The 72,089-nt window shown below is 45.6% G+C and overlaps 1 protein-coding gene and 1 long non-coding RNA gene across 2 annotated transcripts; both read right to left on the bottom strand.

Moving 5' to 3' along the window:
- Positions 1 to 17,947: 17,947 nt before the first annotated feature.
- On the bottom strand, positions 17,948 to 27,536 carry LOC116968075. The gene is made up of 3 exons (XR_004410404.1): positions 27,525 to 27,536; positions 26,841 to 26,849; positions 17,948 to 18,034 (listed from the first exon to the last, which is right to left on the bottom strand). It is a non-coding gene; the product is annotated as an uncharacterized LOC116968075 (long non-coding RNA).
- A 14,971-nt stretch (positions 27,537 to 42,507) lies between these two features.
- On the bottom strand, positions 42,508 to 51,710 carry LOC116968006 (probable G-protein coupled receptor 139). Its single transcript, XM_033014640.1, has 3 exons — positions 50,967 to 51,710; positions 43,547 to 43,740; positions 42,508 to 42,604 (listed from the first exon to the last, which is right to left on the bottom strand). The coding sequence occupies exons 1-3, from the start codon at positions 51,708 to 51,710 to the stop codon at positions 42,508 to 42,510; spliced, it is 1,035 nt and encodes a 344-aa protein (XP_032870531.1).
- Positions 51,711 to 72,089: the final 20,379 nt, after the last annotated feature.

Here is a 72,089-nt window from a genome sequence, read left to right as displayed (position 1 = left end):
GTTCGACATCGGGGTCGACGACAATCTTGTAGCAGCTGGGCAGCTTGCCCAGCTTGTCGTCGAAACGGTCGGGGTATTCCCGCAGGGGGTCCATGAGGGTCCGCACCAGGTGGATGTCACGGTGGAAGGAGACCAGGCCGAGGTCTTGACACGCCTGGGCACCCAGCAAGGTAACGCTGTCAGAGTCTAGCAGATAGAAAGTAAGGGGCCGAGAGGCCTGCAGGATCTTGCAGTGCATGGTTGCCTTTCCCACGGGAACGAGAACCCCTCCCCCGTAGGCATGTAGGCGGGAGTTGTCAACAGTAACTTTCTCATCGGTTCTAATCTTTTTGAAAAGGCTTGTTGACATTACATTTGTAACTGCCCCCGTGTCTAGTTTCGCAGTGAAGGTCGAACCATTAACAGTAACTCTGACCGAAGGGTCTGCTATCAGGGCATGTGCATCTAAGAGCGAAAAAATGCCTGCCTCCCCCTGGGAGGAACTGGTATCAGACGAAGGGAGTTCGTCAGGCTGGTGCTGGGAATCAAACTCGCTATCAGCCTGTGCAATGTTGTTTAACATTCTCCGTGGAGCGGGTACTGGCTTGTCCTTGGAGCGGCAAGCTGCAGAGAAATGGTTTAATTTCCTGCAAAAGTTACATGTCTTTCCCAAAGCTGGGCACACATTAAACTGATGGGAGGAAAAGTTGCAGTTGGGGCAACGCCGTGGGCTGCCGACGCCGGGTGCAGGGGAGACATGTTGCCGTGGCGGGCCAGTGTACCGCCGGCGGGCAGCAGCACTGGCAAAGTTAATGACCGGCAGGCGACGAAGCCGAGGCAACAGCCTCAGACATGCGGGCGGCGTGTAGAGCCTCGTCTAGGGACAGGTCGGGCTTCCGCAGAAGTTCAGCCCTAAGCTTATAGTCTAAAAGGCCATACACAAGAATATACCTGGTCACTTGGTCTGGTGTGAGAGCGTCCAGGCGACAACGTCTGGCCATGTGTCGCAACGCGGCGATGTAGTTATCAACGGGCTCGTCAATGATCTGACGCCGATTGAACATCTTGAACCGCTCTAGAATACAGTTAGTGGGGATGTCGCACATCGCGGTGAATTTAGCCATAAGACATACCGGGTCTCGCGCATCTTCACCTGCAGCATAGACAAACGACTCGGATCGTTCCAGGGCAGCGGGGCCGGCTATGTTGAGGAGGGGAGACGCCCGCATCTCGGCGGTGGCTGCGGGATGGGCAATCGTCACGTAGTGCTGAAAATCGCGTCTAAAGACATCCCAACGGTGGGCAATGTCCGAGTCGAAGACAAGAGGATCTGTTTGCGGCACGAGGTAGCCATGGCACGAGAGATAGAGAAGGGTAGGTTACTGGGTCAAATTAAAAAAACAGGATAACAGGAGAACAGGAGGCGCAGAGTCACGATTGTGACACCATGTAAAGAGTTCCAATAACGCACTGTTGTCTTTACTGCTTTTATTGATAACTCACAAACAATACTGCACTAGCTGTACGTGATCCGTCACACGAGCTAGAGAGAGATCAAGGGGTGGGGAGGTTACATTTATACTTGTGATATAGGGAGTGGTTAGTAGTGGTGAGGTCACTATGTTAAAGGAACATCTACAGCATCTGGGGAGGGAAAAGACAGACGACGTTTCGGGTTGGGGCCCTTCTTCTGACTGATACGAGTGGGGGTTGGGTGGTATAGGGAAACTGGGTCCGGATAATTCCTAGCAAGTGATAGGTTGATGCAGGTGGTCTGTTTGGCAGGTTTAATGAGTGAGTGAATAGCTGAGGGTTGAAAATGAGATAACAGGTGTCAAACCGGTAGAGGCGAGGTGGAGTAGGATGTTCAGCCGGTCAGTAGGGTGGAGATGCAAGGTGATTGGCGGGTGAAGAAAGAGGGGGATGAAAATAAATAGGGACCAGAAGTCATCTTGAGATTGCTCCTGGTGGCATGTGCTTGTAAGAATAGGACCCGAAAGACAGGATAGGTATTTTCGTGAACTGGTGATGAACCAATATCCCGGCGGGCAGTTCTGCCATTGCTAATCGGGTGGGTATAAATTAGATTGTAATGGGGGCGAGATCCAATGCAGGAGCAGGGCAGGTGTGAAGCTGGAAGATGTTATGGAAGGAGATGAAAGCAAGTTCAGACGAGACGATCAAATCTAATCTAATCTAATCTAATCTAATCTAATCTAATCTAATCTAATCTAATCTAATCTAATCTAATCTAATCTAATCTAATCTAATCTAATCTAATCTAATCTAATCTAATCTAATCTAATCTAATCTAATCTATTCTAATCTAATCTAATCTAATCTAATCTAATGTAATCTAATCTAATCTAATGTAATCTAATCTGATCTAATCTAACCTAACCTAACCTAATCTATTCTAATTATAAAGATGTGCAGACGGTCGTTAAGGAACGAGGCAGGATTAAGTTGATTTTATTTTAATGCAAGAAGCCTGGCGGGAGAGGCGGATCAACTCAGAGCGTGGGTAGGTTCGTTGGGTGTTACGTTGTGGCCGTAATGCTCTGAGCGCGGTCGAGGGGGGGGGGGGAGATCAGGAGTTTTGGGTCCGATGGCGGTGCATCGCGGTCAGTGACTGTGGGACGCTCCCGCGAGTGGATACGGAGGAGAGAGAGCAGGAAAGAGAAGGGACAGGGGAAGGGGGTGAGGGGGGGGGGGGGCACTGGAAGAGAGAGAACAGTGGGGAGAGAGGAGGAGACAGAGAAGAGGGGAGAGGGAAGAGTGGGGGGGGGGAGAAGGAAGAGAGAGAAGGGACAGAGAGAAGGGAGAGGGAGATGGGGAGAGAGTTGGGAAGAGGGAGAGAAGAAGGGAGGGGGCAGAGAAGGGGAGAGAGAAAGGGAGGGAGAGAGAAGGGAAAGAGAGTTGGGCAGGGAGGAGGGGAAGAGAGAGGAGAAGAGAGAGAAGAGTGGAGAAAGAAGAGGAGAGAGAGAAGAGTTAAGAGAGAAGAGGGGAGAGAAGGGAGAGAGAGAGCGGGAGAGAGAAGAGAGAGAGGACGAGAGAGAGAAGAGGGGAGAGAAAAGAGGGGAGAGAAGGAGGAGAAAGATGGGAGAGAGAGGGGGAGACGTGAGCATGGGGTTCATTTCCCCACATAAACTATAGGTGACTGCACAATCTGAACCCAAGCACCAAGTTGAAAGCGGCCGAAGGTGTGCGTCGCTCGGGACATCCCTCACTTCCCCACGGCCACCCTCCGCGGGCTGCAGGTCGGGTGGAGCGGTGGTTTGGGACAATGTTCATGCCTTCACAGTGTTGTGATGGAAACGGGGTCTGAACCAATCGCTGACGGTCCCGCACCCGGCAACGTCAAGTCGGTTATTGGACTTTTCGGTTGAGCGTCAGTCGGTCCTTTGGCCTGTAGACGACGCCGCCTTTCGGGTAGGTGGCGTTTCGAGACACTGTAAGTTTGCTATTAGGCGACGCAGCTTTTTGGTTCCTTGGGATCTAGCCGTCCCGCCGTTTCGGTTAGCTTGCATTTAGGCGTCCCATCCTTTCGGTTGGTAGGCGCTTCGTCTTCGGACTCTTTCGGTTTGTTGTCGTTTCGGCCTCGTTTCTATTCCGTTCTTTGGCTTCGACTTCTTTGCTTCGGCCTCTCGTCCGTCGGCGCCACGTCCGCACATGGGGTGGTTATTTCCGGTTTGCTTTCAGTTCCTCGTGCTCGCGAAAGCAGGAATAGGGAAATACGGGACCTGAATGTGTGGCGGGGGAACTGGTGCAGGGGGCAGGGATTTGTATTCTTAGACCACTGCGATCTGTTTTGGTGTATGGGGGAATTGAACAAAAGGGATGGATTGCACCTCAACAGGCGGGGGACTAGCATTCTTGCAGACAGATTTGCAACTGCTACACGGGTGGTTTTAAACTGGATAAGGGAGGTGGGGTGTAAAATGGGATAATCAAGGACGGAGTTCAAGGGGAAGAGAGTAAAGGGATAGATAATTACCCAAGAATTAACGGGAAAGAAAGCCCACAAAGGCATAGGAGAGTATGGCCAAGCGCAACACGGATCGATGTAAAAGGTTAGATGCGTAAGGAATTAAAAGTATTGTATATGAATGCGCGAAGTATACGAAGTAAGGTGGATGAGCTTGAGGCTCTGTTAGAGGTTGGCAGATATGACATTGTGGGGATTACCGAGACGTGGCTGCAGGATGATCGGGCCTGGGAACATAATATTCAGGGTTATACATCCTATTGAAAGGCCAGGCAGGTGGGAAGAGGAGGAGAGCTCTGCTGGTGATGGATGGAATTCCGTCCCTTGCGAGGGAAGTCATAGGGACTGACGAGGTAGAGTCACTGCGGATTGATTTGAGGAATTGGAAAGGCAAGAAGACACTTATTGGTGTTATCTACTGACCTCCAAATAATAGCCCGGGTGTAGGGTGTATGTTGCAGTAGCAGTTAAAACTGGCATGCAACAAAAGTAATGCCAATGTGGTGATGGGGGATTTCAATATACTGGGAAAATCAGTATAGTTCAGGACCCCAAGAAAGAGAGTTTGTAGAGTGCCTCCCAGATGGATTCCGAGAGCAGCTTGTAATGGAGCCGACCAGAGAAAAGGCAATTGTGGATTTAGTTTTGTCCAATGAATCAGATATGATAAGAGAACTCGAGGAAAAGGAACCACTTGGAGGTAGTGATCATAATATTGTTAGTTTTATCTGCAATATGAGAAGGAGAAGGATACATCGGAAATGTTAGTGATGCAGTTGAACAAAGCGGTGTAGGAAGGCATGAGAGAGGAGCTGGCCAATGTAGACTGTAAAGGGATCCTAGCAGGAATTACGGTGGAACAGTAATCGCAGTGATTTCACGGCATAAACCGGAAGACGCAGGATCATTTCATTCCAAAAGGGAAGAAAGGTTCGAAGGGGAGTAGGAGGCAATAGATGTATCACTCAGCAAAGAGTAGCTGGAAGCCAGAGGATTGGGAAACTTTAATGGGACAACAGAAGGAAACAAAACGGGCAATAGGGCTGAAAAGATGAAGTACGAAGGGAAGCAGGCCGAGAATATAAAGAAGGACAGTAAATGCTTGTTTAGATATGTTAACGGGGGAAAAAAGAGTAGCACAATCAATTGTGGGTCCCTTGAAGGCAGACACGGTTGAAATTATTATGGGTAACAAGGAAATGGCAGAAGAGTTGACCAGGTACTTCTGATCTATCTTCACTAAGGAAGACATTGAAACATAGAAACATAGAACATAGGTGCAGGTGTAGGCCATTCGGCCCTTCGTGCCTGCACATTCCATTCAATGTGATCATGGCTGATCATCCAACTCAGTATCCCGTACCTGCCTTCTCTCCATACCCCCTGATCCCCATAGCCACAAGGGCCACATCTAACTCCCTCTTAAATATAGCCAATGAACTGGTCTCAACTACCTTCTGTGGCAGAGAGTTCCAGAGATTCACCACTCTCTGTGTGAAAAATCTTTTTCTCATCTTGGTCCTAAAGGATGTCCCCTCTATCCTTAAGCTGTGAGCCCTTGTCCTGGACTTACCCAACATCGGGACAAATCTTCCTGCATCTAGCCTGTCCAACCCGTTAAGAATTTTGTAAGTTTCCATAAGATCCCCACTCAATCTCCTAAATGCTAGCGAGTACAAGCCGAGTCTATCCATTCTTTCCTCATATGAAAGTCCTGACACCCCAGGTATCAGTCTGGTGAACCTTCTCTTCACCCTCTCTATGGCAATAATATCCTTCCTCAGATTTGGAAACCAAAACTGTTGGCAATACTCCAGGTGTGGTCTCGCCAAGACCTTGTACAACTGCAGTAGAACCTCCCTGCTCCTATACTCAAATCATTTTGCTATGAATGCTAACATACCATTCACTTTCTTCACTACCTGCTGCACCTGCATGCCTACTTTCAATGACTGGTGTACCATGACACCCAGGTCTCGTTGCATCTCCCCTTTTCCTAATCGGCCACCATTTAGATAATAATCTACTTTCCTGTTTTTGCCACCAAAGTGGATAACCTCACATTTATCCACATTATACTGCATCTGCCATGCATTATTACACTCACCCAGCCTATCCAAGTCACCTTGCAGCCTCCTGGCATCCTCCTCACAGCTAGCACTGCCCCCCAGCTTAGTGTCACCCGAAAACCTGAAGATGTTGCATTCAATTCCCTCGTCCAAATCATTAATATATATTGTAAATAGCTAGGGTCCCAGCATTGAGTCTTGCGGTACCCCACTAGTCACTGCCTGCCATTCTGAAAAGGATCCGTTTACTCTTACACTTTGCATTCTGTTTGCCAGCCAGTTCTCTATCCACATGAATACTGAACCCCAATACAGTGTGATTTAAATGTGTATACTAATCTCTTATTTGTGTCCTTGTTGAAAGCCTTCTGAAAGTTCAGATATAACACATCCACTGGTTCTCCCTTATCCACTCTACTAGTTACATCATCGAAAAATGTTATAAGATTCGTCAGACATGATTTACCTTACGTAAATCCATGATGACTTTGTCCAATTATTTCACCAATTTCCAAATGTGCTGTTATCCCATCTTTAATAACTGACTCTGGGATTTCCCCACTACCGATGTTAGACTAACTGGCCTGTAATTCCCCGTTTTCTCTCTCCCTCCCTCCCTTTTTAAAAAGTGGGGTTACATTAGTCAAGTGAAGCCAAGTCACATTTATTTATATGACACATTTAAAAAACAACTCTCGTTGGCCAAAGTGCTTTACATTTGTTATACGAATAGCACAACAAAACAAACTACATACATATATACCTGTAGCCCTCACTCAGAGGACTCAGGAGAGGCTTGGGAATATAGATACGTGTTTAGTCTTGACTTAAAAGAGTCGATGGAAGGGGCAGTTCTGATGGGAAAGGGGATGCTGTTCCACAGTCTAAGGGCTGCAACCGCAAAGGTGCGGTCGCCCCTGAGCATATTCGTAGACCGTGAGATATTCAGCAACCCCAAATCGGCCGATCTGAGGGGCCTGGAGGTGGAGTGGTGGGTGAGAAGACTTTTTATGTAGGTGGGGGCAAGCCCATTGAGGGCTTTGTAGACATGGAGGATAATCTTTAAGTTTATTCGGAACCGGACAGGGAGCCAGTGGAGAGAGGCTAGGATCGGGGTGATGTGGTCCTTTTTTCGGGTGCCGGTCAGGAGTCTCGCTGCGGCGTTTTTGACCAGTTGCAGGCGGGACAGGGAAGATTGGCTGATGCCAGTGTAAAAGGAGTTGCAGCAATCTAGGCGGGAGGAGATTGATGTGTAGTTAATCTTTTCCAGGTCATCAAACTGGAGGAATTGTTTTTATTTTAGCTATCGTCCGAAGCTCAAAGAAGCTAGCTTTTACCACGGCATAGACTTGTTTGTCAAATGTCAGTGCTGAGTCAAATATCACGCCAAGGTTATTGACGCGAGGTTTGAATAGTGGGGTAAGGCTTCCAAGGCTGCCTGCTATAATTTTGATTGAGTCGGAGGGGCCGAGAAGGATGACCTCAGACTTACTCTCGTTTATTTGGAGGAGGTTCTGGGCCATCCAACACTTTATATCTTCGAGGCAGTGGGTGAGGTTAAACAGATTTGATTGTTTTTTGGGCTTCGGGGGGAGATAGAGTTGGGAATCGTATGCGTAACAGTGGACCATTAGCTACCCTCCAATCCTCAGGAACGACTCTAGCATCTATAGAGTTTTGAAAAATTATCACTAATGCATCCACTATTTCTGGGGCTACTTCCTTAAGTACTCTGGGATGCAGCCTATCTGGACCTGGGGATTTATCGGCCTTTAATCCATTCAATTTACGTAACACCACTTCCCCGCTAACCTGGATTTCACTCAGTTCCTCCATCTCATTTGACCTGCGGTCACCTACTATTTCCGGCAGATTATTTATGTCTTCCTTAGTGAAGACTGAACCGAAATAGTTATTCCATTGGTCCACCAAGTCCTCGTTCCCCATGATCAATTCACCTGTTCTGACTGCAAGGGGCCTACATTTGTTTTAATTAATCTCTTTCCCTTCACATATCTATGAAAACCGTACCAGTCAGTTTTTGTGTTCCCTGCCAGTTTTCTTTCATAATCTATTTTCCCATTCCTAATTAAGCCCCTTGTCCTCCTCTGCTGGTCTCTGAATTCCTCCCAGTCCTCTGGTAGGCTGCTTTTTCTGGCTAATTTGTACGCTTCATATTTTGCTTTGATATTATCCCTGATTTCCCTTGTTATCCACGGATGCACTACCTTCCCTGATTTATTATTTGCCAAACTGGGAAGAACAATTGTTGTAGTTCATCCATGCAGTCTGTAAATGCCTTCCATTGCATATCCACTGTCAACCCTTTAAGAATTAATTGCCAGTCAATCTTGGCCAATCCCCGTCTCATACCCACAAAGTTACCTTTCTTTAAGTTCAGAACTATTGTTCCTGAACTAGCCATGTCACTCTCCATCCTAACGAAGAACTCAACCATATTATGGTCATTCTTGCCCAAGGGGCCACGCACAACAACACTGCTAACTAACCCTTCCTCATTACTCAATACCCAGTCGAGAATGACCTGCTCTCTCGTTGGTTCCTCTACATGTTGGTTTAGAAAACTATCCCGCGACTTCCTCTGGCGCTAATGACGGAGTAAAGGGTTGCGCGCGCTGACTCCACGAAAATTCAGTGAAAAAAACGGGAGAAAACTGACCTGCAGAAATCGCACCGGCAGCTTGCGTGACGTCATCAGACCTGCGACGTCTGATACAATGTTGGTAAAACACTCCCCCACTAAGGGAGCGTCTAAAAAAACCGGAAAGGCCAAACCTCCGGTGGAAGAAGCAGGCCCAATCTTCAGTTTTAACGTCCTCCCAGGACGATGTTTCAAAGGCCCAGAAGTCAAAGACAAAGAAAAGTGAAATGGAGGAACTTCGAATCCGTATCACCAATGAAACTGCAAGTATAAGAGATGATTTGAAAATCTTTAACGAAGATATACAATACAATAATACAATACAATGTTATTGTCATTTGAGCCTCAGTGAGGCTCAAACGAAATTCTGTTTCCACAGCCATACAAACAAAGACAATTCCTAGACATACACACAATTTAGAGGTGCTACACATTGGCAGGAAAAATCAAAATAGCACGTACATGGTAAATGGTAGGGAATTGAAGAATACAGTTGAACAGAGGGATCTGGGAATAACCGTGCATAGTTCCTTGAAGGTGGAATCTCATATAGATAGGGTGGTAAAGAAAGCTTTTGGTATGCTGGCCTTTATACATCAGAGCATTGAGTATGTAATGTTAAAATTGTACAAGGCATTAGTGAGACCAAATCTAGAGTATGGTGTACAATTTTGGTCGCCCAATTATAGGAAGGATGTCAAAAGAATAGAGAGAGTACAGAGGAGATTTACTAGAATGTTGCTTGGGTTTCAACAACTAAGTTACAGAGTAAGCTTGAATAAGTTAGGTCTTTATTCTCTGGAGCATAGAAGGTTAAGGGGGGACTTGATAGAGGTCTTTAAAATGATGAGAAGGATAGACAGAGTTGATGTGGATCAGCTTTTCCCTTTGAGAATAGGGAAGATTCAAACAAGAGGACATGACTTCAGAATTAAGGGACAGACGTTTAGGGGTAACATGAGGGGGAACTTCTTTACTCGGAGAGTGGAAGCGGTGTGGAATGAGCTTCCAGTGGAAGTGGTGGAGGCAGGTTCGTTGGTATCATTTAAATATAAATTGGAGAGGCATATGGATGAGAAGGGAATGGAGGGTTATGGTATGAGTGCAGGCAGGTGGGACTAAGGGAAAAAGGTTGTTCGGCACGGACTTGTAGGGCCGAGATGGCCTGTTTCCGTGCTCTAATTGTTATATGTTATATGGTTATATGATATCATGAAAACGTTGCTGGCACCAGACATCTTCAGTTCGAGGGAGGAAAAAAATCAGCATTTTTCGAGATTACCCACCCGAGGTACTGAAAAGGAGAGCGTTAGTTACCGAGACAAGAAGGATTCTTAAGAAGACAACTTAAGATATCCACAGTTAAAAAGACAACTTAAGAAGACAACTTAAGAAGTCCACTGTTGTCTGTCATGTACATCAATGATCTGGATGATGGTGTGGTAAATTGGATTAGTGAGTATGCAGATGATACTAAGATAGGTGGGGTTTTGGATAATGAAATACATTTTCAAAGTCTACAGAGAGATTTATGCCAGTTGGAAGAGTGGTCTGAAAGAAGGCAGATGGAGTTTAATGCTGATAAGAGTGAGGTGCTACATTTTGGCAGGACAAATCAGAATAGGATGTACATGGTAAATGGTAGGGAATTAAATAATGCAGGTGAATAGAGTGATCTGGGAATAACTGTGCACAGTTCCCTGAAAGTAGAATTTCATGGGGTGTTAAAGAAAGCTTTTGGTGTGCTGGCCTTTATAAATCAGAGCAATGAGCATAGAAGTTGGGGTGTAATGTTAAAATTGTACAAGGCATTGGTGAGGCCAATTCTGGAGTATGGTGTACAATTTTGGTCGCCTAATTATAGGAAGGATGTCAACAAAATAGAGAGAGTACAGAGGAGATTTACTAGAATACTGCCTGGGTTTCAGCAACTAAGTTACAGAGAAAGGTTGAACAAGTTAGGGCTTTATTCTTTGGAGCGCAGAAGGTTAAGGGGGGACTTGATAGCGTTCTTTAAAATGATGAGAGGGATATACAGAGTTGACGTGGATAAGCTTTTCCCACTGAGAGTAGGGAAGATACAAACAAGGGTGTATGATTTGAGAATTAAGGGACTGAAGTTCAGGGGTAACCTGAGGGGGAACTTCTTTACTCAGAGAATGTTGGCTGTGTGGAATGAGCTTCAGGTGAAGGTGGTGGAGGCAGGTTCATTGTTATCATTTAAAAATAAATTGGATGGTTATAAGGACGGGAAAGGAATGGAGGGTTATGGTCTGACCGCAGGTATATGGGACTAGGGGAGAATACGTGTTAGGCACGGACTGGAAGGGTCGAGATGGCCTGTTCCCGTGCTGTAATTGTTATATGGTTATATGGACATTCAGATTCAGATTCAGATTCAATTTTAATTGTCATTGTAAGTGTACAGTACAGAGACAACGAAATGCATTTGGACTACTGTACCCTGCAAGGCTGAGAGTCACCTATAAGCAGAAGGATCAGATTGTTTTATGATCACAAGGACGCATTCTCTTACGCCCAGAGGATCGCCCAGGAGACCGCGGGCCCGTGTGATGATTGAATCACATTAATATTATAATTTCATTTTACGGAGAATACATGGAATCTCTAAACATTTTATTCAACGACTAATGAAAGCTGACAACGACAGCTGAACAAACCTTCTTGCTATGGACATATTATTTTAATACTCTAGTACTAATTTGTAGTAACAAATACTAACTATTGAGATTAATTATTGGTAATATTAGAATAATTAGTTAAAAATACGAACTGTAAACAAGGTATAATCTAGGTATTTTATTAATAAAAATTTGCTATGTTTATTCTTTCTTATATACAGACTAACATTTGATTACTACTTAGCCAAGAGAGTAATAGTCTCTCAATACATGATTACTAATCTTTTGGACCAAAATAGTTGTAATATTAATCCCGTAAATTACTTTTATTGAATTGTTTTATTATAGCGTGGAGCTAGTAGTAATACTTTTTTTAAGGCTGCGGAAGTCCTTAGGTGGCCAGCCACGCTAGTGTGGCTAACACCAACGACACTATTTCTGGATGTAGTTTCTTTTTTTTTCTTGCACCTTAATAACTCGTTATATCTTTACTTTTTTAAATCTTATTTAATTACCATCTTAAATTTGATATTAATTATACGTATTATTTGGGGAGAGAGGTCCAAGAGGAAGATTTATTAAATTTGGAATTAATCTGCCTTGTGTCCGAGTGGAATGTCTGGCTTGCTGTGCTGAGCTATCTGCTCTTTTATAGACCACCATAAAATGGAAGTCGTTAATAGAAAATCTGGGGGTCATGGAATTACGTTCTGTCGCTGGAATGTTATGGGTAGTAATGAACCAATCAAGAGAGATAAAGGAATAGCACATTTCAAATCGCTCAAAGCAGATATAAAATTTCTTCAAGAAACTCATCTTAAAAATGAAGCACAACATACATTGAAAGCAAAATGGATTGCTGAAACATATCACTCTTCATTCTCCCATAAGTGCAGAGGGGTCGCAATTGTAATCCGTAAAAATATACCTTTTAAACACATATCAACTATTGGGGACAATAATGGCAGATGGATTATGCTAGTGGGGGAATTACATCTAATAAAAGTGATTATTCTCAATGTCTATGGACCAAATGTTGATAACCCTTTATTCTTAAGAACATACTTAATGCTATCCCAGAACTCACACAACATAATTTGATAATTGGTGGAGATTTAAATTGTACACTAGACACTTACCTAGATAGATCATCAATACAAAGAAAGGCAAAATCCAAGACAAGCGATTATTGAACATACATCAATACTACTAATATTAAAGATGTTTGGAGAATTGAAAACCCATCTGGAAGGGAATATTCATTCTACGCTCCGGTACATAAAACTTATTCAAGGATAGATTACTATTTAGTAGACTCTAAGCTTATCCCATTTACTTATAATTCGAAATATCATAACATTATAATTTCGAACAATTATCCTTTAACATTTATGGTCAAACTACGTGAATGACTGGGAAGCAGACACAATGGAGACTTAACCCTCACATTTTAAATGATAAAGCATGTTATAAATACCTTACTACACAGATAAGTATGTTTTTCGAGAATAATGACTGCCCTGAAACAGCTGCCTCTATTCTATGGGAAACATTTAAAACATTTATACGAGGTACGTTAATCTTTGCGCAAGCTTTTCGTAACCATGCCAAACAACAGACATTGGAAAGCGAGATAAGGCAATTAGAGATGTAAAATGCAATTACGCTCTCAACGACAATTACGCTCTCCACTACATGTTAAATGGTAGGGAATTGAACAATGCAGGTGAACAGAGGGGTCTGGGAATAACTGTGCAAAGTTCACTGAAAGTGTAATCTCATGTAGATAGGGTGGTAAAGAAAGCTTTTGGTGTGCTGGCCTTTATAAATCAGAGCATTGAGTATAGAAGTTGGAATGCAATGTTTAAATTGTACAAGGCATTGGTGAGGCCAATTCTGGAGTATGGTGTACAATTTTGGTCGCCCAATTATAGGAAGGATGTCAACTAAATAGAGAGAGTACAGAGGAGATTTACTAGAATGTTGCCTAGGTTTCAGCAACTAAGTTACAGAGAATGGTTGAACAAGTTGGGCTTTATTCTTTGGAGCGCAAAAGGTTAAGGGGGGACATGATATAGGTCTTTAAAATGATGAGAGGGATAGACAGAGTTGACGTGGATAATCTTTTCCCACTGAGAGTAGGGAAGGTTCAAACAAGGGGACATGACTTGAGAATTAAGGGACAGAAGTTTAGTGGTAACATGAGGGGGAATGTATTTACTCAGAGAGTGGTGGCTGTGTGAAATGAGCTTCCACTGAAGGTGGTGGAGGCAGGTTCGTTATTATCATTTAAAAATAAATTGGATAGTTATATGGATGGATGGATTTTTTCACACAGAGAGTGGTGAATCTCTGGAACTCCCTGCCACAGAGGGCAGTTGAGGCCAGTTCATTGGCTATATTTAAGAGGGAGTTAGATGTGGCCCTTGTGGCTAAGGGGATCAGAGGGTATGGAGAGAAGGCAGGTACGGGATACTGAGTTGGATGATCAGCCATGATCATATTGAATGGCGGTGCAGGCTCGAAGGGCCGAATGGCCTACTCCTGCACCTAATTTCTATGTTTCTATGTTTCTATGATGGAAAAGGAATGGAGGGTTATGGTGTGAGCGCGGGCATATGGGACTAGGGGAGAATACGTGTTCGGCACGGACTAGAAGGGTCGAGATGGCCTGTTTCCGTGCTGTAATTGTTATACCGTTATATGGTTATAATACATACTAACATTGCTACACTCAAATATAAGTTAAATCAAATATATTCAGATCAAATCATAAAAATGTATCAAAAAACTAAACAACTATATTTTGAGTCTATAAATTACTCGCACGTCAGCTTCGGAAGCAGGAAGGGTAAAAAAGCATTCTATAAAATTATATCAGATACGGGAGAAATACTAACATTACCCAAGGATATTAATGATAGATTTTCTCAATACTATCAAACACTTTACTCAACTAAAACGATATGGGGGTCTGCAGGAATGGAATCATTTCTAATGTAATCTTACAGGTTTAGATCTGAAAGAGAGGGAATTATTAGATGCCGAAATATCAGTAAAAGATATTGAAGATTCTATTAGTTCTTTAAAAAAATGGAAAGGCCGCTGGCCCTGATGATTTAAATAGAGAATTGTATTTAAAACATTCCATGATCTGATCTCCCCACGCCTACAGACGCTATAAACTCATGCCTTCACGTAACAGAAACTGCCAGAAACTTTAAATGAAGCAACAATAATACTCATACCAAAAACGGATATGGACCCGGAAGGCGCAGGGTCATATAGAGCAATCGCACTTTTAAACACCGACCAAAAAATATTGACCAACATTTTAGCCCATAGATTAAGTTTAATGATTCATAAATTAATACACCCCGAACAAACAGCCTTTATCCCAAAACGTTACTCATATTATAATCTGAGACGACTATTTAATATGATATACTCAAACAGAATAACTAATGAAGGTCTAGCAGTCATCTCGTCAGACGCTGAGAAAGCACCGACCAAATGACCCTATTTATTTTCGGTGATGGAAAATTTTCAACTGGGTGAGATGTTCTGCACATGGGTTAAGTTATTATATACCTACCCAACAACAAGAATAACGACAAGTCAAATGTTATCATCAAAATTCGGTTTATCTAAAGGTTGCAGGTAATGATGCCCGTTATCTCCGTTATATTTCGCCCTTGCTATTGAACCACTTGCAGAAAGTGTTCGAGCACATCCAGACATATATGGGTCTAATACTAAAAACACAGTTAATACAATCTCTTTATATGCAGATGATGTATTTCTATATATTACAAACCCAGAAATCAGCAGTCCAAACTTGTTAAATCTTATAACTCAATTTGGTTTATTTTCGGGATGTATCATTAATAGGAATAAAAGTGAGATTTTGCCAATAACGGAACCAAAGTTATGCATATTGCAACAATCACATTTCAGAATAGTAAATGAAAATTTTAAATACCTAAGAATTTATGTGACCAAGAAATATACTTCTTTATTTAAATCAAATTGTATGCCTTTACTTATAAACTCCATAAGAATATTCAATACTGGAAAACACTACTCATCTCAATGCTCGGCAGAATTAACGCTGTAAAAATGATTTTCCTTCCGCAGTTGCTATACCTTTTTCAATCAATTCCTATATACATCCCAACATTTTTTTTGTTGACTCCATAGTGACAAGTTTCATTTGGAATTATAAGAACCATAGAATAAGCAAAAAACATTTATGCAAATCTAAAACCAAAGGAGCATTATTTTTACCAAATTCTTTATTTTACTTTTGGGCAGTCAATGTCAAAAATATGAACTTTTGGTTTGAAGATATGGATCAACAACAAGACTGGCTAAAGATGGAAAAGGAAGCCTTTTCAAATTGGTCCGATTCTGTAAACTCCCACAAAATCGAATTTAAACAATTTATAGTGAAAACCCTATAATATGATTTTTTGTGTACCTTCGATCTTCCAGCATCTGCAGTTCCTTCTTGAACACTTTGTCTACTCCACTGCGATATCTCCTCAAGGTATGCCTGCTTTGAAGAAGTTCTCCTCCTCTCTCCGGAGACAGTTTCACAACCTCCTCTCACCCCCCATCAGTCTGAAGAAGGGTTTCGGCCCGAAACGTCGCCTATTTCCTTCGCTCCATAGATGCTGCTACACCCGCTGAGTTTCTCCAGCATGTTTGTGTACCTTAGATCTTCCAGCATCTGCAGTTCCTTCCTGAACACCCTATAATATAAAGTGGTATTCGAATTTGGAGGCAATTAAAAAAAACATTAAAATTGGATAATTTATCACTCTCTCTCCCCATTGCAAATAATCACTCATTTAAACCCATAGTGTTGGATAAAGGGTTTGCACAATGGAAAAGTCATGGAATTAAAAATATGGGACATCTTTATAGAAATGGTATTTTCTCTCGTTTCAGGAGTTATAACAGAATTACGGATTACATTCAAATAATTTCTTTAGACATTTACAATTTAAAGATTATGTTAAAACACATACACGAGAATACAGAACTAGAGAACCAGATATTCTAGATGAATGTTTGAATTAACACCCTAACACCCTAATCTCACATTTACAATATATTATTTGACTGTGAGAATCCGCGGACGGAATTATACAGACAAGCATGGGAAAAGGAATTAGCTCAACCGATAACAAAATACATTTGGAACGAAAGGCGACAACATATACACCAATGTTCGTTAAATACCAGACATTTTTTAATACAATTTAAAGTACTATATACACTGCATTATTCTAAAACAAATTTAAATAGATTTTTTCCTAATATCTCCCCTATCTGTGATAAATGTCAATGCCAAACGGCTAAATTAACCCATACTTTTGTAAACTGTATTAAAATTAAAAATTACTGGATGGATATTTTTTAAATAATCTCAGTAGTCGTTAAAATCTAAATGGAACCCGACCCTAAATTAATAATATTGGGCATATCAGAACATTACCTAAAACTCACAATAAACCAAAGAAATGTCCTTGATTATAGTATATTAATTGAGAAAAAATTGATATCAACATTTTGGAAAGGCCCAACAATCAAGATGTGGATTATGGAAATGTCGGAGACCTTATATTTGGAAAAAAAAATATGTCTTAATTGATGAACCATAATTATTTATTAAAATATGGTCTCCATTTATAGATTACTTGAAGGGGTAGATCGGACCGGCACGGAGGCCGGACTGAAGCCTGAACCCAGGACTAGATGAATAGTTATGTTCTCTGACCTATGGACCGATCTCCCAAATTTTATTATTGAAAGTTTATTCTAGTTTTCTAATTTTTTTCCTTCTTTCTTTCTTTGTATATAAATATAAATAAATAATTAGAGGCAATGTTTATAGATAACCGCTAAAGGAGGATCCCAGCTACTTTGGTAACTGGGTCCCTGGAAACCCGGATACTTAATTTGTAACCGCTAAACAAAGTCTGTACCGGTTTGGATTATGATATGCATATGCCTCTAATAAAATGTTATTTAAAAAAAAAATAAAACTATCCCGCATACATTCCAAGAAATCCTCATCCTCAGCACCCCTGCCAATTTGATTCCCCCAATCTATATGTAGATTGAAGTCACCCATTATAACTGTTTTACCTTTGTTGCACGCATTTCCAATTTCCTGTTTGATGCCACCCTCAACTCAACTACTACTGTTAGGTGGCCTGTACATAACACCCACTAGCGTTTTCTGCCCCTTAGTGTTTCGCAGCTCTACCCATATCGATTCCACATCCTCCAAGCTAATGTCCTTCCTTTCCATTGCGTTAATCTCCTCTCTAACCAGCAACGCTACCCCGCCTCATTTTCCTTTCTGTCTATCCCTCCTGAACATTGAATATCCCTGGATGTTCAGATCCCAGCCTTGGTCACACTGGAGCCATGTCTCCGTGATCCCAACTATATCATAATCATTAATAGCTATCTGCACATTCAACTCATCTACCTTATTGCGAATGATCCTTCCATTGAGACACAAAGCCTTCAGGCTTGTTTTTACAACGCTCTTCGCCCTTGTACAATTATGCTGAAAAGTGGCCTTTTTTGATTTTTGCCCTGGATTTGTCTGCCTGCCACGTTTACTTTTCTCCTTGCTACCTATTGATTCTAACCCATTTTACATCCCTCTGTCTATCTGCCCGCACAATTAAGAACCCCACCACCTCTTATTATCTGTTTATTGTTGTTTTCTTCTTTCACCCCTACATGTTGGGTCTGAGTGTTTCCCTTATCTGCCTCCTGCCTCACACACTGTCTACTAGCTTTCTCTATTTGAGTCCCTCCTCACACAAACAATCACCCAGGTGTACTGAAGGACAGAAGATCTAAGGGGGTACAGGAACTGAAATTAATTTTCATTAAGCGGGAAATAGTATTGGGTAGGCTAATGGGATTGAAGGATGACACATCCCCTGTGCCTGATGGTCTGCATCCCAGGGTCCTTAGGGGCTGGCTCTAGAAATAGAGGACGCATTGGTGGTTATTTTCTAATGTTCGATCAGTTCCCGTGGATTGGAGCACATGGTATTGGGGGTAGGGTGTTGACATGGATAGAAATGTGTTGGCAGGCAGAAAGCAAAGAGTAGGAGTGAACGGGTCATTTTTCAGAATGGTAGACAGTGACGAGTAGGGTGCCGCAAGACTCAGTGTAGGGGCCGCATCTGTTGGCCATAAATATTAATGATTTGGAAGAGGAAATTATTGAATTGAATTGAATTGAATCCTTTATTTGTCATTCAGACCTTTCGGTCTGAACGAAATGTCGTTGCCTGCAGCCATACATGTAATAATAAACAACACACAATAAACAGAAATTAACATCCACCACAGTGAGTTCACCAAGTACCTCCTCACTGTGATGGAGGAAAAAGTCTTAGCGTTGCTGTCTCTTCCCTCCTCTTCTCCCTCTGCGCTGAGGCGATAACCCACCGGGCGATGGTAAGTCAGTCCCGCGGTTCAAGCTCCGCGGCCCGGGGTGATCGAAGACTGCCGCCCTCCAGTCCAGCGGACATAGTTGTTGCCAAGGGAGCTCCGGAAAACAGGCAACAACCTGTGACCCGCGGGATCCCGACGATGTCATCCACTGGCCCGCGGCCGAGCCCCGGATTCAGATCGCCGCCGCCTCAGCCACCAGAGCACCGTCTCCGCCCCGCACCGGTCCGCCCCCACGGGAGCGCCTTCCAGCCGGGAGCCGGGCCGTCCTCACGGGAGCACCTTCCAGCCGGGAGCCGGGCCGCTACAGGCGAGCGCCTCCCAGCCGGGAGCCGGGCCGCCGACACGGGAGTGCCTTCCAGCCGCGCACCGGGTCGCACACATTGGGAGCGCCTTCCAGCCCGGCACCGAGCCGCCCACACGTGAGCGCCTTCCAGCCCGGAGCCGGGCCGCCCACAAGGGAGCGCCTTCCAGCCCGGAGCCGGGCCGCCCTCACAGGAGTGTCTCAGACCCGCGCCGTCCACCATCACCAGAGCGCCGAGTCGTGCCGCTGCCCGAACGCCGCCGCAGCTCGAAGACCGCCAGCCTCGCGTTGGTAAGTCCTGGCTGGCTCTACCTCCGGATCCTCGAGTTCGGTCGCAGGTTGGAGGCCGCCAGCTCCGCCATTAGGCCTCAGCTCAGACGGGGAAGTGAAGGGGGATACGACAAGAAAGTCGCATTCCCCCGCAGGGAGGGACAGAAAGCCCTGTTTAAAAACAGACAGACTGCAGGCGAGCCGCAGCCGTTTCACAGCGCCGCCACTTCCGGATTAATTAGGAGCAACACTAGCAAGTTTGCGGATGACACAAAGCTGGATGGCAGTGTGAACTGTGAAGAGGATGTTAGGAGTTTGCTGCGTTGCCTAGACATGTTGAGTGAGTGGGCAGATGCGTGGCAGATGCAGTATAATATAGATAAATATGAGGTTATCCACTTTGGCGGCAAAAATACAGCAGTGACTGAATGTTGGCGTGCATGTAGAGCAGGCAGTGATGAGAATTAATGGGCGGTTGGTCTTCATATCAAGAGGATTTCAGTATAGTAGTAAAGAGGTTATTGTACAGTTGTATAGGCCTCTGGTGAGACCACATCTGGAGTATTGTGTCCACTTTTGGTCTCCGAATTTGAGGAAGGACATAGCAGATTAAGTTTAATGCGGCTAAATGTGAGATTATCCACATTGTTTGCAAAAACAGGAAGACAGATTACTATCTAAATGGCGTCAAATTCGGAAAAGGAGGAGTACAACGGGATCTAGGGATACTTGTGCATCAGTCTATGAAAGTAAACATGTGGATAATAATAATAATAACGGATGGGATTTATATAGCGCCTTTCTAATACTCAAGGCGCTTTACATCGCATTATTCATTCACTCCTCAGTCACACTCGGTGGTGGTAAGCTACTGCTGTAGCCACAGCTGCCCTGGGGCAGACTGACGGAAGCGTGGCAGCCAATCTGCGCCTACGGCCCCTCCGACCACCACCAATCACTCACACACATTCACACACAGGCAAAGGTGGGTGAAGTGTCTTGCCCAAGGACACAACGACAGTATGCACTCCAAGCGGGATTCGAACCGGCTACCTTCCGGTTGCCAGCCGAACACTTAGCCCATTGCGCCATCTGTCGTCCCAAGGCAGTGAAGAAAGCGAATGGCATGTTGACATTTATAACCAGAGGAATCGAATATAGGCGCAAATAAGTCCTCCAGCAGTTGTACAGAGCCCTAGTGAGACCAACGCTGGAGTATTGTGTGCAGTTTTGTTCCCCAATTTTGTGGAAGGACATTCTTGCAATTGAGGGAGTGCAGCGTAGGTTTACAAGGTTAATTCCCGAGATAGCGGGACTGTCATATGCTGAAAGAATGGAGCATCTGGGCTTGTGCACTCTGGAGTTTCGAAGAAGTAGAAGGGGTCTCATTGAAGCATATAAGATTGTTAAGGGCTTGGACACGCTAGATGCAGTAAACATGATCCCGATGTTGGGGGAGTCCAGAACCAGGGGCCACAGTTTTAGAATAAGGAGTAAGCCATTTAGAACGGAGACGAGGAAACACTTTTTCTCACAGAGAGTGGTGAATCTGTGGAGGCAAGTTCTCTGGATGCTTTCAAGAGAGAGATAGATATGTCTCTTAAAATAGCGGGGTCGGGAGTTATGGGGAGAAGGCAGGAACAGGGTACTGATTGAGAACGATCAGCCATGATCACATTGAATGACGGTGCTGGCTCGAAGGGCCAAATGGCCTACTCCTGCACCTATTGTCTATTGTCCATTGTTTATTGGCATCCTTGTAATTGAGGCAGTGCAGCCTGGGTTCACGAGATTGATCCCTGGGATGGTGGTACTGTCATATGAGGAAAGATTGAAAAGACTAGGCTTGTATTCACTGGAGTTTAGAAGGATGAGGGGAATCTTATAGAAACATTTAAAATAATAAAAGGACTCGGCAAGCTAGATGCAGGAAACATTTTCCCAATATTGGGCGAGTCCAGAACCAGGGGCCACAGTCTTAAAATATAAGGGAAGCCATTTAAGACCGAGGTGCAAAAAAGGTTTTCACCCAGAGAGTTGTGAATTTGTGGAATTCCCTGCCACAGAGGGCAGTGGAGGCCAATTCTCTGGATGGAAGTAAGAGATAGTTCGATAGAGCTATAGGGGCAAGTGGAATCAAACGATATGGGGAGAACGCTGGCACGGTTTATTAATTTGGGACGATCAGCCACGATGACAATGAGTGATGGTGTTGGCTCGAAGGGCCGAATGTCCTCCTCTTGCATCTATTTCTATGTGTCTATGTATTATGTAGTGCACTTTGCAGCAAAGATGTACATGGACACATCACATGCAAAATGCGGTGAAAGTACATTTACTGTTAAATAGGTCAAATTATTCTGATTTGCATTCGAACCATAACACACAAAGCCATCAATGTTTTTATTGAAATGCTGTAGCAGATTTTAGGCTCATAATACAACCGGTCTGCAGGCGACGCTCGGTCCTTGCTCCGGTAATCAGCTCGCATTGTTTCAGACCCGAGACAATTGTTCGAAACATTCGCCATGACTACCTTATTGCAACATTCCCAAACCCACCAGTGTGTCTTTATTTCAGCTCTTAATATAGCTATGAACCGTGAACCGCTTTATTAAATATTACACAATATTTAAATCATTTTTTTTCCAAATAACAATCTTACAACTAACAATAACAATAACACCCTTATGATAGAACCGTTGGCCGAAAGGATTAGAAAATCACCCGAATATTCACGGATATAACACTAAGGATTCAAAGAATAAAATTTCACTATATGCTGATGATATTCTTTTATATATTACTAATACACAAACGAGTATACCCAACTTATTAACACTAATTGAGGAATTCGGCTCTTTTTCAGGATATAGAATAAATTGGGATAAAAGCGAAATTATGTCTTTAAAACCACAGGATTCGAGACACTTACTAAAATTCCCCTTCAAAATTGCAACAGAAAAATTCAAGTATCTGGGTATTCAAATTACAAGAAGACACAAATCATTATTTAGTGCCAATTTTATACCACTATTAAATAAACTGAATGATATGATTAAATTTTGGAAAACACTTCCGCTCTCATTGATAGGTAGAATCAACGCTATAAAAATGACTTTCTTACCACAATTAATATATTTGTTTCAAGCTATCCCAATATATATTCCAAAATATTTTTTCAAAAAACTAGATTCCACTGTTACTAATTTTATATGGGATTACAGAACACATCGAATTCAACGAAAGCATTTGTGCAAATCTAAAGAAGTTGGGGGTTTATCATTACCTAACTTTATGTATTACTACTGGGCAGTGCATATTAAGAACATAATGTACTGGCTGGAAAGTTCCACTCAGCAGTTGGAGTGGATAAGAATGGAGAAAGAGGAGTGCTATCCGCACGATATAGGAACGATCCTGCTCTCACCGATAAAATTGAATAGTATAATATACAAGAAGAACCCAATTATTCACAATATAATAAGAATTTGGAAACAAATAAAAGTATCCTTGAAATTAAATAATTTATCAGTACTAACCCCACTATTGAACAACCCCGCATTCAAACCTTCTCTCATCGACAACACATATCAACAATGGGATAGACTGGGGATTAGGAAAGTAGGGGATATGTATGAATTGGGTAAACTGTTATCATTTCAACAATTAAAATTAAAATTTAAATTGAAGGATAATCAATATTTTAAATATATACATGTATGTGACTTTATGAAGAAATATATACATAGATTTCAAACTATATTTTTAGACCCTTTAGAAGAAGCAATGAATATTAAGGCTGATTCACAAAAATTAATTTCATACTTTTATAATAATATATTAGATAGAGAATCACCCTCAACAGAAGCACTAAGGGAAGATTGGGAACATGAGCTAATGATAAAGATCTCGAAGGATAGATGGGAAAAGTATTTGATGAATACACATAACTGTTCTATTAATACAAGACATAATTTAATTCAATTCAAATTATTACATAGACTATATTATTCAAAAACGAGGTTGAATAAATTTTATCCAAACGTCTCTCCCAGATGCGATAAATGTTTGTTTCAAAACGCTAATTTAACACATTCATTTGTAGGATGTACAAAGTTGAATACATTTTGGAGTGATATATTTGATATATTTACAAAGCTCTTCAAGTCAAGAATAGAACCCAAAATGGAATGGATTATATTTGGAATAATAGGAGAAGATACCAATTTAAATAAAGACCAAAATGTTTTTTTTAATTATGGGTTAATAATTGGAAAGAAATTGATACTTAAATTTTGGAAAAATACAACCATACCAACTGTTAAAATGTGGATTAGGAATATGATGGACATAGCACGCCTTGAAGAAATGAGACTCCGACTAATAGATAAATATGACCAATTCTTAAGGAGTTGGTCTCCTCTCATCGACTTTTTGGAATCATGTGATGCAGCGGTACCATAAGGATTGCTGATTTCAGTTCATGACGTGGATAGATCTACATCTCCGAATATAGATTTGAAAAATTCTCTTTTAAGGGGCCTTTTCTTCTATTTCTACTTTCCACCTTTTCTTTTTATTTTATTTTTTATTTTTATTTTTTATATCCACACTTCACATTTTTCTACTCTCTACCATCTATTTTTCCACTCTTTCCCCTTTCTATTGTTTTCTTTTTCTTGTCTTGCCTACTCATAACATAAAACTAGAGGTTGTACATAGAATGGATTACGGTATGACATAGTTGGCACCTAAAATTAGGTGCCACTGTATTGTTTTGTATTGTATTAACTTCTAATAAAATAAACAAAACAAAAAAAACAAAACCAAAAAAACAATCTTAACACATGTTGTGAAGGGATACTTGATTGCATTCTTCAGTTCGGCTCTGACCTTAGACTGAATCACCACATAAATAAACGTGTTCGTGCACGAACTCAGAATTTTAAGCATGTCCCCGGCTCCTTGTGCCATTGTCAAACGATGGGGCCCAGTCTGGGACATAGTGTATGTTGGCAGTATACATATAAATGTTCGTCATCACCTCCGTCAGCCACAGGAGGTTGAAACTGCCGGACACACAGAAGAGTAAAATGATCGATTTATTTCGACTCTCCAACTCCGGGTCGTCCTTTTTCTTGCCACTGACGTGAGCGCGGAGCTTCCTGCGAGCTCGGCTCGTCACCACGATCGACCTGACCGTCAGGATATTAAGCAACACAATAACGAAAAACGGAAGCAAAGGGTTTAAGACGTTGTGAGTCCAGGCGAAATCAAGCCATCCAGGGTGGGATTAATATTCCGGCTTTTCCATGCATCCAACTGTTGGATAATAAGAATAAAATGCAAAGTAGTAGGGGAGGTTCCGTATTAAATTCACAACATACACTGTTGCTATCGCTACCCTGGCGATTCTAACCGTGCAGTACCTGGTCTTAAAGCCCTGGCAACAAATGGCTACAAAGCGATCAAATGTAAAAGCGACAGTTAACCAGACTGAGCAGTCCAGGGACACATAGGTCATCACTTGTTGAAGGGTGCATGCAACAGTGTGAATGTAGCGAAAATTCGCAGCGTGAAGGTAAAATATCGCCACGTTGCAGAAGACGGCCAATAGATCTGCTGCCGCCATCGCCGACCGCACTTTCCTCGTCCGAGAACGATGATCGCAACTAAATTACCTGTGAGGAAATGAACACAGACAGCCTTTGAATCTGGTCATCAGGTGAAAGGTACTCTCGATGATGTTGGTCATGGTGCAGGCGAAACCCCGACTGCTGTTCTGCGGTACGGCAGCCACCCGAGCCAAATGTCCATTCACCTTCAGATCCGGAATATATCTCGTCCGTCGGGTCAATTACAATTAAAACACAAAGTCGTTATCATAATACCAGGGGAAGGGCTCAACCAAGAAAACGCTGCCCCCAGGTAAAGTACTATCTAAAGTCATGATACCAATTTTTGCTAAGGACAATAAGCAATAATCAGCTACCTACAGTATATATTAACAAGCGCATGAGAAGCCGATTGTGTAGATGCAAGTATTTCAGTGGATTTATCAAGTGGGCACTGGTGTTTCGTTGAGTTAGGCCCACGGCACATCGGGAATGGGTTCTGATGTCCCAGAATAAACCCCCTCATACCCGCTCACACAAGCCATGCAACCACCACATTAAGGAAGCTGCTAAATAATTCACTCTAACAAATGCGAAAACACTCACATACCATCTTCCTCTTACCCGACCCCATCATTAACCTCGTAACGCCACGATTATCAACATGGCATAAAACCGGGATACGCTTACACAGAATATACTTACAAAGAAATGTATTGTGAATGTGGATGTGAAAAGTGTTCAATTGTCATGTGTATCGAATACGGAATGATTAAATTCTTACTTTCAGTCACAAACAGGCTTAAACTCAATACAAACTGATAATGTGTAATTAACAAATAATTCAATCCGTTAATTACCATAGAACTGATCTGAAAACACCGAGGTTCTGATTGATACCAGCGGGCGTCCATAGTAGGTGGGGTTGCGTGTTCCAGTGGAGCCCCGGTACTGAACGCCACCTTTGTGTGGTTGCTTCTGTCCCCGTGTATTCCCGCAGCAACGCACGATGGGCCCTGTGTTGCTGACATTCCCATCCGGAATTACTACACACTTCAGAAAACGTCCTCACAAAAGTCCGGGTGATCGGCAAACAAAGGATTCTACTTCTAGCTTTTCAGCGGCATTAAAGGTGAGGATTTGTGTTGACGGAAGAAGCATTTTATACAAAACATCACCTCAGGAACCGGGCAGGACCGCGCACTGAGAGTCTTTCTGAGCCACTCCGAGTGTTTCATCTCCCCTTCCAATCGGCGACCATCTTCATGCATTAAACGCCGACTTACTCTAACTAACATCTGCTAACACCGTACAAAATATGCAACTTCTTGAAGTAAACTCAGAGATCTGCTGTGGAGTTGTGTTTGCGTGGCGGATACTTTAGATGGACAAACCCCGGTCAAAGCATCACTCCCCTGACCCGAAGCAACATTTGCAAAATTCAACCGCTCAACGCTGCTAAATGGCAAATGGATACACCAATTTACTGAGAAGTCCGATGACTGTAATGATGTAACGAAAGTAATACTGGACTTTCAAAAGTATCCTCTCCAAGTCACCCCCATAGCTGATATCAGTGGGACATAAAAATGCCGCCTGTACCGACAATTATCCCAGGTAGATCGTCACTGCCAGTAGCTCAAGGTCCTCGCTCGGGTTTATTTATACCTCTTGAAATTATGATGTTGTCAATTACGTTTCTCCCAGCTGCACATTAATTCGGCTACTTTAAACGAATTATGAAATTCTGTTTATCTGTTTTTTTCTGAAATACCTCTTGAGATTGTCCTGAGATTGTTTTCAGCATCTGCCAACACCTGCTCAGCCTGTTTTTTATCTAAGTTTTAAGTTTTCAACAGGGAACCTCACCAGGGAAGGATGCAAGGACGCCAACAAATATCTTAGAGTCATTGAGTCAGATGCGTGGCAGCAGACCCTTCGGCCCAACTCGCCCGTGCTGACCATTATGCCCATCACTGCTAGTCCCATTTCAAAGGTATTTTATTGTCCGTGTAATAGTTAAGGTACAGTGATATCCGTATTACCATAACGCCATATTTTTAAAAAAGCACAATACACAAAACTACATAAAAGTTAACATAAACATCCACTACAGCGGATTGCCCACATTCCTCGCTGTGATGGAAGGCAATAAAGCACAAACTTCTTCCCTCTTCTCCCGCGGTTCGGACAGTCGAACCAACCGATCGGGGCGATCGTAGCTCCCACGTCGGAGCGATCGAAGATCCCGCATTCGGGCGATCGAAGCCCCCGCGTCGGGGCGATGGAACACCCTGCGGCTTGGAGCTGTGGAAGACGGTTTCTAATCAGAGACCTCGAGCTCCGCGAAGTTATGCACGCTCCCGCGGTTGGAGCACCGAGGTCGGTCTCCAGCAAACGCCGCCAACACCTCGATGTTAGGCCGCAGTGCGGACCGATATACGGTACGTCGCATCTCCTTCGAGGTAAGGTAAGGGATTAAAAAAAGGTTTGTTCAGCACTCCCACCCCCCTCCCCTACCACACCCGTCTCCCACATAAACCATATAATATAACAATATAACAATTACCGCACGGAAACAGGCCAGCTCGGTCCTTCTAGTCCGTGCCGCCCACGTATTCTCCCCTAGTCCCATTCTACCCTAGTCCCATCAGACCATAACCCACCATTCCTTTCCCGTCCATATAACTATCCAATTTATTTTAAATGATAAAATCGAACGTGCCTCCACCACGTTCACTGGAAGCTCATTCCACACAGCTAACACTCTCTGAGTAAAGAAGTTCCCCCTCATGTTACCCCTAAACTTATGTCCCTTAATTCTCACGTCATGTCCTCTTGTTTGAATCTTCCCTACTCTCAGTGGGAATATCTTATCCACGTCAACTCTGTCTATCCCTCTCATCATTTTAAAGACCTCGATCAAGTCCCCCCCCCCCTTAACCTTGTGGCTCCAAAGAATAAAGACCTAACTTGTTCAACCTTTCTCAGTAACTTAGTTGCTGAAAGCCAGGCAACATTCTCGTAAATCTCCTCTGTACTCTCTCTATTTTGTTTATATCCTTCCTATAATTATGCGACCAAAATTGTACACCATACTCCAGAATTGGCCTCACCAATGCCTTGTACAATTTTAACATTACATCCCAACTTCTATACTCAATGCTCTGATTTATAAAGGCCAGCACACCAAAAGCTTTCTTTACCACCCTATCTACACGAGATTCCACCTTCAGGGAACTGTGCACAGTTATTCCTACATCCCTCTGTTCAACTGCATTCTTCCAGTCCCTAATATTTACCATGTACGTCCTATTTTGATTTGTCGTGCCAAGATGTAGCACCTCACACTTATCAGCATTAAACTCAATCGGCCATCTTTCAGCCCACTCTTCCAACTATACATAAATCTCTCTGTATACTTTGAAAATCTACTTCATTATCCACAACACCACCTATCTTAGTATCATCTGCATACTTACTAGTCCAATTTACCACACAATTATCCAGACCATTGATGTACATGACAAACAACAGTGGACCCAACACAGATCCCTGTGGCACCCCACTAGTCACTGGCCTCCAACCTGACAAACAGCCATCCACCATTACTCTCTGGCATCTCCCATTCTGCTACTGTTGAATCCATCTTGCTACTCCTCCATTAATACCCAACAATTGAACCTTCTTAACCAACCTTCCATGAGGTTGTCAAAGGCCTTACTGAGGTCCATATATACAGCATCCACTGATTTACACTCATCAATTTCCCGAGTAACCTCTTCATAAAATTCAAGAAGATTAGTCAAACATGACCTTCCAGGCACAAATCCATGTTGACTGTTCCTTATCAGACCATGTTTATCCAGATGCTTATATATATATTATCTCTAAGTATCCTTTCCATTCATTTGCCCACCAAGCTAATTTGCCCAAACAAGCTAAAGAACATTAAAACATACATTAACTCATATTATTAAAACAACAAAGAAAGAAGGGGCCGTCAGACTGTTGACGATGCAGCCATTGTTGGCGCCATCCATTGGAGATTTGCTCATTTTTGGCCAATATCCTCTAAACCCTTCCTATCCATGTAACTGTCCAAAAGTTATTTGGTCTTTAGACTTTAGTGATACAGCGTGGAAACAGGCCCTTTGGTCCACCAACCAGTGGTCACCCTAGCACTACCCTACACACTAGGGACAACTTACAATTGTAACAAAGCCAATTAACCAGTACGTCTTTGACGTGTTGCAGGAAACCCGAGCACCCGGTGAAAACCCTCGTGGTCAAAGGGAGAATATACAAACTCCATACAGACAGCACCCGTATTCGGGATTGAACCTGACTCTGCCGCTGTAAGACGTGCCGCTCTCTTCTTAAATATTGTTACAGTACCTACCTGACCTGTTGTGTGTCATAGACATAGAGTCATTGAATAATGGCACTGGGATATAGGCCCTTTGGTCCAACTCATCCATGCTGACCATCTAAGCGAGTCCCTATTCCTGTGCTTGGCCCATATGCCTCTAAGCATTCCCTCTAAACATTTATCATCCATGCACTTGTCCATTTTATTTGGAATTTTGTTCCTGTACCTGTCCTAACCATGTCCCCTGGTAACTTGTTCCATGTACCCGCTCTTCCCTGAGTTGCCCCTCAGTTTCCTACTTAACCTTTCCCCTCTCGTCTTAAACCTAGGTTCTTGTTTACAAGAATAGCCCCAGGAATGAGTGGTTTAACATATGATGTGCACTGGCCCAGTACTCACTTTAGTTTAGGAGAATGAAGAATGAACATCATTGAAAAGTACAGAATAGTGAAAGGCTTGGATGGAGGGGATGTGAAGAGGATGTTTCCTCCAGTGGGAGAGCCTAGGAACAAAGGATATAGTCTCAGAATTATGGGAGGTTATTTTAGGAAGTAGATGAAGAGCAATGTCTTTCCTCCGAGGGCGGTACATCTGTGGAGTTCTTTGCCACTGAAGGATGCGGAGGCCATGTTAAGGGATATGTTTAAGGCAGAGATAGACAGGTTATTTATCAATACCGGTGACAGTGGTTATTGGAAGAAAGGCAGGATAATGGGTACAGTAGGTATGATACAAAACGTACCTTCAGCAGCGCTGCAGTTCTGCTACTGGACGTGTGCGTGACTCTCGCGCCTTTGAGGGGGGGGGGGGGGATTAAAATGCCGTTTTCTCTTGCCTGTCCGAGATATATTTTCTCGGGCTACTAGCCGATGCTGCAAATCGTTCCGACTGCCGTTCTCGGATGTTTTTAAAATAAACCGTAGGACAATTTAGTAAATGGAGTAAAATAAAAAAGCTACTTCTAACGCCGTCAACGCCGACAACCGGACCGATCTCACGTAGGGGACAAAATATAAGGTAAGTCGTTTGTTTTACATATAAACTTGGTTCGTAGGATTACTTCGTAGGCCCCATACGGACCAGCAATATTTTGCTGGCTATTTTGGGGGTTAAATTCACCGCAACCGCAACGTCCAATCGATCGCGTTTCACAAAAACCCACTCGCAAGATGATTAAAATCCCCGTTAATTTACGAGAATTAAACACTAAATTCCTTCCATTTGGCCTATAAATTCATGACAAGCGGATTTAAAAATCGTGTTATATTGTGAATTATTGTGTGAATGTTATTTGGACACCTAGGCTATTTAAAAATGGTGTTCAAGAAGGAACTGCAGATGCTGAAAAATGGAAGGTACACAAAAATGCTGGAGAAACTCAGCGGGGGCAGCAGCATCTATGGAGCGAAGGGAATAGGTGACGTTTAGGGCCGAAAGCCTTCTTCAGACTGGTAACCGTTTCTTAAGAAATTGATATATGTTTAGATCTAGTAATTGAATTCTGTACTTAGCTACAAATAGGTAACTAACTAATTATATGCTTTAATTCCAGGTCATCCAGGTAAGATTGTTTCATATTTATTTCAGAATGCTTCAATCTATAATAACTGAAAATGTCATTCAGTTCTCATAATTTTAAGCAACTTTTGGGCTTTCGACTGTGCTCGATCACAACTTTTGAGTTAAGTCAACGGAAAAGCAATAGAGAACAAGACGCTAATCTACCAGTGTGAAAATGGCCCAAACTTTTTTAATTCTGAAGATATGAAAGTTAATTAGGTGTCAAATTAAACTTCTTTCTATGCTTTATCTGATGGGATAAATTGCAGACTTGATTTTTAAACTCTCAACATTTTGTAACGTTGCTAGGTTTAGGAGCGTTAGATAGATCAAACATGATTGAATTGCGCAGTAGACATGATTAGCCGAATGAACTATCCTGCTCATAACACATATGCTCTAATGCACTGTGGTTCTAGATGGTAAGATTAAACGAGAACTTACCAGTTTGAAGTTTGATCTGTATTTTATGAGGAGGAACGTTGAGGGAATACGTGAAGAACTGTCAGGTCTCGCGTTTGATCTAGTTTCTGTTTCTTATTGGTTTTTAGTATTAGAGTTTGCATTCTTGTTTTATTTTGGTGTCTCACATCTCCTCTTGTTTCAGGTCCCGTTTCCTGTCAGGTCGTTTACCCTCATGTGATTGTTGGTCACGCCCTGATGTGTTTCACCTGTGTCTCGTTATCCCCTGCTAGTCTGTTGGCCACGCCCTGATGTGTTTCACCTGTGTCTCGTTATCCCCTGCTAGTCTGTATTTAAGCCTTTTGTGTTTTAGTTCAAAGGTTCAAAGGTTGGTTTATTGTCACATACACCTAGATGTAGTGAAATTCCTTTTGCCCATGCAGCACATAAAAAAGAATACAAACATAACAACAATAAATAGCTTTAACATAAAAACATCCCCCCACAATGGTTCCCATTATGGGGGAAGGCACAAAGTCCAGTCCCATCCCCAATGTTCACCCATAGTCGGCCTATTGAGGCCTCCACAGTTGCCTCTACGGAGGCCCGATGTACCTGGCCGTCCTCGCCGGGTGATGATGTTCCGGCGTCGGGAGAGTCCTCTCAGCGGCATGGGAACCTTGGAACGGCCGCCTCCCTACTCGAGACCGTGGCTTCCGGAGCCGACAAGGCCGCGCCGAATGGAGCTCAACTGGCGATCTCGTCGCGAGATCCCAGGCTCCCGATGTAAAGTTTCAGCGCCGCCGCTCGCAGCTCCGCAATGTTTTTAACGCCGGTCCCAGCTCACCGGAGTTCCAGCGCGGCGACTCAGGCAAGGCACCGCCCGCCCCGCAATGGCGCTCCAGCGCTGCACCGCCGTCCTCACACCACCAGATCCTCCGATGCCGGTGCCGCCGCCGCAGGTACCGCCGCCGCCGCAGCCGCCGATGCCGAGGCTCCGGGCGGTCCCCTCGCTCCTCGGACACGCAGCTCCGCCGATGCTCCGGGCGGTCCCCTCAGGAAATACCGTTCCAGGCCCGCTGGTAGGCCGCGAGGACGGGTCGAAAGTGCAGCCCGGAGAAAAGCTGCATCTCCGACCAGGTAGGGACCCTGAAAATTAGTTTCCCCCTCCCCCCCCCCCTCCCCACAAATAAAAAAGCTAGAACTCCTCAAAAACAAAACACTAAACTAACTAAAAATAAGAGAAAAAAAATGAAAAACAGACAGCTGCAGGCTAGGCAGCCATACCCCCTACAGGTCGGCGCCAGTTCCCATTGCCAGTTCGTGGTGTATGCTACTTGGTATCACCTCGTTCCAGCTCTCGAAATCTTGTGACCTTGTGATCTCGACCTTTGCCTGTATTTTCGACCACTGGTTCTTGCCTGCTCCTATATGGTACTGTTGCCTCTGTTTTGCCTACCTGTGTACTGACTTGGACCGATTAAACGCCGAAGACTGATCTGCCCTGTGTCTGAGCCTGCATTTGTGTCCTCCTCCTCGTTCAGTTCTGACATTACGAACTGGCCAACAATGGACTCAGCGGGCTCTGATCCTTTTCGTGCAGCGCTCCAGAAGCAAGAGGAGCGCATCTCGCATTACGAGGGTCAACTCTCCTCGATCGTCGCCGGGTTCCGGGATCTCGGCGAGCGTCAGCAGGGGTTCCAGGCAGACATCGGTTCACAGGTGAACACTTTAAGTTCTCGGTTTGAAGACCTGGTTACTCGGCTGAATTCTTTGTTTCCTGCTGCGGCTCCCGTGCCTGCCGAGTCTGTTTCCTTGTCTGTGTCTCCAGGAGCTCTGACGGCCACGGCTGCCGCAGCGTCTCCATTCGTCCACCTGGCAAGACCGGAACACTTTTCGGGGGAATCGGAGAAATGTAGACCTTTTTTGATTCAGTGTGGACTGCATTTCGAACTGCAAGCGGCTTCCTTTTCATCAGAACGCTCAAGGGTAGCCTTTATCATCACGCACCTGTCGGGTAGGGCGGAGGCTTGGGCCACGGCGGAGTGGTCTCGGAATTCTCCTGTTTGCCAGACATCGGTCCTGTTCATGGAAGCTCTGTCCCGCACATTTGATCACTCCAATCCTGGCCGAGAGGCTTCACAGAACCTGGTCTCCATGAAACAAGGTAATCGCTCTGTTATGGATTTTGCTATTGACTTTCGAACTGTTGCTGCTAAGGGTGGATGGAATGAGGCTGCTTTGTTGGATGCTTTTCGCAATGGATTGTCTGAAGCTATCAAAGATCAATTGGCTCCTCTAACCCCGCCTTGCGACGTCGAGTCTATGATTTCCCTGGCTATCCAAATTGACGCTAGGCTCAGAGAAAGAGATCGAGAGAGGAGATCGGCTGCAGTTCGGTCCTCCTCCCAGCAGTGGCGGCAGCGTCGCCCTTCACCTTCCAGTCGGGACTTCTTCCCTCTCGGCCGGTCCAGTCAGCCTACAGCGCCACCTGCATCTTCGGAGGAGCCCATGCAGGTGGGACGAGCCAAACTCAGTCCGGAGGAACGGCAGCGCCGCCTAAGGGAAATGAGGTGTTTTTACTGTGGTGAACTGGGACATTTGTTGAACAGCTGTTCAGTAAAAGACAAAGCTCACCAATTAAAGAGAGGACATTGGTGAGTTGTACCACTCCTATGAGCCGTTCCTCTCGTCCATTGTCGACGGTACAATTGTTGGTGCATTCCCAGTGGCACTCCCTGCAGGCTTTGGTTGATTCTGGGGCAAATGAGAACTTCATGGACATTCGCTTGGCTGATGAATTGAAGCTGGAACGTGAACAGCTTCAAGATCCTATGGAGGCTAGTGCACTGGATGGGCGCCTACTGTACAGGGTAATTCACCGAACTCAACCTGTTCAACTCATCGTGGCAGGTAATCACCTTGAGACCATCAGTTTTCATCTCCTCGACTGTCCCCTTCATCCTCTGGTGTTGGGGCTCCCTTGGCTGTCTTACCATAATCCTCACATGAACTGGGGTACTGGGGAAGTAATTTCTTGGGGGAATAACTGTAAACTCATCTATCTGCATGATTCTTCTCCTGAGTCTATGAAGGATCCGTCAAGGAGCAGTTTGCTGGGATCTTCCAGGACCACCCTCCGGCAGCCTCCCCGTTCAAGGGAGGAGGATTTTCCTGATCTCACCAAGGTTCCCTCATATTATCTAGACCTAAAGGAGGTGTTCAACAAGGCCAAGGCCACATCTCTTCCGCCGCATAGACCGTACGACTGCTGCATCGACCTTCTGCCAGGTACAGCGCCTCCTAAGGGGCATCTCTACTCCTTGTCTTCAGCTGAGCGGCTCGCCATGGAAAAGTACATTGACGATGCCCTTGCTGCTGGGATCATCAGACCTTCTTCTTCACCTGCAGGAGCTGGATTCTTCTTTGTGGATAAGAAGGATGGAACACTTCGGCCCTGCATTGACTACAGAGGACTCAATGACATTACTGTTAAGAACAGATACCCTCTTCCTCTTATCTCTTCTGCATTTGAACTGTTAAAAGACGCTGCAGTATTCACTAAGTTAGATCTTAGAAATGCGTATCATCTGGTGAGGATAAGGGACGGGGATGAATGGAAGACTGCGTTTAACACACCCAGTGGTCATTATGAATATCTGGTCATGCCGTTTGGTCTTACTAATGCTCCAGCAGTTTTTCAAGGCATGGTTAATGATGTATTACGGGACATGCTGAACCGATTTGTGTTTGTGTACCTTGATGACATTTTGATTTTTTCTCCAGACGAGACTTCCAATGTGCAGCATGTACACCAGGTGCTAGAACGTTTGCTCCTGAATGATCTGTTTGTGAAAGCTGAGAAATGTGAATTTCATGTTAACACTGTTCAATTCCTTGGTTATGTTGTATCACCTGCTGGTATACAGATGGACCCGAGCAAGGTCAGTGCTGTGGCCACCTGGCCTACACCCTCCAGTCGTAAGCGACTTCAGGGGTTCCTTGGGTTTGCTAATTTTTATAGGAAGTTTATCCGGAACTTTAGTGTCACTGCTGCACCACTCCATGCTCTTACCTCACCCCACGTGCCTTTCTCTTGGTCCTCTCAAGCAGAAACTGCATTTATGAGACTCAAGAGGAGCTTCTCCTCAGCCCCCATCCTGGTTCACCGTGACCCGTCACTCCAGTTCGTGGTTGAGGTGGACGCCTCGGGTGTGGGCATCGGGGCCGTACTCTCACAGAAATCCCCCACAGATGGTCGATCACATCCCTGCGCTTTCCTCTCAAAGAAGCTTTCTCCTGCTGAGAGAAATTACGATGTGGGTAACCGTGAACTGATAGCGGTTAAAACAGCCTTGGAGGAATGGAGACATTGGTTGGAGGGTACCAAGCAGCCGTTTCTAGTTTGGACAGACCACAAAAACCTGGAATACATCAAGTCAGCCAAACGCCTCAACTCGCGCCAAGCAAGGTGGGCTCTCTTCTTTAATCGATTTGATTTTGTACTGTCTTACCGCCCTGGTGCCAAGAATGGCAAACCTGATGCTCTCTCCAGACAGTTTGATCCTGACCCATCCTCTAAGGTTTCAACTCCCATTCTGCCTGTTTCCTGTTTTGTTGGGGCGGTTACTTGGGAGATTGAGAAGAGAGTTTCCGAAGCAACTGCTGGTGTTCAGTCTCCGCTAGGGTGTCCTTCTAATCGTCTGTTTGTTCCCGAGTCTCTTCGTTCACAGGTGATTCACTGGGCTCATACGTCTCGGATCTCCTGTCATCCCGGTGTCCGCCGAACCCTGTTTGTGGCCAAACAGCGGTTTTGGTGGCCTTCCATGGAGAGGGGGATTAAGGAGTACGTCGCCGCCTGCAGTATTTGTGCTCAGAACAAGACCTCCCGTCGGGCCGCCTTTGGCCTCCTGAATCCGCTGCCTGTCCCCTCACGCCCCTGGTCAGACATCTCCATGGACTTTGTCACGGGCTTGCCCTCTTCTGAAGGTAACACCTCAGTCATGACTGTAGTGGACAGATTTTCTAAGATGGTCCATTTCATTGCGTTGCACAAGCTTCCCTCCGCCAAGAAGACGGCAGAGGTCATGCTGTCTCATGTTTTTCGCATTCATGGATTTCCCAGAGACATTGTGTCTGACCGGGGGCCTCAGTTCGTGTCCAGGTTTTGGAAGGAGTTTTGTTCTCTGTTGGACGCCACGGTCAGCCTTACATCTGGTTATCACCCGGAATCCAATGGACAGACTGAACGCCTTAACCAGGAATTGGAGACAGGACTGCGGTGCTTGGTGGCACAGAACCCTTCAACTTGGAGCAAACACCTTATTTGGGTGGAGTATGCACACAACACACTTCCTTGCTCATCCTCTGGTCTCTCTCCATTCCAGTGTGCCTATGGTTATCAACCGCCATTGTTCCCTGCTGTGGAGAAGGAGTCCAGTGTGCCCTCCGCTCAGGCTCTCGTCCGTCGCTGTCGCAAGGTTTGGAATGGGGCTCGTCAGATGCTGTTGCGCAGTTCTGCGCGTTACAAGAGGATGGCTGACCGTGGAAGAATTCCGGCTCCAGTATACTCGCGTGGTCAAAGGGTGTGGCTCTCCACTCGAGACTTAACGCTGAGGGTGGAATCCCGGAAGCTGGCTCCTCGTTTTGTTGGTCCTTTCCCCATATCGAAGGTCATCAATCCTGTGGCGGTTCGTCTCAAACTCCCCCGTGCCATGAGGGTCCACCCTACTTTCCATGTCTCCCGTCTGAAGCCATTTAAGGAGAGTCCTCTGGTCCCTGCCTCCACACCCCCTCCGCCCCCCCGGTTCCTTGATGGGGGTCCAGTGTTTACGGTCAGCCGGTTACTGGGGATGCGCGGGAGTGGTCGTGGTTGTCAGTATCTTGTGGATTGGGAGGGGTGTGGACCTGAGGAGCGGTCTTGGGTGCCAGCTCGCAACATATGCGACCCGGAACTTATCAGGGACTATCGGCGCCAACATCCTGAAGATCCTGGGCCGTCAGGAGCCGGCCGTGGAGGAGGGGGGGGGGGGGGTACTGTCAGGTCTCGCGTTTGATCTAGTTTCTGTTTCTTATTGGTTTTTAGTATTAGAGTTTGCATTCTTGTTTTATTTTGGTGTCTCACATCTCCTCTTGTTTCAGGTCCCGTTTCCTGTCAGGTCGTTTACCCTCATGTGATTGTTGGCCACGCCCTGATGTGTTTCACCTGTGTCTCGTTATCCCCTGCTAGTCTGTTGGCCACGCCCTGATGTGTATCACCTGTGTCTCGTTATCCGCTGCTAGTCTGTATTTAAGCCTTTTGTGTTTTAGTTCCCATTGCCAGTTCGTGGTGTATGCTACTTGGTATCACCTCGTTCCAGCTCTCGAAATCTTGTGACCTTGTGATCTCGACCTTTGCCTGTATTTTCGATCACTGGTTCTTGCCTGCTCCTATATGGTACTGTTGCCTCTGTTTTGCCTACCTGTGTACTGACTTGGACCGATTAAACGCCGAAGACTGATCTGCCCTGTGTCTGAGCCTGCATTTGTGTCCTCCTCCTCGTTCAGTTCTGACAAGAACCCGCTTACGACGCATGTGTGTCATCCTTCAAAGCAGCGGTGTGAGGTCACAGAAACACTATAATGACCTAATATAGTAAGATTATCAAAGAGATATCAGTTTAAGATATGACTAATCGAGGGTGGGAGCGGAGGGCACGTATTCCCTCAACGATCCTCCTCATAAAATACAGATCAAACTTCAAACTGGTAAATTCTCGTTTAATCTTACTGTTTTACTTCGGAGTCACGTGAGTGACTACGTGAAGACTTCAAAGCTCTGTGACCTCATGCCGTGGAACGAGTCCATGCTTCACAACTGCCTTGGTTGTGGGGAGAATGATGTTAACATCATTAAACATAATACGATATTGAAACGCAACTGTAAAATATTAATTCCAATTATTGTCCCTATTTATGCGGTGAATTATATGGAGAACTTAAAATTGTTTCTGCAATTCTTCCAGGTTCAATAACTGCTTTGTTATAAAGTCGTTGGATAGTTTCCTCCGTTGACCATTCTACTGTCTTGAGGGTTTTGTCCATTGGTACGTCCAGCTTCATAGCTGCCAATGTAGCTGCAGCCCTGATGGAGTAAGATTTAATTTCTCCTTAGAGTCCACTCCAGCCTTTGTCAGGACTAGCTTAGCCATTTAGAGATGATCTGGACTGTCACTGTTTTGAGTGGCTATTAGTAGCTGATAAACGTGACATTTCTTCCCTCTGATTATCTAGCATACTTCATGTATGATAGTAAATTAGTTATAATACAGCAACGACCATCTGTCGTATAGGCTCTGTACTTTGTTTTTAGGCCTGCTGACCCCTGTCTGTTCGGTTTGACCCTTTGATTGATGTGACAGGTTTAATTCCCTGATGAAATCATCATGTTGTCCAGCCTTAGTTTCTGTAATGACTGGACTCTTTGCGCCGTGACCAAGGCCATCAGCATGACTGTATACATAGTCAGTTTCTGTAATGACAGAGCTGTAGCTGGATACCAGTTTCTTAACTTGGTCAGTACAAAAACTCACATCCCATACATGAATGTACCTAGTTCTTGGGGATTAATTTTAACATGCCCTTAATGAGTTTTGTTACCAGTGTGTGTGTCCCCACAGAATGTCGCTCTGTACCTTCGACAGGTATGTAGACAGAGCACTCTTGGCGCAATTATGGTACTATGACTGAGCCTCTCATCGTAATGGAGGCTTGCCAGGAATTCCAGAACAGATGGCTGTTTATAGATCTGTGGGTGATAATGGTTATGAACGCACTTCCTATTTCTAGAGAATACCAAGTACTGTTGAATGAGTGGACTGTCTGCGACCCGCTGAAAAGATTCCGCCTATGGTCCGTCAGTCCTAGGTGTACAAGAGGTGCTTTCAATTGTACAATAAATAGGTTAATATAGATAGTAGCATGGGTAATTCTCCATGTTGCTAGAAAAACCAGTAAGTTAGGTCTATGATGGATGGTGATGAATGGTTCTCCCTTCTACCACCGTTGTTTATAATCTTATATGGCTGCAGGCAATGTCATTTCGTTCAGACCTAAATGTCTGAATAAAATAAGAATTCAATTCAATTTACAAATAGAGTTTGCCAGATAGTCACGTGGTGTCGGTAAGTTTCTACCCATAGTTGACATACTACTCCCGGTGTCCATAAAACTGGTCACTGTTAATGTTAGGTTATGACCATGCCTAACAAATGTACCTACATCTAGCGCCATAGTGGCGTCAGTCGGTTACTTCATTAGCCTGTCAGAATGACCCATAAATTGTTTGAATGACGCGTGACTGCGTTCAGAATTAGATAATGTCTGATATTATATGCTTCAATTTGTTGCTTCTTTGTCTGAATGACGTTCAGTTCAGTACATTCTGAACTAAGGAGCAAGTAATGAATACCTCCACATTCTATATCAGTGGTTTGGGAGGTTCCAGGTCTGCATATAAGGCCAGTGCATCCTGGTGAAGTAGTGTCATGTTTATTTCTAATAGTGCGGCCGTTAATATCCCGCTGATAGGACTTTAGAACTTTCTTTCGGTTCAATACCTTGTCTTGTTAAGTTTTTGGTTACTGCTAAGACTAAAGGATCCAGCAGTCCAATACAATTCCTGATAGATAGCATTCCCATCTCAGGATTACACAGTAATGTCTGTTCCAATAATGTCTGTTTCAGGGGAACAAAAGCACACCTGTGAGTAAGGCTAACTGGTCAGATTTGAAGCCAGCTTCCTGACCAACGTGTCTCCAAATACTTCAGTTAACACTGGCCACATTGAGAGCCCCACAATTTCCTGGAGGTAAATGTCTTGCCAACACCTCAGCAAAGGTATTGGCCTGCAGGTGATGTGTAGACATGTACTTTTATCCAACTGCTCCTGCCGACCTTCGTGCTCTCGGGCACTAGTCGCACGCGGTTTTTGCCGCAGCCGGTCCCTATGCCTACAGGCACTGGTCGCTCCCGGCCGCCCCATATAATTGTGCCGTTGCTCGCAGTCCCGGTACTCCCCGGCACCTGTCGCTGACGGCCCAACATGCTGCAGCCACTCGTACCGGTTTCCCAGCTCCGCGAAAGTGGCCGCTGCTGGCTGCGCTATATCCTGCAGCTGCTCATCCTTACTTCGGTATCGGTAAGTATTATCCGGAGGCTGTTTCTCCACATCACTTTCGCAGTGATGTACTTTGCGCTTTGCCTTCCCGCCCGGTCTAGGATTTGATTTTCCCGGCGCGGGGTTTAAATCCGGCACAGCTGATGTCTCCATACAAGTTGCCTGTGCCGGCGGCTGCTGCTGCAGGTCCCCGGCACCTTCGCCACTGACGTCCTGCAGCTTCTTTACAGCCTTTCTACGCGTTGCTCTGTCCATTTCCTACACAGGGTGAAATGCAGAGTCCACTTTCTCCCCTCCTTCAGGGTTATGTAAACCTGTGCCTTGGTCAGGGTCTGACCAAATTTGGTCCTGCCCACTCTCCTCCGAGGAGTAAGAGCTATATTGCGGCCCTACACGGGGTACCGCTGTGGGACTTACCTTTTGCCCACTGTGGCTAGCCTCCATATTTCTGGGACTGCCACCATGGAGGAGCTCCTCCAGCCGTTTTGGTGTGATTTGCACTCGCTCCCTTTCGGGAGATGGTGGTGCTGATTACTTCTTTCTTTCACCCGTTTTGGTGTGATTTGCACTCACTCCTCTTTCGGGAGATGTTGGTGCTGATTCTTTCTTTCTTCCAACCGTTTTGGTGTGATTTGCACTCACTCCCCTTTCGGGAGATGTTGGTTCTGATTCTTTCTTTCTTCCACCCGTTTTGGTGTGATTTGCACTCGCTCCCTTATTGGGAGACTGTGCCTCTCGCTCCCTGCTGCTCTGTCCGCTCGTGGCTGCTCCTAAAACCCCTCCAACCGACCCCCAGTGCGCACGGGCACTGGTCGCTCGCGGCTATTCAGTCGGACTCCTCGAAGTCAACGACTCTGATTATGCCTACCTCTCCCGACGAGCCGGGGCCGGCGTGGGAGCGAAGTTGGGAGCAAAAATCGGGAGGGAAAGTCCGGAGCAAAAGTCTGCGCGAAAAAACGGGAGCAAAAGTCGGGGGGGGGGGGGGGTAAGTCTGGCACAGCTATTCCCATTACGGAAGTTCAGCCTGTTGCTGCTGTCTGTTCCCCCCCCCCCCCCCCGCGCCTCTGCGGTGCTCCAGCGGGTCCAGCGGGTCCAACGTGTACTCAGTGCTCTCGGGCACTGACCGCTCGCCGCTATTTTTAGACCTGCGGAACCCCTGTTAACGCGCCAGTTCCGCACCTTCCAGCCCCTCGGACCCATGAATTATTAAATCCACTAAACGACTTGTGGGGCAAGTTCCGGGTTGTCGGGAAAATGCTCCAGCGACCGTTGTCCTGGCGCTAAAGTCGGCTCCGTTCCTGTTTAAAAGTAATTAACGGGCCCCGGCCGCTGCTGGCTGCCTGCAAATCTGCAGACTCTCCCCAGCCAGCTTCATCAGCCTTCTAGATAAAAAAAGGGTAAGTAAAGAAAAAGGAGGTTCCCTTACGTTCCTGTTGCAGGTTCAACCCCTGCCGATTTGGAGGAATGTTCTTCCTCCAGCGATGACGAGTTCGAATGCGTGTAGCGATATGGCACGCATGCGTCGTAAGCGGGTTCTACACGTAGTCACTCACGTGACTCCGACGTAAAATTGCTCATCTGTTAGTAAAATCGAATAGGAAGGAACTGCATATGTTGGTTTTCGAAGGTAGACACTCGCAGCAGAGGAAACTGTTGCCGTGCTGCATCCCTCCCCGGAAATTACAAAGTGCCTGCTAATCTGTGCATGTGCAGTCTAATTAGATTAGATTAGATTAGATTAAACGTTGTTGTCATTGCACATAGTACAACGAAATGCAGTTTTGCATCTAACCAGAGTGCAAAGTACTGAAGTGCTGATTAATACATATATACAAATGCGGGTATATTGGTGTGTGTATATAGGCGTATACATATATACAGATAGTTGTTAAGGTGCAAACGATTGATATGTGCTATATTCTAATGAATAAGAGCTTACCTATAAATTATGTAATCTAAAAATAATACTGATGAGAATGGGGGGGGGGGTGTGCTAGATCCGGGCCCGTGAGTTCAGCCGGGTAATGGTGTTGTGGATTAACTGTTCATTAGCCAGCTGGTGAGAGACCTGAGGCTCCTCTACCGCCTCCCTGATGGGAGGTGGGCAAACAGTCCAAGGTTGGGATGTGAGGGGTCCTTAGTGATTTGCAAACCCGTGTCAGACACCATGTGCGGTGAAGGACAGCCATGGCAGGGAGCGGGGCACCGATGATGTTATGGGCGGTTTTCACCACCCGTTGCGGTACATTCCTGTCAGCTGTGGTGCAGCCGCTGTACCACACCGTGAAGCAGGTGGTCAGGTTGTTTTCTATGGTACAGCGGTGGAAATTTGACAGTATCTGAGGGGACATGTGAGCTTTCTTAAGCCTCCTCAGAAAGAAGAGGCGCTGCTGCGCCTTATTAATCAGTTTGGCGGCGTTGAGGGACCAGGAAAGATTTTCAGAGATGTGTACCCCGAGGAATTTGATGTTGGAGAAGCGCTCCACCTCAGTCCCGTTTATGTGGATGGGGGTATGTCTGCCGCCTTTGGTCTTCCGGTAGTTCACAATGATTCCTCCGTCTTCTGTGAGTTGATGACAAAGTTGCTTTTGATACACCAAGCTGCCAGGTGCTGGACCTCCTCATTGTAGGCTGATTCGTTGGTGTCACTGATCAGCCCTACCACCATGGTGTCGTCAGCGATTTTTATGATGGAGTTGGAGCCATGCATGGGGACGCAGTCTTGGGTGAAGAGGAAGTAGAGGAGAGGGCTGAGCACACAGCCCTGTGGCACGCCGGTGTTCAATGTGAGAGTAGAGGAAGTGAGGTTGTTAATCCTAATAGACTGGGGTCTGTTAGTGAGGAAAGCCAGTGTCCAGTTGCAGAGGGAGATGTTGATGTCAAGGCCGCTGAGTTTGGTGATCACACTGGCGGGGATGACAGTATTAACTGCAGAGCTGAAATAAATGGTTAACAACCTGATGTAGGAGTTGTTATTGTACAGGTGGGTCAGGGCACATTGAAGAGCCACTGAAATGGCATCCTATGTTGACCTGTTGGACCGATAGGCAAACTGATGGGGGCTCAGTGTGGGAAGGAGGCTGTATTTGAGGTGATCCGGGATCAGTCTCTCGAAGCACTTCGCCATGATGGGAGCCAGTGCCACTGGGCCGAAGTCGTTGAGAATCCCTGAAGCTGACTGTTTGGGCACGATGGTTGTAGTTTTGAGGCATGTAGGGACGACACCCTGGGCCAGTGACAGATTGAAGATGTCAGTGAAGACCAGGGATATTTGCCCAGAACATGCCCTGAGCACACGCACGGGGGTGCCGTTGGGGCCGGCAGCTTTGTGCTCATTCACTTTGCTCAGTGCGCCTTGTACAGCAGAGGTAGAGAGACTGAGGTGCTGTTCATTCGGGGCTGGGGCAGCTTTGATGGCTGGTGTTTTATTGTCCCGGTCAAAACGAGCATAGAAATAGAAATAGATTAGCTCGTCAGGAGCGGAGGAGTCGTTGGCTGGGGGGTGGGGGGGGGGGGGGGGGGGGGGGGGGTTAACTTTGTTGTAGTCCGTGATGGACTTGATGCCCTGTCCCATGAGTCTGAGGTCGGAGTCATTTTGAAAATTCTCCTCGATCTGCAGCTTGTGTTTGTGTTTTGAGCTCCTGATTCCGCTTTTCAGATTGGCCCTGGTTGAGCTGTATCCCTCAACGTCATTAGATCTGAAAGCGGCATCGCGAGCCTTCAGCAGGAGTTTGACCTCTCTATTCATCCACGGCTTCTGACTAGGGAAGGTCTCTATTTGTTTTTGGGTTGTGACGTTGTCGGTGCAGGATTTTATGTAGTCCAAACAGATGAGGTGTATGTTTCAATGTCCACTTGAGAGTCATAAGTGTCCTGAGTGGCAAACAAACTGCAGTCTGGTTGCTGAAACTGCTCCTGTAGTGCAGAGACAGCCCCTTCAGTCCAAACCTTCACTGTCTTCACAGTTGGTTTCAGAGGGAACTGCAGAAGCTGGAATACATAGTAAAATGCAAAGTGCTGGAGGAACTCAGCGGCTCAGGCAGCATCTCGAGAGGGTAAGGACAGACGACGTTTCGGGTTGGGACCCTTCTTCCGACCGATACTAGTGGGGGGGAGGGGGTTGGGGTGGAATAGGGAAACTGAGTCCGGACAAATCCTAGTAAGTGATAGGTTGATACAGGGGCGGCGATCTTTTTGGCAGGTTGGTGGAGTGAGTGAAAAGCTTAGGGATGAAAAGAAGACAACAGGTGTCAAAAAGGTAGAGGCGAGGTGGAGAAGGATGTTCAGCCTGACAGAGCAAGGGGGGCGGGATCCAATGTGGGAGTAGGGCAGGTGTGAAGCTGGAAGATATTATGGAAGGAGATGAAAGCAAGTTCAGTCGAGAGGATGGAGACGCTCGGTAAGGAACGAGGCAGGATGAGCTTGCTTTTATTTTAATGCTAGAAGCTTGTCGGATGAGGCGGGTGAAATCAGAGCGTGGGTAGGTTCGTTGAGTGTTAAATTGTGGCCGTAATGTTAATCGGGACAGGACTAGTATGTTGATAGTCAAGGGCATAGGTCTCCAAACTATAGCCCGCGGGCCACATCCGGCCTGCCACGAGATTTTATCCGGCCCGCACCAAGCGCAGCGCAAGACGGAGCGTGTGTCGGTTAGGCATCGATTCGACTCGGGGATCACGGCGACCGGAGCTGCTCTTCGTGTTGTTACCGGGTAGATCCCTCGAATTGTCAGAGCCGAGACATCACGGGGGGGGCGTGAAATAGAAGTAGGGTGCGGCGGTCAAAATGGGTCGGTGGCGCGTTAATGTGTGCGATCTTTCATCTCTGCCCCCTCCCTATGCCCTCTCTCGGCTTGGGCAAGGGTCAGTGAAAGTGTCGCTACGAGAGCGAAAAAGGAGGAACGCAGAGAGAGAAGGAGAGGAGAGAGAGGGAGAGAGAGAGAGAGAGCGACGAGAGAGAGAGAGGAGAGAGAGGAGAGAGGAGAGAGAGCGAGCGAGAGAGAGAGGAGAGAGGAGAGAGAAGAGAGAGAGAGAGGAGATAGAGGGGGAGAGAAGAAGAGAGAGAGGGAGAGAGGTGGAGAGAGGGAGGCGAGCGAGAAGAGAGAGGAGGAGGAGAGAGGGCGAGACGGGAGAGAGGGAGAGAGAGAGAGGGAGGGAAGGAGAGAGAGAGAGAGGGAGAGAGCGGGAGAGGGAGAGAGAGAGAGGAAGAGAGAGAGGGAGGGAAGGAGAGAGAGTGGGAGAGAGGGGGAGAGGGAGGGAAATAGAGAGGGAGAGAGAGAGGGAGAGAGAGAGGGGGAGAGAGAGGGAGAGGGAGAGAGGAGGGAGAGAGGGAGAGAGAGAGAGAGGGAGAGGGAGAGAGGGAGAGTGAGGGAGAGATAGAGAGAGAGAGGGAGAGATAGAGGGAGAGATGGAGAGAGAGAGGGAGAGAGAGAGAGAGGGAGAAGGGGGGGAGAGAGGGAGAGAGAGAGAGAAAGAGGGAGTGGGAGAGAGGGAGAGATGGAGAAAGAGAGAGAGGGAGAGAGGGAGAGAGGGAGAGAGAGAAAGAGAGAGGGAGAGAGAGAGGGAGAGAGAGAGGAAGTGAGGGAGTGAGAGAGGAGGGAGAGAGGGAGAGAGAGGGAGAGAGAGGAGGAGGGAGAGCGGAGGAGAGCGAGGAAGAGAGGAGAGAGAGAGATGAGAGAAGAGAGAGAGAGAGAGAGAGAGGCGAGAAGGAGGAGCGGTTCTAGCGTCTAGTAGCTCTCGTTCTTCTATTCTCTCTCTCCCCTCTCTCTCCCCTCTCTCTCTCCCCTCTCTCTCTCTCTCTCTCTCTCTCCCCTTTCTCTCTCCCCTATAGCCCGCCAAAATGTGCCAAATATATAATGTGGCCCTCATGCGGAAATTAAATGGAAGTCCCTTGTCAAGGGTACAGGTGCGGGGTGGTAATTGTCTTTCTGATGGAGGATAACTTCCCGGCTGCTGTTGGAGATGCCATTACTAACGGTTCTTCCAGTCAGGCACTTTAATCGGAGAAACGAAAAAAGGGGAATGTTTGTCTTCTTGTAGGTGCAATATAGGGCTGCAATAAGTCCACGAGCATTATAAGAACAAATATATATCCGGAGATTGGACATAGCATTGAGACTAACATTATTGCCCTCGCTGCCTCTTTCTCTGCCCTCTCTACCTACTATTGTCAGAGTAGGTGGATATGCAATGGAACGCAATTAAAGACCGCATGGATGAATTGCAACAATTGTACATCCTAGTTTGGCAAAATAATAAATCAGGGAATGTAGTGCATTCGTGGATAACAAGGGAAATCAGGGATAGTGTCAAAATAAAAGATGAAGCATAAACATTAGCCAGAAGAAGCAGTCTACCAGAGGCCTGGGAAAATTCAGAGTCCAGCAGAGGAGGACAAAGGGCTTAATTAATAAAGTGAAAATAGATTATGAAAGACAAATCGCAGGAAACAAAAAAAAATGACTGCAAAAGCTTTTATAGATATGTGAAGAGAAAAAGATTAGTTAAAATAATGTAGGTCCCTTGCTGTCAGAAACTGGTGAATTCATCATGGTGAACAAGGACATAGCAGACCAATGGAATAACTACCTTGGTTCTGTCTTCACTAATGAAGACATAAGTAATCTGCCGGAAATAGCAGGGGACCGGGGGTCAAAATGATGGAGGAACTGAGTGAAATCCAGGTTAGTCGGGAAGTGGTGTTAGGTAAATTGTAAAGGCCGATAAATCCCCAGGGCCAGATAGGCTGCATCCCAGAATGCTTAAGGAAGTAGCCCCAGAAATAGTGGATGCATTAGTGGTCATTTTGTCAACACTCTTTAGATTCTGGATACATTCCTGAGGATTGGAGGGTAGCTAATATAACACCACTTTTTAAAAGGGGAGGGAGAGAGAAAACGAGGAATTACAGACGTTAGTCTCACATCGGTAGTGGGGAAAATGCTAGAGTCAGTTATTAAAGATGGGATAGCAGCACATTTGGAAAATGGTGAAATCATTGGGCAAAGTCAGCATGGATTTATGAAAGGTAAATCATGTCTGACGAATTTTATGGAATTTTTCGAGGACGTAACTAGTAGAGTGGATAAGGGAGAACCAGTGGATGTGTTATATCTGGACTTTCAGATGGCTTTCGACAACGTCCCACATAATAAGTTAGTATGCAAACTTAAAGCACGGTATTGGGGGTTCAGTATTGATGTGGATAGAGAACTGGCTGGCAGACAGGAATAAAAGTGTAGGAGTAAACGGGTCCTTTTCTGAATGGCAGGCAGTGACTAATGGGGTACCGCAAGGCTCGGTGCTGGGAACCCAACTACTTACAATATATATTAATGATATGGACGAGGGAATTGAATGCAACATCTCCACGTTTGCGGATGACACGAAGCTATGGGGCAGTGTTAGCTGTGAGAAGGACGCCAGGAGGCTGCAAGGTGACTTGGATAGGTTGGGTGAATGGGAAAATGCACGGCAGATGCAGTATAATGTGGATAAATGTTAGGTTATTCACTTTGGTGGCAAGAACTGGAATGTGGACTATTATCTGAATGGCGGCCGATTAGTAAAATGGGAGATGCAACGAGACCTGGGTGTCATGGTACACTAGTCATTGAAAGTATGCGTGCAGGTACAGCAGGCAGTGAAGAAAGCGAATGGTATGTTAGCATTCATAGCAAAAGGATTTGAGATAGTCGCAGGAAGGTTCTACTGCAGTTGCACAGGTCCTTGGTGAGACTACACCTGGAGTACTGCGTACAATTTTGGTCTCCTAATCTGAGGAAATATATTCTTGCCATGGAGAGAGTACAGAGAAGGTTCGTCAGACTGATTCCTGGAATTTAGAAGAATGAGGGGGGTCCTATAGAAACTTACAAAATTCTTAAGGTATTGGACAGGCTAGATGCAAGAAGATTGTTCCCGATGTTGAGGAGGTACAGAACAAGGGGCACAGTTTAACGATAAGGGGGGAGTCTTTTAGGACCGAGATTAGAATGCATTTTCACAGTTGTAATTCTGTGGAATCCTCTGCCACAGAAAGTAGTTGAGGCCAGTTCATTGGCTATATTTAAGAGGGAATTAGATGAGGCTCTTTTGGCTACAATAATCAGGGGTTATGGAGAGAAGGCAGGGACAGGATACTGCGTTGGATGGTCAGCCATGATCATATTGAATGGCGGTGCAGGCTGGAAGGGCCGAATGGCCGACTCTAGCACCTATTTTCTATGACTATGTTTCGATGTCCACGTTCGCAAATAAAGACCGTGATGGCCCTAGGGCAAAGGGCTTAGATTAGGTGGAATATGTCAGATGTGTACAGAAAAGTATGCTTAAACGAAGCACGGTTAGTAAGATTGCGGCCGACAGCAAATAAGCTGACTCTAAATGTTAAAGTAGGGGCTGTAGATGCTGGAAAGATCTAAAGTAGACAAACATTGCTGTATAAACTCAGCGGGTGGGGCAGCATCTATGGAGAGAACGAATGGGCGACGTTTAGGGTTGAGAGTCCTCTTCAGACTGACATTAAGATGGTACTAACGATGATTGCCCAACATAGCTGGATACGCGGGTTGAGGAATGGCCAATGGACTTGAATGCAGATATCTCTAAGACGTTGTTTTCTGGCCGTCAACGAGGGAAGCATCTTCTCAATGAACAGCATGACCCAGGGAAAGGTTGTAGAACAAGAGAATCGATGGGTGCAGGTACAACGTTTCCTAAAACTGGCCTCACAGGCAGACAGGGGGAGTAAGGAAAAATGTTGGTCGATTGACCTTCATAGGTCACGATTTTGAGCAAAGGTGTTGTGTTACGAGTGTACAAGAGTTTTTGATGAGTTCACATATATAATACAGTTTTCTCCAGGACCGATGAAAAGATGTCAGTAAGCTGCAAAGAGAGCAGAGAAGATTAACAAGGATGACACCAGGATACAAGGACATGAGCTCCAGCGATCGGTTGGGCGGGCAGGCTACCCCTTGGAGCGCAAGGCACTGAAGGTTGATCATATGAAGAGTAGAAAATCAAGAAGGAAACGTATCGGGGGAATGCACACCGTTCAGTTTTACCCAGAGTGGTGGAATCAAAACCAGAGGATATTGGTTTATGATGAGTGTGGCAGGATTTGAGAGGAAGCCGAGGGACAATTCTGACATTGAATGGGTGATGGATACATGGAACGAGCTGCCATTGGCGGTAGTTCAGGCAGGTAGAATAACGTAATGTAAACGATATTGGGACAGGAACATGGGTTGGGGAGGGTTTGAGGGATTTGCAGCAAAACCGGGCAGATGTAGCGAGTACCCATGGGTAAATTAGACCAAATGGACTGTTCCCGCGCTGTTTGGCTTCATGACCCTAACTTAAAGTTAATACCGTTGGGATATAAGCTACCCATATGGAAGTATGAGGTTTTTCCTGCAGTTACTCGCGACTTCACTGTGGCAAACGATGGGACTAAGGACAGACAGGTCGAGATGGGAATGTGAAGGGGAATCTTCTTCTTTCGTGTGGCGTGCACAGTCTATAGTTGTAGGCCAATTTGTTCTAATTGATCATGTGTTTGTGCACGTCGGGTTGATTTTTCACAGAGAGAGTGGTGAATCTCTGGAATTCTCTGCCACAGAAAGTAGTTGAGGCCAGTTCATTGGCTATATTTAAGAGGGAGTTAGATGTGGCACTTGTGGCTAAAGGGATCAGCGGGTATTGAGGGAAGGCAGGTACATGATACTGAGTTGGCTGATCAGCCATGATCATATTGAATGGCGGTGCAGGCTCGAAGGGCCGAAGGGCCTACTCCTGCACATATTTTCTATGTGTCTATGTTTTTTTATGATTGCATTAGTCGAAACAGAGTAGACTACGTGAAGGTTGCAAACTTGCACCCGGCGAAAGAGAGTTAATATGGTTGGCAAGCGGAGATCCAGCAAGCTATGTCGGACAGAGAACTTTGTAGCAAATGTGTACATGAATACATCTCATGAAAAATGTGGTAAAAAACATTTACTTCTAAATAGGTAAAATTATTCTGATTTGCATACGATCCACAACACATAAATCCATCAATATTTTTTATTGAAATACTGTAGCTGATTTTAAGATCTTGACACAACCGGTCTGCAGTGGGCGCTCGGTCCTTTACACATACAGGGAATCCGGTCCAGAAATAGTCAGAGCTGGTCTCATTCATTCACTTTACTCCCTTCTACGGCAATCAGCTCGCATTGTTTCAGTCGCGGGACAGTTGTTCGAAACATTCACCTTGACTACCTTATTGCAACATTCCCAGACCAGTATGTGTCTAATTCAGCTCGTAATAGGCGCTGCAGCTATGGTTACCCCGTTAACCGCGTCGTTAACAATTACACAATACATATAATCCAATTTATTTTCTAACAATCTTAAGACACGTTGTGAATGGATACCTGATTGCACTCTTCAGTTCGTCTCTGACCTTGGACTGGGTCACCACATATATAATAGTGTTCGTGCACGAACTCAGAATTTTAAGCATGTTCCCGGCTTCAGCTGCCATCGTCAAAGGATGAGCCCAGTTTGGGATATAGTGTATGTTGGCAATATGCGTATAAATAAAGGTAATCACGTCCGTCAGCCACAGGAGGATGAAACTGCCGGACACACAGAAGAGTAAAATGATCGATTTCCTTCGACTCTCCAATTCCGGGTCCTCCTGTTTTTCGCCACTGACGTGAGCTCGGAGCTTCCTGCGGGCTCGGCTCGCAACCACGATCGATCTGATCGTCACGATATTAAGCGACACAATAACGAAAAACGGAAGCAGAGGGGTTAAAACGTTGTGAATCCAAGCGAAAGCAAGCCATCCAGGGTGGGAAAAATATTCCGGCTTTTCCATGCATCCAACGGGCTGGTTTATTTCATAAGAATAAAATGCAAAGTAGTAGGGGATGTTCCGTATTAAACTCACAACATACACTGTTGCTATAGCCACCCTGGCGATTCTTACCGTGCAGTACCGGGTCTTGAAGTCCTGGCAACAAATGGCCACAAAGCGATCAAATGTAAAAGCGACAGTTAACCAGACTGAGCAGTCCAGCGACACATAGGCCATCACGTAATGTAGGGTGCAAGCAATAGTGTGTGTGTGCCGAAAAATCGCAGCGTAAAGGTAAAATATCGCCACGTTGCAGAAGACGGCCATTAGATCTGCTGCCGCCATCGCCACCAGATAGTGCGTGATGCATCGAGACAGCCCGCACTTTCCTCGTCCAATAACAATAATCGCCACTAAATTACCTGTGAGGAAATGAACAGATGCAGCTTTTAAATCTGGTCATCATGCAGTTTAATGGATGGAGTTTAATGCTGATAAATGTGAGGTGCTACACCTTGGCAGGACAAATCAAAATAGGACGTACATGGTAAATGGTAGGGAATTGAAGAATACAGTTAAACAGAGGGATCTGGGAATAACCGTGCATAGTTCCTTGAAGGTGGAATCTCATATAAATATGGTGGTAAAGAAAGCTTTTGGTATGCTAGCCTTTATAAATCAGAGCATTGAGTATAGAAGCTGGGATGTAATGTTAAAATTGTACAAGGCATTGGTGAGACCAAATATGGAGTATGGTGTACAATTTTGGTCGCCCAATTATAGGAAGGATGTCAACAAAATAGAGAGAGTACAGAGGAGATTTACTAGAATGTTGCCTGGGTTTCAACAACTAAGTTACAGAGAAAGTTGAATAAGTTAGGTCTTTATTCTCTGGAGTGCAGAAGTTTAAGGGGGGACTTGATAGAGGTCTTTAAAATTATGAGAGGGATAGACAGAGTTGATGTGGACCAGCTTTTCCCTTTCAGAATAGGGAAGATTCAAACAAGCGGACATTACTTCGGAATTAAGGGACAGAAGTTCAGGGGTAACATGAGGGTGAACTTCTTTACTCAGAGAGTGGTAGCGGTGTGGAATGAGCTTCCAGTGGAAGTGGTGGAGGCAGGTTCGTTGGTATCATTTAAAAATAAATTGGATAGGCATATGGATGAGAAGGGAATGGAGGGTTATGGTATGAGGGCAGGCAGGTGGGACTAAGGGAAAAAAGTTGTTCGGCACGGACTTGTAGGGCCGAGATGGCCTGTTTCCGTGCTGTAATTGTTATATGGTTATATGGTTATATCATGTACAAGGTCCTCTCAATGATGCTGATCATGGTGCAGTCCCGACCCCCACTGCTGTCCTGCGGTATGGCAGCCATCCGAGATAAATGTCCATTCACCTTGGGATCCAGAACAGATCACGTCTGTCGGGTCAATTACAATTAAACACAAAGTAGGTTCTATAATACGAGGCGAAGGGCTCAACATAGAAAACCAAGCCCACCGCTAAAGTACTATCTAAACTGATTATACCAACTTATGCTAAGGACCATATGCAACAATCAGCTACCTGCATGGTAACAAGCGCATAAGAAACATTGATCGTGTAGATGCAAGCATATCAATGGATTTATCAAGTGGGCACCCCCCTTCACTGGTATTTCGTCAAGGTAGGCCCACGACACATCGGGAAAGCTCGACAATTGGCTCTATGAGCAGGTAACCCCCTCATATCTGCTCTCACATGCCATGAAACCAACATATACTACACAGAGGAAGCTGTTGATTAATTCACTCTAACACATGCGAAAACACTCACATACTACCTTCCACCTATCTCATAACGACACAATTATCAACATGGCATAAACTGGGATACACTTACTCTGAATACACTTTCAAAGAAATGTATTGTGAATGTGGAGTTCAGGAAAATGTTCAATTGTCATGCGTATCGAATAGGGATTGATTAAATTTCTACATGCAGTCGCAAACTAGCTTGAACGCAATACACACTGATAATGTATAATTTACAAATGCGTCAATCCATTAATTACAGGCGAAAAACCCGAGGTTCTGAGTGCAACCAGCGGCTGTCCATTAAAGGTGGGGTTGCGTGGTGTGGGATGAGATGGTGTATCTGTGTCCGGTAGAGCTCTGGTACTGAAAGCCACCTTTATGTGCGTTTGCTGCAGTCTCAGTGTATTCCGGGAGAAATACATGATGTGCCCTGTGTTCCTGTCATCTCCATCCGGAATTACTACACACTTCGGAGACCGTCCTAACAAATGTCCGGGTGATCGGCAAAGAGAGGACTGAAATTCTAGCTTTCCAGTGGCATTAAAAGTGAGAAATTGTGTTGTCGGAGGCAGCACTTTATACAAAACGGTTGAATAAGTTAGGTCTTTATTCTCTGGAGCGCAGAAGGTTAAGGGGGGACTTGATAGAGGTCTTTAAAATGATGAGAGGGATAGACAGAGTTGATGTGATCAAGCTTTTCCCTTTGAGAATAGGGAAGATTCAAACCAGAGGACATGACTTCAGAATTAAGGGACAGAAGTTCAGGGGTAACATGAGGGGGAACTTCTTTACTCAGAGAGTGGTAGCGGTGTGGAATGAGCTTCCAGTGGAAGTGGTGGCGGCAGGTTCGTTGGTATCATTTAAGAATAAATTGGATAGGCATATGGATGAGAAGGGAATGGAGGGTTATGGTATGAGTGCAGGCAGGTGGGACTAAGGGAAAAAAATGTTCGGTGTGGACTTGTAGGGCCGAGATGGCCTGTTTCCGTGCTGTAATTGTTATATGGTTAAAACATCACACCGGGAGCCGCGCAGGAACCGCCCACTGTGACCCTTTCTGAAACATTCCGAGTGTTTCATCTCCCCCTCCCATCGGCGACCCCCTGCAGTTCACCGTTCGCATCAGGCGCAGACAACCCGCATCGCTTACTCAAACTGACATATCCTAACTGATATCTACTAACACAGTACACAATATGCAACTTCTTGAAGTAAACTTAGCGACGTGCTGTGGAGTATTTGTGCGGCAGATAAATAAGAATGATAAACCCCGGTCAAAGCTTCACTCTCCTGTCCGGCAGGAACATTTGCAAAATACAACCCTTCAACGCTGTTAAATGGCAAGTAGATGCAACAACTTACTGATCAGTCCGATGACTGTAATGCTGTAATTAAAGTGATACTTGATATTTAAAAGTGTACGTATCCGCTGCCAGTCACTAACCGCCATCGCTGATGTCGGAGGGACATAAATAGGTTGCCTGTACCGACAAGCGTCCCAGGTAGATCGTCACTGCCAGTAGCTCATGGTCCCCGCTCTCGTTTATTTATACCTCACGAAATTCTGATGTTGTCAATTACATTTCTCCCAGCTGCACATTAATTCTGCTACTTTAAACCAGTTGTGAAATTCTGTCTATCTGGTATTTCTGAAATACCTCTTGAGATTGCCCTGAGTTTGTTTTTTACATCTGTCAACACCTGCTCAGCCTGTTTTGTATCTAAGTTTTAAGAATTCAACAGGGAAACTCACAAGGGAAGGATGCAAGGACGCCAACAGCGATCTTAGAGTCATCGAGCGAGTAAGCAGACCCTTCGGTCCAACGCTCAAGCTGACAAATATGCCCATCATTGCTAGTCCCATTTCAAAGGTTTCACTTGTTGTTTATTGTCCGTCTACCAATTAAGGTACAGTGATATCCGTATTAACATACAGCTATTACAATAAAAACACAACAAGACACACAACTACATAAAAGTTAACATAAACATCCACCACAGCGGACTCCCCATATTCCTCACTGTGCTGGAAGGCAATATAGTTCAAATTTCTTGACTCTTTATTATCCCGCGGTTGGGGCAGTCGAACCCATCCGTCCGGGCGATCGAAGCTCCCGCAGCCCGCGATTGAAGTCCCCGCGTTCGGGCGAACGAAGCCCCTGCGGCTTGCGGTTGGAGCTCCGAGGTCGTTTCTAGCAAGGGCCGCCAATTCCTCGAGGTTATGCCGCAGTGCGGACGGATATACGGTAAGGAACAAAGACGCATCTCCGTCGAGGTAAGAGATGACAACAAGTTTTGCCCAGCCCTCCCCCCCCCCCCCGCCCTCCACATAAACAAGCTAAATAACACTAAAACATACATGTAACACAAACTGTTAAAACAACAAAGAAAGAAACATATCAACATAGAAAATGGGTGCAGGAGTAGGCCATTCTGCCCTTCGAGCCTGCACCGTCATTCAATTTGATCATGGCTGATCATCCAACTAAGTATCCTGTACCTGCTTTCTCGCCATACCCTTTAGCCACAAGGGCCACCTCTAACTCCTTAAAATTAGCGAATGAACTGGCCTCTACTACATTCTGTGGCAGATAATTCCAGTGATTCACCACTCTCTGCGTAAACATGTTTTTCTCATCTCAGTCCTAAAATATTTCCCCTTTATCCTCATACCCCTTGTTCTGGACTTCCCCAACATCGAGAACAATCTTCCTGCATCTAGCCTGTTCAACCCTTTAAGAATTTTGTGAGTTTCTATAAGATACGCCCTCAATCTTCTAAATTCTAGCGAGTACAACCCGGGTATATCCAGTCTTTCTTCATATAAAAGTCCTGACATCCCAGAAATCAGTCCGCTGAACTTTTCCTGTACTCCTTCTATGGCAAGAATGCCCTTCCTCTGATTAGGAGACCAAAACTGCACGCAATACTCCAGTTGTGGTCTCACCAAGACCCTATACAACTGCAGTAGAACCTCCCTGCTCCTATACTCAAATCATTTTGCTATGAATGCTAACATACCATTCGCTTCCTTCACTGCCTGCTGCACCTGCATGCCTACTTTCAATGACTGGTGCAAATATAGAAACATAGAAACATAGAAAATAGATGCAGGAGTAGGCCATTCGGCCCTTCGAGCCTGCACCGGCATTCAATATGATCATGGCTGATCATCCAACTCAGTGTCCTGTACCTGACTTCTCTCCATACCCCCTGCTCCATTTAGACATAATGGCCACATCTAACTCCCTCTTAAATATAGCCAATGAACAGGCCTCAACTACCTTCTGTGGCAGATAATTCCAGATATTCACCACTCTCTGTGTGAAAAATGTTCTTCTAATCTCGGCCCTAAAAGATTCCCCCCCATCCATAAACAGTGACCCCTTGTTCTGGACTTCCCCAACAACGGGAACAATCTTCCTGCATCTAGCCTGGTAGATGCAGGAAGATTGTAAGTTTGTAAGTTTAAGAATTTTGTAAGTTTCCATAAGATCCCCCCTCAATCTTCTAAATTCTAGCGAGTACAAGTCGAGTCTATCCATTCTCTCTTCATATGAAAGTCCTGACATCCCAGGAATCAGTCTGCTGAACCTTATCTGTACTCCCTCTATGGCAATAATGTATTTTCTCAGATTAGGAGACCAGAACTGTATGCAATACTCCAGGTGTGGTATCACCAATACTATGCACAACTGCAATAGAACTCCCTGCTCCTGTACTCAAATCCTTTTGCTATGAATGCTAACATATCATTTGTTTTCTTCACTGCCTGCTGCACCTGCTTGCCTACTTTCAATAACTGGTGTACCATGACACCCAGGTCTCGTTGCATCTCCCCTTTTCCTAATCGGCCACCATTCAGATAATAGTCTAGTTTCCTGTTATTACCACCAAAGTGGATAACCCCACATTTATCCACATTATACTGCATCTGCCATGCATGTGCCCACTCACCCAGCCTATCCAAGTCACCTTGAAGCCTCCTGGCTTCCTCCTCACAGCTAACACTGCCCCCTTGCATTCAATTCCCTCGTCCAAATCATTAATATATATTGTAAATAGCTGGGGTCCCAGCACTGAGCCCTGCGGTACCCCACTGGTCACTGCCTGCCATTCGGAAAAGGACCCGTTTATTCCTACTCTTTGCTTCCTGTCTGCCAGCCAGTTCTCTATCCACATCAATATTGAACCCCCAATACCGTGTGCTTTAAGTTTGTATACTAATCTCTTATGTGGGACCTTGGCGAAAGCCTTCTGAATGTGCAGATATAACACATCCACTGGTTCTCCCTTCTCCACTCCACTCGTTACATCCTCGAAAAATTATATAAGATTCCTCAGACATGATTTACGTTTCATAAATCCATGCTGACTTTGTCCAATGATTTCACCACTTTCCAAATGTGCTGCTATCCCATATTTAGTAACTGACTCTAGCAGTTTCCACACTACCGATGTTGGACTAACTGGTCTGTAATTCCCCGTTTTCTCTCTCCCTCCCTTTTTAATTCCCCGTTTTCTCTCTCCGTGCAATCCTCAGGAACTCCTCCAGAATCTAAAGAATTTTGAAAAATTATCACTTTTGCATCCACTATTTCTGGGGCTACTTCCTTAAGTACTCTGAGATGCAGCCTGTCAGGCCCTGAGGATTTATCGGCCTTTAATCCATTCAATTTACCTAACACCACTTCCCGGCTAACCTAGATTTCACTCAGTTCCTCCATCTCATTTGACCCCCGATCCCCTGCTATTTCCGGCATTTTATTTATATCTTCCGTAGTGAAGATAGAACCAAAATAGTTATTCAACTCGTCTGCCATGTCCTTGTTCCCCATGATCAATTCACCTGTTTCTGACTGCCCGGGAACTACATTTGTTTTAACTCATCTTTTTCTCTTCACATATCTAGAAAAACATTTGCAGTCAGTTTTTATGTTCGTTGCCAGTTTTCTTTCATAATCTTTTTTCCCGTTTACTAACTAAGCCCTTTGTCCTCCTCTGTTGGACTCTGAATTTCTCCCAGTCCTCTGGTAGGCTGCTTTTACTGGCTAATTTGTATGCTTCGTCTTTTAGCTTTGATACTATCCCTGATGTCCCTTGTTATCCAAGGATGCACTACCTTCCCTAATGTATTATTTTGCCAAACATGCAGTCTTTAAATGCCTTCCATTGCCTATCCACCGTCAATCCATGAAGAATCAATTGGCCAATTCACGTCTCATACCCTCAAAGTTCCCTTTCTTTAAGTTCAGAACCCTTGTTTCTGAATTAATTATGTCACTCTCCATCGTAATGAAGAACTCAACCATATTATGGTCACTCTTGCCCAAGGGGCAATGCACAACAAGACTGTTAACTAACCCTTCCTCATTACTCAATACCCAGTCTAGAATAGCCTGCTCTCTCGTTGGTTCCTGTCCATGTTGGTTTAGAAAACTATCCCGCATACATTACAAGAAATCCTCTTCCTCAGCACCCCAACCAATTTGATTCACCCAATCTATATGTAGATTGAAGTCACCCATTATAAGTGTTTTACCTTTGTTGCACGCATTCTAATTTCCTGTTTGATACCATCCACAAATCCACTACAACTGTTAGGTGGCCTGTACACAACCTGTACGTTTACTGCCCCTTAGTGGTTGGCAGCTCTATCCATATCGATTCCTCATCCTCCAAGCTAATGTCCTTCCTTTCTATTGCGTTAATCTCCTCTCTAACTAGCAACGATACCCCACCTCCTTTTCCTTTCTGTCTATCCCTCCTGAATATTGATTATCCCTGGATGTTCAGCTACCAGCCTTGGACACCATGGAGCCATGCCTCTGTGATCCCAACTATATCATAATGTTTTATAGCTATCTGCACGTTCAACTCATCCACCTTATTACGAAGGTACACAAAATTGCTGGAGGAACTCAGCGGGTGCAGCAGCATCTATGGAGCGAAGGAAATAGGCGACGTTTCGGGCCGAAACCCTTCTTCAGACTGATGGGGGGTGGGGAAAGAAAGCAGGAAAAAGGGAGGAGGAGGAGCCCGAGGGCGGGCGGATGGGAGGGTGGGAGGAGACAGCTAGAGGGTGAAGGAAGGGGAGGGGACAGCACAGGCTAGCCAAATTGGGGGAATTCAATGTTGATGCCATAAGGGCGCATGGACCCCAGACGGAATATGAGGTGCTGTTCCTCCTTATTACGAATGCTCCTCGCATTGAGACACAGAGCCTTCAGGCTTGTTTTTTAAAACACTCTTACCCCTTATACAATTATGTTGAAAAGTGGCCCTTTTTGATATTTGCCCTGGATGTGTCTGCCTGCCACTTTTACTTTTCACCTTGCTACCTATTGCTTCTACCCTCATTATGCACCCCCCTGTCTCTCCGCTCACACATTTAAGAAACTCTTTCACTTTAACTCCATCCTCGGCAATGCTATTTAACACCCCGCCCCCCTTATTCAGTTTAATACCACCCGTCAAGTCAAGTTTATTTGACACATACACATATGAGATGTGCAGTGAAATGAAAGTGGCAATGCTCGCGGACTTTTGTGCAAAAGACAAATAACCAAACAACCAAACAAACTAAAAACACAATCATAACACACATATTCTTTTACAAAATAAATAATGGAAGGAAAAACGTTCAGTAGAGTTAGTCCCTGGTGAGATAGGCGTTTACAGTCCGAATGGCCTCTGGGAAGAAACTCCTTCTCAACCTCTCCGTTCTCACCGCATGGCAACGGAGGCGTTTGCCTGACCGTAGCCGCTGGAACAGTCCGTTGCAGGGGTGGAAGGGGTCTCTCATGATATTGTTGGCTCTGGAGTTGCACCTCCTGATGTATAGTTCCTGCAGGGGGGCAAGTGAAGTTCTTATAGTGCGTTCGGCCGAACGCACTACTCTCTGCAGAGCCTTCTTGTCCTTGGCAGAGCAATTCCCAAACCAGATGGTAATGTTCCCGGACAAGATGCTTTCCACCGCCGCTGCGTAGAAGCACTGGAGGATCCTCGGAGACACTGAATTTCCTCAATTGCCTGAGGTGGCAAAGGCGCTGCCTTGCCTTACTCACGAGTGCTGAGGCGTGTGATGCCCATGTCATATCCTCGGAGATGTGGACTCCGAGATATTTAAAACAGTTCACCCTATCCACTGGATCCTCATTTATCCTCAATGGAGTGTACTTCCTCGGATGATGTGCCCTCCTAAAGTCCATGATCAGCTCCCTCGTTTTTTTGATGTTCAAGAGGAGGCTGTTATCCTGGCACCAGAGTGCTAGACCAGCCACCTCCTCCCGGTAGGCTTTCTCGTCGTTGTGTGAGATCAGGCCCACCACCACAGTGTCATCAGCAAACTTAATTATTGAGTTGGAGCTGAACCTAGCCACTCAGTCATGTGTGTACAGGGAGTACAATAGGGGGCTGAGGACGCAACCATGGGGCGATCCTGTGCTCAGGGTGAGGGACTTCGATGTATTCCCTCCCATCTTGACTACCTGAGGCCTGGCGGTGAGAAAGTCCAGGACCCAGGCACACAGGGAGGTGTTGAGCCCCAATTCCATTAGCTTCCCGGCCAGTCTGGTGGGGATTATCGTGTTGAAGGCTGAACTTTAGTTTATGAACAGCATCATCACGTAGCCCCCCTTCTGGCTGTCCAGATGGGAGAGAGCGGTGTGCAAGACCTGGGAGACCGCATCGTCCGTATAGCAGTGGCAAATCTGCCTGCCAGAATGCTGGTCCCCCACCTGTTAAGATGCAATCCGCACCTTTTGTACAGTTCCCCCTTACTCCAAAACAGATCCCAGTGATCTAAGAATCTAAATCCCTGCCCCGTGCACCAGTTCCTCGGCCACACATTCAGGTCCCGTATATCCCTGTTCCTGCTCTCGCCAGCACGAGGACTGGAAATCACCCGGAGATAACAACCCTGGAGGTCCTGCTTTTCAGCATTTTTCCGAGCTCTCTAAAGTCACGCTGCAGAATATTCATCCCTTCTTTCCGACATCGTTTGTGCCGACATGCACTATCACTTCCGGCTGTTCACCTTCGCCCTTGAGGATTTTCCGCATTATGTCCGTGCCATCCTGGATCCTGGCACCAGGAAGGCAGCACACCATCCTCGAATCCCGTCTGTTGCCGCAGAAACCCCTGTCCGTACCTCTCACAATGGAGTCTCACACTACAATGGCGTTGTCTGGCGTTGGCCTCTTTGGTTTTAGCTCAACGTCCCTATTTACTTTGCAAGCTAATCTGCCGCTCAGTGTAATAACGTGTTCTGTCCCGAAATCTTCTATGTGGGTGAACCTGTTCACAAGATATGCAGCACCCGGGGACGTTTGCATTCCATGCTTCCCTCCCTTTCTCACCGTCACCCACCTTCTCTCTTCCTGTACTTTAGGTATAATAATCTTACTGTAGGACTTGTCGAGGAACGACTCCGTTTCTCGAACGAACCTGAGGTAATCCAATTGCTTCGCCAGTTCCCCAACACGGTCCTTCAGGAGCTGTACGCGGATGCACTTCTCACATATGTAGCAGCCAGAGGCACCAGAAGTGTCCTTGACCTCCCACATACTGCAAGCATCAAACTGAATCAGCTTGCCTGCATCTCCTTCTTCAGTCTCTCCCTCTCCAGCGTTTTGTGTAGCCTCCTCTCCTCAGCCTCCTCGCCGAAGACTCTCGAGCCAAAGACTCACACTTTACTCACAGGGCACTTCCCTCACAAGGCCGCTCCCTCACTGCCTCTCTCTAAGAGCCGTCTTGCTTATTTTGACTGATAAATTGCCTAATTTACCAATTTACAAACCAAATTCCTCAGTTTTCAACTGTATTACCCCTCTGACTCACTTTTAACTACCAACATAGAGCCAATCAGTGTTTTCTCCTGCTTCTCTTTGTTGCTGTTACTGTTGCTGTTGCTTCCAAATCCACAGGACCTCTGAGTACCATGACACCCTGGTCTCGTTGCATCACCCCTTTTCCTAGTCGGCCACCATTCAGGTCTAGTCTATTTTCCTGTTTTTGCCACAAAAGTTGAAAACCTCACAGTTGTTCACATTATACTGCATCTGCCATGCATTTACCCACTCACCCAGCCTATCCAAGTCACCTTTCAGCCTCCTAGTATCTTCCTCACAGCTAATACTGCCTCCAGCTTCGTGTCATCCGCAAACTTGGAGATGTTGCATTCAATTCCCTCGTCCAAATCATTAATATATATTGTAAATAACTGGGGTCCCAGCACTGAGCCTTGCGGTACCCATAAGAAGGGTAAGTCAGACAGTTGGTGATGCAGCCATTGCTGGCGCCACCCTTTGGAGATGTGCCCATATTTGGCCAATATCCCTCTAAAACTTTCCAATTCAAGTAACTGTCCAAATATTTTTTAACTTTAGACTTTCTGATACATCGTGTACAAGCACAACTCTATACACTAAGGACAATTTACAATGTTATCAAAGCCAACTAATCTACAAACCTGTAAGTCTTTCGCGTGTTGTGTGAAACCCGACCACCCGGTGAAAACCCACGTGGTCACAGGGAGAATGTACAAACTCCATACAGACAGCACTCATAGTCTGGATTGAAACTGGGTCTCTGCCGCTCTAAGATGTGCCGCCCTCTTTTTAAATGTTGTTACATTACTTACCTGACCTGTTGTGTGTCATAGACATAGGGTCTGAGGATCATGGCACTGGGATTCACGCCCTATGGTCCAAATCATCCATGCTGACTAATATACCCCATCTAAGTTAGTCCCGGGGGGGGGGGCTCAATGAAACGCACAGAATAGTGAAAGGCTTGGATGGAGTGGATGTGAAGAGGATGTTTCCACCGATGGGAGACTCGAGGACCAGATGACATAGCCTCAGAATTAAAGGAGGTTGTTTTAGGAAGAAGTTGAGGAGCAATTTAGTTCGTGAGAGGGCGGTAAATCTGTGGAGTTCTTTGCCACAGAAGGTTGCGGAGGCCAAGATAAGGGATATGTTTAAGGCAGAGATGGACAAATTATTGATTAGTACCGGTGACAGAGGTTATGGGGAGAAGGCAGGATAATGGGTTTAGGAGGGAGAGATCGATCATACACGATTGAATGGCGGAGTAGCTTGATGAGCCGAAAGCCTAATCCTGCTCCTATCACATATGAACCTATGCCCCGTGGTTCTAGATTGCCCATCTGTTGGTAATAGAGTGTAGGAAGGAGCTGCAGATGTTGGTTATCGAATGTATACACTCGCAGGCGAGGGGCCTGTTGCCGTGCTGCATCCCTCCACGTAAAGTTCTGAAGGGACTCAGCGACGCAGGCATCACCTTGGAAGGGGGAAAAGGACAGAAGACGTTTCGGGTTGGGACCATTCTTCAGGCTGAAACAGGTAGAGGCGAGGTGGTGTAGGATGTTCAGTCGGACGGTTGGATGGAGATGCAAGGTGATCGGTGGGAGAAGAAAGAGGGGATGAAAATAAATGGGGACTAGAAGTCATCTTGAGATTGCTCCTGGTGGGCTGTGCTGGTGAGAATACAACCCGGCAGATAGGATAGGTGTTTTTGTGGCCGAGGAGTTGGTGCCGGGGACAGAATATCAGATTGATGAACTTTCGATGTCTCCCGGGGCATATCCTGTAAACAGGGTTGGTATGCAGCTCTGTTGGGATGCAGCTTAACTGGTGATGAACCAATATGCCGGCGGGCAAGATCTGCCAGTGCTAATCGGGTGGGTACATATGCGATTGTAAGGGGGGCGCGATCCAATGCAGGAGTAGGGCCGGTGAGAAGCTGTAAGATGTTATTGAAGGAGATGAAAGCATGTTCAATCGAGAGGATGTGCAGCCTCTCGGTAAGTAACGAGGCGAGAGGAAGTTGCTTTTATTCTAATTCAAGTACCTGGAGGGTGAGGCGCATGAACTCAGAGCGTGGGTAGGTTCGTTGAGTGTTACGTTGTGGCCGTAACGTTATCTGGCTACGGAAGGGACAGGGCTGGTATGTTGCAAGTCAAGGGCAGGCGTCTCCAATCAATGGCCCGCGGGACACAACCGGACCTCCACGATATTTTATCCGGCCCGCACCAAACATAGCCAGGGGGCGCCGCGTGATGGCATCCTCTGCCTACAGTCTGTTATCTTTCTATCTTTGTTTAATGTTTAGTATTTTTAAAGTATGTGTTGTACGATTTGTTTTCGTATTTAGTGGGGTTAGGGGTACGTTAAGGGATAAACCGTTTCCCAGTCACTTGCTGGCGAGCATGCGACTATTCTCCGAATCTCCTCCCCCCCCCCTCCTCCTCGCAGCTTACCGACTGGATTGGCGCGGCCTTTCCTGCCGGGGACTGGACCAGAGCTTCAGCAGCGGCGGCGCAGCGCTGGATACATCGCGGAGCGGGCGATGACTTACCTGGGATCGCCGATTGAAGCTCTGGAGTGTTGGGCCTGCTGCTTCAACATCGCAGAGCTGTGGTTTGCAGAGCTCCCGGCGCAGACCAACATCGCGGAGCCTGGGATCCTTTCCCGAGGGCCGCTAGCGTTGAATCTCCGCCCAGTTCGGCCTGTGGTCATCGGGAGCCGCGGATTGCGGTAGGAAGTGGCCGATTCGGATGTTCAATCCGCTGAGGATGTTCTTCCTCTCCGACGTCGGAGTTCCATCTTCCCGAACATCGGGCCGCCCGTAGCGGCGACTGCGGGGGGGGGGGGGGTGGGTGGGGGGGCTCGGGAGACCCCGACCTCGGATGAACATCACAGAACATCAAAGAGTTGACTGAACTTTGGTGCCTTCCCTCACAACTTTGATACCGCTGTGATGTTTATTTTGTAGAATTTTGTGTCCTATGTTAATATTTATTTTATTCTTATGGCTGTGTGGTGAAACAACATTTCATTGTCTCTGTAGTTGCACTCTGCACAATGACAATAAAGTTGAATCAATCAAATCAAATCAAAATCACAGCTCAGGGTGGAGCGTGTGTCAGTTAGGCGTCGATTCGAGTCGGGGAGCACGGCGGCACGGAGCTGCTCTCAGTGTTGCTACCGGATAGGTCCCTCGAATTGTCATAGCCGAGATATCACAGGGCCAACTCGGAGTAGACGTAGGGTGCAATCGGGGTGGGTATGGGGTGAGGGTTGTTCGGCTGCGGCTGTCCGGATGGGTCGGCAGCGCGTTGAAGTGTGCGATCGTTCCACTCTGTCCCCTCTCCCTGCCCTCTCTCTCTGCCCTCTCTCTCTGCCCTCTCTGTCTGACCTCTGTCTCTCTCCCCTCTCTGCCCTCTCAAATTTATCTCATTCTACCCTGGCCTCTTATTCTCTCTCTCCTCTCTCTCTCTCTCTCTCTCCTCCTCTCTCTCCTCTCTCTCTCTATCTCTCTCTCTCTCTCTCTCTCTCCTCTCTCTCTCTCTCTCTCTCTCTCTCTCTCTCTCTCTCTATCTCTCTCTCTCTCTCTCTCTCTCTCTCTCTCTCTCTCTCTCTCTCTCTCTCCTCTGACTCTTCCCACTTCTCGCTTCCCCCCCTTGTGTCTCTCCCTGTCCCCTCTCTGCTCTCTCCCTCTCCCTCTCTATCTCCCCCACCTATCTCCCCTCTCTCTCGCTGCCTCTCTCTGTTTCACTATCTCTCTGCCTCTCCCTGCCCCTCAATCTGCCCCTACCTCTCTCTGTCTCACTCTCCCTCCCTCCCGCTCTATCTTCCACCCCCTCTCTCTCGCTACCCTCTCTCTCTCTGTCCTCTCTCTCTGCCCCGTATCTCTCTCTTCCCCCCCCCCCCCCCCAGTTGCCCTCTCTCTATCTGCCTTATCTCTGTCTCTGCCCTCCAACCGTCTCTGCCCTCTCTTTGTCGCTGCCTTCCCTCTCTCTGATATATCTCTCTCTACACTCTCTGCCTCTCTCTGCCTTTCAGGTACTCTGCCTCTCCCCAATCTACCTCCCTCTATCTGGACTCTCTCTCTCTAGCATCTCGCTATATGCCAATTGACAATAGACAATAGGTGCAGGAGTAGGCCATTTGGCCCTTCAAGCCAGCACCGCCATTCAATGTGATCATGGCTGATCATCCCCAATCTGTACCCCGTTCCTGCCTTCTCCCCATATCCCCTGACCGCTATTTTTAAGAGCCCTATCTAGCTCTCCCTTGAAAGCATCCAGACAACCTGCCTCCAACGCCCTATGAGGCAGAGAATTCCACAGACTAACTACTCTCTGTGAGAAAAAGTGTTTCCTCGTCTCCGTTAAAAATGGCTTACTCCTTATTTTTAAACTGTGGCACCTGGCTCTGGACTACCCCAACATCGGGAACATGTTCCCTGCCTCTAGTGTTTCCAAGACCTTAACAATCTTATATGTTTCAATGAGATCTCCTCTCATACTTCTGAACTTCAGAGTGTACAACTCCAGCTGTTAATTCTTTCAGCGTATGACAGTCCCGCCATCCCGGGAATTAACCTTGTAAACCAACGCTGCACTCCCTCAATAGCAAGAATTTCCTTCCTCAAATTAGGGGATCAAATCTGCACACAATACTCCTGGTGTGGTCTCACTGGTCACCTTGCATTCTCATAGCATCCTCCTCAGAGTTCACACTGCCACCCAGCTTTGTGGTATCTGCAAATTCGCTAATGTTAGTTGAATCCCTTCATCCAAATCATTGATGTATATTGTAAATAGATGCGGTCCCAGCACTGAGCCTTGCGGTACCCCAGTAGTCACTGCCTGCCATTCTGAAAGGGACCCGTTATTCCCTATTCTTTTTTTTCCTGTCGGCCAATTTCGTATCTATCCATGTCAGCACTCAACCACCAGTACCATGTGCCCTAATTTTGCCCACTAATCTCCAATGTGGGACCTCATCAAATGCGTTCTGATAGTCCAGATACACTACATACACTGGCTCTCCATTGTCCATTTTCCTAATTACAATTTCAAAAAATTCCAGAAGGTTAGACAAGCATAGAAACATAGAAAATAGGTGCAAGAGGAGGTCATTCGACCCTTCGAGCCAGCACCGCCATTCATTGTGATCATGGATGATCGTCCCCTATCAATAACTCGTGCCCAGCTCCTCCCCATATCCCTTGACTCCACTAGCCCCTAGAGCTCTATCTAACTCTCTCTTATCTCCATCCAGTGACTGTCCTCCACTGCGCGCTGTGGCAGGGATTCCATAAATTCACAACTCTCTAGGTGAAAAAGATTTTTCTCACCTCAGTCTTAAATTACCTCCCCTTGATTCTAAGACAATGGCCCTTGGTTCTGGACTCGCCCAACATTCGGATCATTTTACTGCATCTAGCTTGACCAGTCCTTTTATAATGTTATATGTTTCTATAAGAACCCCCTCATCCTTCTAAACTCCAGTTAATACAAGCCTAGTATTTTCAATCTTTCATCATATGACAGTCCCGCCATCCCAGGGATCAATCTCGTGAACTATCTCAATCGAAAGGATGTCCTTTCTTAAATTTTGGAGACCAAAACTGTACACAAGACTCCAGATGTGGTCTCACCAGAGCCCAATACAACTGCAGAAGAACCTCTTTACTCCTGTACTGAAATAATCTTGTTGTGAAGGCCAATATTCCATTAGCTTTCTTCACTGCCTGCTGTACCTGCACGCCAATTTTCAGTGACCGGTGTACAAGGACGCACAGGTCTCCCTGCACTCCCCCCCCCTTACCTAACCTAACCCCATTCTGATAATAAACTGCCCCCTTGTTTTTGCCGCCAAAGTGGAGAGCCTTGCGGCACTCTACTCGCCTCTGCTTGCCATTCTGAAAATGACCCGTCACTCCTACACTTTGCTTCCAGACTGCGAACCAATGTTGTATCCGTTGTATCCATGTCAACACCCTACCCCCAATAGCATGTGCTCTAATTTTAGTCACCAGTCTCCCGTGCGGGACCTTATCAAAGGCTTTCTGAAAGTATAGATACAATACATCCACTGGCACCCCTTCATCCATTTTACTTGGCACATCCTCAAAAAAATGCCAGAATATTAGTCGAGCATGATTTCCCTTTCATAAATCCATGTTGACTTGGACGAATCTGCTATCGAATACTGCTATCCAAATGCCCCATTATTACCTATTTAATAATTGACTCCAGCATCTTTCCCACCACCGATGTCAGGCTTACTGGTCTGTAATTCCCCGTTTTCTCTCTCGCTCCTTTCATAAAAAGTGGGATAACATTACCTATCCTCCAATCCACAGGAACTGATCCTTTGTCTATTGAACATTGGAAAATGATCACCAATGCGTCTACTATTTCTGGAGCCACCACCCTGACGACCCTGGGATGCAGGCCATCAGGCCCAGGGGATTTATCGTTCTTCAGTCCCATTAACCTACCCGATACTATTTCACGCCCAATGAAAATCTCCTTCAGTTCCTCTACCCCCTTAGATCCTCTGTCCTCCAGTACATCTGGGAGATTGTTTGTGTCTTCCTTAGTGAAGGCAAATCCGAAGTACGTATTCAACTCTTCTGCGATTTAAAACATATATATATATCTATTAAAGCAATGTACTGTCGTATAAACCGTGGCATATAACATAATACATTTCGTGTATAACTTCTTGTTTTAAATTTAACAGTAGAAAAACAACAGAAGCAAAAAAAAAGGGAAAATAAAAGATTAAGGATAGTAGTGCTGTGGGCTTGCTTCTACAGAGGCCCGGGGAGCCGCTGGAGCGAGGAGGGGTTACCTGGAGCTGTGAGAATCAAAACAGCGCGGGGCTTGCTTCTACAGAGGCCCGGGGAGCCGCTGGTGCGAGGAGGGGTTACCTGGAGCTGTGCGTATAAAAACAGCGCGGGGCTTGCTTCTACAGAGGCCCGGGGAGCCGCTGGTGCGAGGAGGGGTTACCTGGAGCTGTGGGTATAAAAACAGCGCGTGGCGTGCTTCTACAGAGGCCCGGTGAGCCGCTGGTGCGAGGAGGTGTTACCTGGAGCTGTGAGTATAAAAACAGCGCGGGGCTTGCTTCTACAGAGGCCCGGGGAGCCGTTGGTGCGAGGAGGAGTTACCTGGAGCTGTGAGTTACACAAATCTGCAACGTTCCATCTCACTTCCAGAGAAGGAGTCTGGTGGAAGCCTCTGATTGGTCGAACGGACTAGAGGAAGCAGCTGATTGGCTTGTATCCAGGGTAAGGCTTTATTGTATTTGGACAAGGGGGGGACTAAGGGTCAGGGCAGTTTATGGTAAAACCATATAACCATATAACAATTACAGCACGGAAACAGGCCATCTTGGCCCTACAAGTCCGTGCCGAACAACTTTTTTCCCTTAGTCCCACCTGCCTGCACTCATACCATAACCCTCCATTCCCTTCTCATCCATATGCCTATCCAATTTATTTTTAAATTATACCAACGAACACTGGAAGCTCATTCCACACCGCTACCACTCTCTGAGTAAAGAAGTACCCCCTCATGTTACCCCTAAACTTATGTCCCTTAATTCTGAAGTCGTGTCCTCTTGTTTGAATCTCCCCTATTTTCATTCTTGGAATGCATCCACGATTTCTAGAGCCACTTCCTTAAGGACCATGGGATGCAAAGCATCAGGCCATGGAGATTTATCAGCCTTAAGTCCCATTAGCCTATCCAACACCATTTCCTGCCTAATATGGATTTCCTTCTGTTCCTCCGTCACCCCAGATCCTCTGGCCACTACTATATCAGGAAGATTGTTTGTGTTCCACGAAGTGAAGACAGATCCAAATAACCTGTTCTATTCATCTGCCATTTCCTTGTTTCCCATAATAAATTCACCTGTTTCGGTCTTCAAAGTTCCAACGTTATTCTTAACTATTTTTTTCCATCTTCACATACCTAAATAAGCTTTTACTATCCTGATTTATATTCTTGGCTAGCTTACCTTCGTACCTCACCTTTTCTCCCCGTATTGTCGTTTTGTTTATCTTCGGTTGTTCTTTAAACATTACATTAAAACATAGAAACATAGAAAATAGGTGCAGGAGTAGGTCATTCGGCACTTACAGCCTGCACCGGCATTCAATATGATAAAGGCTGATCATTCAACTCAGTATCTTATACCTGCCTTCTCTCAATACCCCCTGATCTCTTTAGCCACAAGGGCCACATCTAACTCCTTTTTAAGTATAGACAATAAACTGGCCTCAACTACTTTCTGTTGGAGAGAATTCCACAGTCACCACTCTGTGTGTGAAAAAAAATTCTCATCTCGGTCCGAAAATACTTCCCCCTTATCCATAAACTGTGACCCCTTGTTCTGAACTTCCCCAACATTGGGAACAATCTTCTTGCATCTAGCCTGTCCAATCCCGTAAGAATGTTGAAAGTTTCTATAAGATCCCCCCTCAACCTTCTGAATTCTTGCGAGTAGAAGCCGAATCTATCCAATCTTTCTTCATATGAAAGTCGTGCCATACCAGGAATCAGATTTGACTCACAAATTACATTTTGGAGAACGCTCCCACTGTCACTAATCGGCAGAATAAACGCTGTCAAAATGATAGCGCTACCACAAATAATATATTTACTCCAATCTATAACCATATATAACAATTACAGCACGGAAACAGGCCATCTCGACCCTTCTAGTCCGTGCCGAACACATAATCTCCCCTAGTCCCATATAAGTGCGCTCAGACCATACCCCTCCATTCCTTTCCCATCCATATAACTATCCAATTTATTTTTAAATGATAAAAACGAACCTGCCTCCACCACCTTCACTGGAAGCTCATTCCACACAGCTACCACTCTCTGAGTAAAGAGGTTCCCCCTCATGTTACCCCTAAACTTCAGTCCCTTAATTCTCAAGTCATGTCCCCTTGTTTGAATCTTCCCTACTCTCAGTGGGAAAAGCTTTTCCACGTCAACTCTGTCTATCCCTCTCATCATTTTGTTACCGATATCTCTATACCGATATATATATCAAAACACTTTTTTTTTAAATTTAGATTCGAATATTTGTAATTTTATTTGGGATTATAAAGCGCATAGAATTAAAATAAATCACTTGTGCAAACCCAAAGAGGTGGGGGGGTTTGCATTACCTAATTTTCTATACTATTATTGGGCAGTACATATTAAAAATATAATTTATTGGTTGGACAGTTCTGCTCAACAGTTGTAATGGATAAGAATGGAGAAAGAGGATTGCGCACCCTACGATCTAGGAGCGATCATTTTTCCCCAATAAAGTTTCAGCAACTAAGTTACAGAGAAAGGTTGAACAAGTTAGGGCTTTATTCTTTGGAGCGCAGAAGGTTAAGGGGGGACTTGATAGAGGTTTTTAAAATGATGAGAGGGATAGACAGAGTTGACGTGGAAAAGCTTTTCCCACTGAGAGTAGGGAAGATTCAAACAAGTGGACATGACTTGAGAATTAAGGGACTGAAGTTTAGGGGTAACATGAGGGGGAACTTCTTTACTCAGAGAGTGGTAGCTGTGTGGAATGAGCTCCCAGTGAAGGTGGTGGAGGCAGGTTCGTTTTTATCATTTAAAAATAAATTGGATAGTTATATGGATGGGAAAGGAATGGAGGGTTATGGTCTGAGCGCAGGTATATGGGACTAGGGGAGATTATGTGTTCGGCACGGACTAGAGGGGTCGAGATGGCCTGTTTCCGTGCTGTAATTGTTATATGTTATATGTTATATAAAGCTGAATAATATGTTATATAAGAAGAACCCAATTATACAAAATACAATACAAATCTGGAAACAAATAAAATTAACTTTAAAATTAAGAAATTTATCAGCGTTAACACCAATAGTGAATAACCCAGTATTTAAACCATATGGTATGGATAAAACATATAAACAATGGGAAAATGTGGGAATTAAAAAGGTAGGTGATTTGTATGGTCTAAGTGGTGGTCTAAGAGTAAACCTAGCAATTATAGACCTGTTAGTTTGACGTCAGTGGTGGGCAAATTAATGGAACGAATACTTAGAGATAATATATATA

Source organism: Amblyraja radiata, chromosome 43 (genome assembly GCF_010909765.2).
Source record: "Amblyraja radiata isolate CabotCenter1 chromosome 43, sAmbRad1.1.pri, whole genome shotgun sequence".
NCBI classification, from domain to species: domain Eukaryota; kingdom Metazoa; phylum Chordata; class Chondrichthyes; order Rajiformes; family Rajidae; genus Amblyraja; species Amblyraja radiata.
This window is presented reverse-complemented; position numbering and strand designations above follow the sequence as displayed.

Excerpts from the sequence above, each read along its gene's own strand:
- LOC116968006 (XM_033014640.1), bottom strand. The coding sequence starts at position 51,710 with ATGGCGGCAGCAGATCTAATGGCCGTCTTCTGCAACGTGGCGATATTT. Across the intron at positions 43,741-50,966 it reads ATGTGGTGACCCAGTCCAAG|GGTGTCGTCCCTACATGCCT; the intron begins GTCAGAGACGAA and ends TCACTGGCCCAG. Across the intron at positions 42,605-43,546 it reads TTTGCCTATCGGTCCAACAG|GGAGGCGGTAGAGGAGCCTC; the intron begins GTCAACATAGGA and ends ACCTCCCATCAG.